Source organism: Equus caballus, chromosome 21 (genome assembly GCF_041296265.1).
Source record: "Equus caballus isolate H_3958 breed thoroughbred chromosome 21, TB-T2T, whole genome shotgun sequence".
Lineage (NCBI taxonomy): Eukaryota > Metazoa > Chordata > Mammalia > Perissodactyla > Equidae > Equus > Equus caballus.
In genome coordinates, this window is record NC_091704.1 from 34,304,371 (window position 1) to 34,376,459 (window position 72,089).

Consider the following 72,089-nt stretch of genomic DNA (forward strand, 5'->3'; position numbering starts at 1 on the left):
CCTGATGTTTACTCAGCTTCCTGGCTCAAAGTGGGAAAAAAAACCTTTCAGTTTTGATTAGTCAACTAGAGGCAGCTTAAAGAGAACATCTACTCAGGGGGCATTTTTTAATGTACCATCTTCAAACGATTTAATGTGTTTTCCATGATTATCTTTGACACTTTGAATAATTAACAAAGACATTTATAATTTTTGAAATGGCTAGGATACTCTCCTTCCTAGATGGTAAGAAAATTCAAAAGATTTAAAATCATGACCATCTGACTGGCTAGTGAACATGAAGTCATCTACTTGGGTATCATTTGATAAGAAGAAAAAAATCCACCAAAATATTTCTTCAGATATTTGATGAAGTAGGATTATGTAAAATCTTATTTTTACTTATAAATTGTACATATTGGAATGTTTATTAGCCCCTTCAAATAATCAAGATATGGCTTATTAACTAGGTATAATTATAATATTATGTATAGGTATATACACACATGCAAGCAAATATATATGTATGTATATAATTTATCTAAAACAAGATTTTGGTATTGATAGTAATGGTTAGCTTAATCAACATAATGATAATCATCTTGCTCTTCTGTGCAAATGACACTAAAGATGTTCATGTAACTGTTATGTGCTCATTCTCGTGTCTACAATCCCATCTTCCTTCACAGAGTCAAGAAACTTATCTGTTTCATTCTCCACCCTATTTTTTGCACGTCTTTTGCATGTAGTAAGAATTCAATAAATTACTGATTAAATATTGTAGTTCCACAACCAGAGGTTTGTGAGAAGTACATTTATGCCCATTCCATATTTGTAGAATTTTGCATTGATTGCTTTTGGAAAAATAATATTTTCCTATGGTTCAAAATGTAAAAGAGACTATCATGAAGTGTCTCTCTTTTATCCCAGTCTCCTAGACTTCCAATTTCCCCCCCAGACTCAACCGATGTTATGATCTCTCATGTATCCTCAAGAGATATTTTATGTACATACAAAAAAAATGTCTTTACATATACTTTTAAAAATACTTTTTCATACAAACCTGGTGGCATAGTCTATATGTCAGCACGTCTAGTTGTAGACTCTAAAATCTATCTAGGTAGCCTAAAAAGAAATATAAAGAGCTCACAGAAATAATGGGATGTCTAAAGAAGCAAACTCTAGGCTGAAATTCCAGGGATGCTCCGAAAGCCACACCTCACCTAGAATGAGAACTACACAAGAGAGTTTATTGACCAGTATGAAGCCCCTCCATGGCTGTCGATGCCAGAGCCACAGCGCCTCTGCCTGGCTTCACCCTGCAAAATGAGTGCCTAACATTCTGTCTTTCTCTCTCCTAGGAAAATTCAGGCTATACTTATATTTCACAAGATTGTTTCTTTCTCCATGTAGATTGGTTCTGAACAAAGTCCTAGGTGACTACATGTCATTGGTAGGACCCGGGTAGTATTTGGAACCCCAGCTTTTATGTATAACAAAATACATTTCTATTAGTTTATATAGTCTATTTCTTGTTTTATTTTCCTTTCCACTTAACAATATATATTTTTAAAATTAATTAATTTTTTTCTGGCAGTAACATTGGTTTATAACATTATATAACTTTCAGGTGTATGTCGTAATATATTTCGAATTCTGTGTAGATTACATCATGCTCACCACCCAAAGACTAATTACAATCCATCCCCAAACGCATGTGCCTAACAATATATCTTGAAGCTTTACTTTATGTAGTATATAAAGATAATATCACTTTTTTTGAAGAAGAAGAAGATTAGCCCTGAGCTAACATCTGCTGCCAATCCTCCTCTTTTTGCTTGGGAAGATTGGCCCTGAGCTAACATCTATGCCCATCTTCCTCTACCTTATATGTGGGATGCATGTCATGGCATGGTTTGACAAGTGGTGCATAGGTCTGCGCCTGGAGTCCAAACAGTGAACCCTGAGCTGCCAAAGCAGAGCAAGGGAACTTAACTGCCATGGCACTGGGCCAGCCCCTAGTATCACTCTTTTTAATGAATATACAGTAGTGCATACTATGTCCTTACCGTGACTTATTTAATCTGCTCCAGTTGATGGACACTTGGGTCATTTCTAATGACCAATTAACCTAACCTTTTGCAATTATAAACAGAACTGAAGTCAATAGCTTGGTATTTACACTACTTTCTTTTTTTGCTTGCATTTGAGAATCTCTTTGGATCAAACGCTAAAAGTGCCATTCCTGAGTTCTTATGTGGGTTTATATGTTCCTGTGTATCTTCAACTCAGGAGTGGAAAGAAATCAGTGTTCTGTAGGATGAATCTTTGATCAATGAGAGAAGAAAGCCAGCAGAAAAAGTCTTCCCTCTTCTTTCCCTGTGTGGGCTGATCTGAGAAGCACCTGTCTACATGGTCTTCTGTGAGATGGTCTCAAGAGGCTGAGCAATCGGTTTTGCCTGATCCCAGCTGGTCTCTGGTCTGCTAACTCACCTGGCGTTGGCTCTCCCTCACTTCTCAGTCCTATTTCCCCTTTAACCTCACCCTTATTCTCTGAGATTGCACTCTTTAAGAAGGCATAAAAACCTTTGCCTCACGTTCTTCTTTTTGGGAAACCCAGTATAAGCAAGGAGACATATAATAATCAGAATATACAAATAAACTATTTACCATGTTTGATGATAGTAGTGGAATGGAAATAGAAAACAGGGGAAGGTTAGAGCTGACATTTGGCAGGTACACACTAGTGCAGTGTGACAAATGCCATGGTTTGCTGGCCAAATCCCTCCTTCCGGGCCGAGGACCATCTCCCAGCTGATCGGAGTTTTGGAAGTTGTAGGGTCTCACCTGAATCTCTCTGAGAATTACCCTCAGTTGAAGGGAGCTGCCTTCCACAGTAACAGGCCTTTTCCCAGAACAGCCTGTATCCAATTAATGGTCTGTGGGTTATAAAAGCGTGGCCCCCTTACCTCGGTTGTGGACAATTCTGAAGAGCTGTTTTAGCTGCAAGGTTTATGGGGATCTGCCCACGCCTTTGCACGCATTGTTTTACAGTTAAGCTCATCCCTTTGTTCAATCCTGCTTTATTCACTTTCTCATAGGCATTGCTCCTGTGGCCACTCCCCAGTAAATTTCCTGCATGCTAATCTCTGTCCAAAATTCTGTTTCTGAGGGAACCCTACATAAGATATTATGCCATATGAATTGCTAGAATATTGAAAATAACAGCAAATTTTCAATCTTCACAATTTAGATATAGTCAATATCACTATATAGCAAATATTTCCTGATTTGCATTATTTATATATATTAAGGTATGTAAATCAAGAAACACTAACAGAAGAGTAAGCAGTTGTAGGCTTCAACCCCCTTAAAAAGATATAAAGCTGGTGCCAGCCCAGTGGCATAGTGGTTAAGTTCACACACTGCTTTGGCAGCCAGGGGTTTGCTGGTTCGGCTCCCTGGTGAGGAACTACACAGCACTCATCAAGCCATGCTTTGGAGGCATCCCACATACAAAATTGAAGAAGATTGGCACAGATGTTAGCTCAGCAAATCTTCCTCAAGCAAAAAGAGGAGGATTGGCAACAGATGTTAGCTTAGGGCCAATCTTACCAAAAAAGAAAAAAGATATGAAGACACTTCTAAAATTCACTTCTATTAACATTAATAATTTATTCAATCTAAAAGACTATCCTTTAAGAGCATGGTTGTCCCAATTTTACTGTTAAAATTAAAATTAGAAAATGTTCCTTTATTAAAATGACAGAAGACAGTTTAAATGTATTAATACTTGGCAAAATAAAGAGTTGGCAATGCTATGTCTGGGCTATGTTGTTGATATTTACTCTTTTGAAATCCTAGAAGCCTAGGCATTTGGAGTGGCAAGATTTTGCTTCTTTTTCAGATGCAAATCGAACCTCAAAGCATTTAATAATAATGAGTGGTCACTTTCTGAATGATTCCTCATTTATAGCTACATAACTTAGCTTCAATGTTATTTAAGCTATAAAGGACAAGATGTACAAATTGATGCAAATATGAGCTTTTACAGACTTGAGGTATTCTGTGCAGCATCTCAGGGCTGATTTGAAATTCACTCAGCTTCGAGCGGGTGTTCTTAGCATTGATGTCGCTGATGATTTTCAGTTAAGAGAGAGAGCTCTGGATTCATGGTACAATAAACACAAACGGGAAGAGAAACTTTGACAGACAGTCAGAAATGCAGCAGGGCAGTGTGTGTCCTTGTGATCTTGAGAGGGTCTTCCAGGAGTCTTCCTGGAGTTAAACTCCTCTGGAATCAGATTTCACCTGTGGGGCCCGGCAACAGATTGTGGCAAAATCTGACAAGGCTCCCTGGAGACCGTGGGCCTTTCGGTCACCATATGGCCTGAACAGGCTTTTCACATGTTGCAATATTCTCAAGTAGGGTCTCTTGGCTAATCTTCAGAGTACATTCTTAATCTCATGAACCTAATTATCTGTAAAGGACAGTTTAAGGGGTGCTCCTTAGAATTATTCATACCAGTCCATGCACTTTTATCTGGGGGGCATATATAACTCTCATTATGCAGTGATTACATTTTGGCTTTGAAAATGGATTCTGAGAAGGATTAAAGGGTTTATTGATCTCCATGGTGATCCGTGTGCCCATTGTTGATCAGAAACACGAACGTACCTGACTCGTTCACATTTTCAGAATACCTTAGCTTTCACATACAAGTTAAATGTTCATGTTTCACTTAAGTAAGGAAGCAGCCATAGGGAAATGCTGAATTTCCTGCTCAAGACCAACATAAAACAAGTGCTTTTTGAATTTTATATAGAAAATTTTGCTCTCAAGTTGTATTTCAGAAACATAATCAAGAGGTGTTGTTGATTATATTTTAGTCTCTTCTTCACGATTCTGCCCTGCATACCTTTTTTTTTTTTATAGCAGACAGGAGCTCTGAGGTGACAGTGTCTCTGTGATATCCCTGGCTGCGGCTGTGATTCTAGTTTATCTGTCACAAACGGGGCGATGTGATTGCAGCGGGACTGGGTGGCAGATCGCCGAGTTCCTCTCCTGAGAAGGACTTTTTCCACCTCGTCACGGACAGTCACATTACAAGCAACAACACCATGGCAAATGGCCCTATCCCCTTAACATACAAATGTTCAAACAGTAGAAAAAAAAAAGAAAAATTTCTCCGTCATGAAATGCTTGATTTAAATTTGTGAAAACACGTTAAATACAATTAAAATTGCAAAAATCAATTTTAACAGATATGCACCCAATATACTATTTCGAATAAACTTTCTTCACTGAAAATGGATTCTCATTCTTGTGATAATATATTGGGCTGGGATGATAATGTAAGTCAAAATACATCCCCCAAAATAAAATAAGGTAAAATATTTAAAAATAAGTTTCAAACAGCCAATAGTTTTATTAAGCTAAATGCCTCTAGTAGCCTTAAGATTATTTAATTCAAGTAACCACTATTATTTTTTTGCTAGCAATAACTTATCAGGAAACAGCATCTTCAGCAAATGTTGTATTAAACATTAAATCTTCAATTATTTGGGCTAAGAAATGTGCTTGAAGAAAACACACAATAATGAATTGGTTAGTGGAATAACTAAACTTTCAAAATATCATCTTAATAGCTGGACAGCCACCAGCAGCACAGTTACATCAGCGGTTCCATCGGATGAAATACAGAATTCAGATAGGAGAGCAGTCGGTAACAGTTCTTGAAGTAAATCACTCCAGACGTCGCTTGGATACGTTGTCCCACCTCTACTCCTTTAAATGAACCTTTAATAGGTTCATTTGGTAATGGGCTGAAAGGAGAGAAAAGCCCTGAACCCCAGCGGCACTGCTCATTCACCTGTGCAAACAACTTGAACTTGACTTCTCTCCAGTTTCCTAATAATCTTCCCAATGTACAGCTGCTATATATAAAACATGAATTATAGCAGAGAAGGTCCTGCTGTGTCGTGAATCACAGTGCACTCGACCACACTTTAGCAGGTTGTGGTATGAAAAGAATAAAATGTCTGCAAAGACCTTATTCTTTCCCCTTTTCCAGCTGGTAAAGTCAATGCGCGGCAGCTTCCTGGAATGCTTTATTCTGTATCCAGCTGGACTAGACTTGACCTGTCCCATTCCCCGCCATCCTTTAGTATAAGAATAAATGGTAAGAGCATCCTTCCTTTCTTGAGGCACTGGGGGCCAAATCAATTGCCTAATCAAGTGAAAACAAAACATCTGTGATGTATGAAAGGGAGGGTGGCTTTCTCTGGAGATTTTTATAAACTGATTAAGTCAGGGCACTGCTAATCCTCCAGCCTGCACTTCAGATGTTACATTGACAAGGAAGATTAGAATGAAAAGATAATGGTTATGTCACCAGCGTGCAATAAACAACCTGGGAAGAGCCAGCGGAGGTTCAGCAATGTTCCCATTACAAATGTAAATGTGAACTTTAGCAACTGGGCTGGAGGATGCTGTGAAATCACCTGCCTCTGCGTCAAGAAGATACAAAGGAGAGAAAAACAGAAAAAGGCGTTTATTCTAATACGTAAGACATTAATTCCCATGTGATTATCATATTAAGTTTAGGATATGTGAATTTGGTATGATAACATCTGTGCTACTTAATCATAGAGTTGTTTTCGACACCAAATTAGATGATATTTTTAGAGTGCTTTTTACAGTTCAAAAGAGTCCCAAACAAATAATAGTTGTAAATTGGCCAAATAATGCATGGACGAAACCAAGTTCTAGAGAAAGTAATCTTCGGAGAATAAAGCTCTCATTAGGGCCGCTCATAGGATCCAGGTTATACCTTGCAAGAAATCATGGAGTAAATCAGACACTAGTGTTTTGGTTCACATATATCTGTTTATCTATAGACTCAAGCACATAATTCTCCATACACAAATTCCTCAGGTGACAAAATTTGTTTAAATGTTACTTACAACTTTGAAGTTACTTTTACTTTTAATCCTACACACTAGATACATGTGAAATGTATTCAGTTTTTAGAAAAATTTTAAGCTTGCAGCAAGCAAGAAAAATAAGAATAAAATGGCATCATTATAAAAAAAAAGACCAGTTGAAATGATTGCATGTATTCTAGTAAAGGGATAATTAAAAGTAAAGGAATTTTACGTCTGTCCTGTGTTAATTTGGAATCTTTTCTCATCGTTCAATAATGAAGGAAATAGGAAAACAAGAATTACTAACATGCTAAGAACAAATATTAAAATACATATGATGAAAAATGATAAATGTTGAAAAATACAGATATTTTGCTCAGAAAAAATGATTTATGGAATATTTACTGTGTGGGAACACAAAGATTAGTAAGTTATTTTTCCTGTGTCTGAGAGCTTTACAACCAGGTAAGAAAGAAACACAAGTAAATACATAATAACCTGGCACTGTGAAAAGTGCTCTGAGAGCAAGAAACATTTAGGGTGCTATGGGAGAACACAGAAGATATGAAATAACTGAGATGAGGGGAAGAGGCAGGAAAGGAAGAGATGATGTTTGATGCCAGTTGTTAAATATAAAGCAAAATTATTGAAGCGTAGAAGATGGGGAGGCATTTCAGACAGAGAGAGTAGCATGTGCGAAACCTTGGATGCGTGACATGTCATGACTCCTTTAGTAGTTCAGGATGAGTGGCTCCCAGAGAGTGAAGAGGGACTTAAGAGAAAATAAGGCTGCATACGTAAGCAAGGATCAGATCTGAAGAGCTGTGTTTACTTGATATGGAATTTGGACTTTTGCTTGAGGACTTTAGTGTCATATAATGGCAGGCATACAGTAAGTACTTAAAAATGTTGGTTGAATGAATATGTGAAAGGTTCTTGGTGACCTTTTGTCAGATGAGCATTTTAGACAGATCAATCTGTTAGCAGTGTGGAGATTGGATTAGAGTTGATGCTCTAGGCAAGAGGACCAGTTAGGAGCCAGTTGCATGATTAGGCAAGAAATGATGAGGACTTGAACCAAAGAGGAGGCCATGGGGCTGAAGTGGAGGCCATTGATTTAAGCTGGATAGGAGGTAGAATCAACAGGGTCTGGTGGCAGATTACATCAGGGAGCTCAGGGTTCAGCACCATTTTGCAAATTAAAAGAACAGATGCTTGTGCTAGACAGATGCGTCTCCTCTGCTCTGGCAAACAAGAGAAGACCTGTGAAAAACATAGGGTGTCTTCCCTCTGCCTGACGGAGCACGTGCACCCAGAACACAGGACTTGGGGAGCAGATAGTGGACTAGATTTCAATTCCGACTGGTCTTCTCAGCTGGACGCCTTTGTGTGGTGGGCAAACTGCACAATCTCACATAGCAGTCTGAGTGAGGGAGACTGTTCTCAGATTTCTGACATGAATGACTTCATCACTGGGATGCAATTCACTGAAGGAGGAAAATCATCTGGAAGAGTAGATGTCGGGGGAAGAATAATATTTGTTTTAGACTTACTGAATTTGATGTGTCTGGGGACATGTAAATGAAGGTATCTCAATTTCCCCTCAAAAGATGAACAGGAAGTTGATAGGAAACTACGAATTTATAAGGGGCAGAGCAATACTTGGGTGAGGTGGCTCCAAACTTTCTCTTCAGGACTATCTTTGAGATGAGAGTGTAGTTGCAGGTGGAGGGGATGGGCGCTTAGAGATTCTGCTGATTAGAATGATCAAAAGGAAAAGTAAAGCAGTTAAGTGCCATAACCTGGGGTCAAGGAAGGTCAGGGTCAAAAGACTTTTAGGGGATTTGCCATCTAAAAAGTAACTGTGAACTTTCTAGGCCGAGAAATACTTCGTGTGATGATGGAAGCAGGAGGTATGTTGGAATGGGTTTGTTTTGTTTTTAGATGGGAGAATTCAGATTACTCTGCAAATTGAAAGTCCATTTTTCTTTGCTCGTTTGTATTAGCAACATATATTAAAAAAATCATGTTTACTGTGCTTTATTAATAGAACTTTCTCTTCACTTTTGTCTTTTACATGTTTCCATTCCAGTTAAATGGTAGAAAACAGCCTTCATTTTGGAGAATATAGTAATAAAATCATAAAATAAAATGGAGATATTTTATATTAAACATTTCTTCATAAATTCATACATTCATTTATCTATTCTATTCTACTCATTTACTTATCTATATGACTTAGGGAATAAACAAGTGTCAGCTTCCAAGGTGGCTTTCAGTGAACCCGACTTCCTAATATTCGCATCCTTATGCAGTCCCCTCCCGCATTGTACCAGGGTGGTCTGTATAATCAACAGAATGTGGCAGAAGTGATGGTACATCGCTTTCGAGATCAGGTTATGAAAGGCCATGGCTTCCATCTTGCTGTTCTCTCCTTGTCGGACCACTCCTGCTGGGGGATGCTACCTACCATGTCATGAGCAGCCCTATGATGAGGAAGTGAGGATCGCCAACTACCACCATGAATGGACCTGGCAGTGGATCCTCTACCCCTGGCTGAGCTTTCATATGACTGCAGCCAGGGCTGACAGCTTCTCTACAACATCATGGGAGATCTTGACCCACAATCACCCAGCAGAACTGCTTCTAGATTCTTGAACTTCTAGATTCTTGAACTTCAGACAAATATTTGTCTTGGTTTTCGGTTTTTTCTTTCTTTCTTTTTTTTTGTTGGTGAGGAAGACTGGCCCTGAGCTATCATCTGTTGCCAATCTTCCTCTTTTAGCTTGAGGAAGATTGTCGCTGAGCTAACATCTGTGCCAATCTTCCTCTATTTTGTATGTGGGATGCTGCCTCAGCATGGCTTGATGAATAGTGCGTAGGTCCGCATGGGGGGTCCAAACCTGCAAACCCTGGGCCGCTGAAGCAGAGTGTGCAAACTTAACCACTACACAACTGGGCAGGCCCCCAAATGTTTGTTATGTTAAACTGTGAAGTTTTGGAACAATTTGTTACATAGTATGAGATCTTTAATAAATGTCTGGATGATCTCAATTTGATATGTTTACTAAGTCTTCTTAAAGGAATAAAATCTAGATAATACATATAGTGTAGATATACTGTACATTATTTTTCACTCATTTTATTCTCTAAGGCTGAAGTAAATTCTTTTTTCTTCAGAATTCGAAGGCTTAGATAATCTATGTTAAGGATTCAGGTTAGTCTACCTGCAGCATCTTGATCTCTTTAAAGCGGATTATTGATTTGTGCTTCAACAGTGATCTAGAAGTTAGGATTCTAAACAGTCTCTTTCTCCACATTGGTTGTGCATCATTTTCTCCCTACTGTCCTTCTCTCGGGGCTTGCGAATGGCACTATCCCTTCAAGCGGGCTGTGGGTTAAGAAGGCTGGAGGGACATTTAAGTCAATTGAAGATTCCCTTATCATTCTTTCTCCCTGCTACTCACCCTTCTTTCTAGACTTTCTTTCTTTCCTTTTCCTTCCTTTCCTCCTCCTCCTCCCTGCTGTCCTTCCTGGCCTCTTTTTCTTTTCTCAAATTATATAATATTTTTGATGTGAAGTCAGTTGTCTGCTTTTGGCATTTTTGCACTTTCAGGTCATCGATGAAAAGACCATGAAAAGGCATTCAGCCATTCCCTCCCCTGGCCTGTTTTACTGAAAGCAGCCACTCGTAGAGGGGGAACCAGAGACTTCCTGAGGAGTTTTAAACCCTTGAGGGGTAAAACAAACAAACAAATCTTTATATGGGTGTGTATACACAATATGGCTATAGATATGTACATAGACACATGTACACAGATGCATATATATCTAAATCCATATCTATATGTGTTAGCTTTCAGAATACTTTTTATGAAAATATGCAAAAGATAAATGACTGGATGTCTCAAATAAATGTACCATTTCATTTAATTTGAATGTATAGGACAATATCAGCTACCTAAAGTTAATATCAAGCTAATTGTATTTTCCCAAAAAAAAAGGCTTTCTGCTTGGTGACGTGGGTTAAGTACAGTTTTTAAATGTTAGGTTCAAATCAATGTAAGTGTATCATGTGCAGAGTAATTCTCAATCGTTATAAAAATTATGTCCATTATGCTACTTGCTGGGATTCTAGTAATCATCTAAATTCCATAAAACTTAAATTTTCAAATTATCCTCAGTAATTTAAATGTGTTATTAGGCTTTTCATGAAGCATTTTTCTTCTTTGAAGAAAACAAGCTAAGTTTCTCAAAAGCACCACAGGATAAGTTATAAGTGACTTTCACTTGTAATTTGCAGAGGCTGTAATAGGAATTTTCCTTTTACCACCATCTAAGTCCAACTATTTTGCATTCTAATTTGCAAGTTAAAAGTTGCTTTAAAACTTGGTGTAGAAGTTTGCGAGGACTTTAACAGATCAAAGGTATATTTTTCCGAAGTGTCAGAAATTAGGCATGAAGATGAAGATGTGTCTTCTCAAAAAGAAGCAAAAGATATATAGAAAGGAATAAATGAGGAAGTGTACGTATGTTTCATTTGACATCTTACTTTTTGAAAGCAGAAAATGACATTCTCGGGAGCTTACAAATGTCATAAAACAAGCATGTTTTAGGCTCTAACTTTACTTATTTTTGTAAGAGAAATGATTGAAATGTCAATAGATTTCCTACAGAGGAAAAAAATATCCAGATTTCTACCCCTTGTGATATTGGTGATTCAGATGTGACATCCGAGACAGTGCATGTCCTAGTGTTACCAAAAGGATGCTATAATGCTAGAGACGTTGTCATCTTAATAAGGCATACACCAAGGTCCATGGCATTAGTGCTCAATCCTGGGGAAGACTGATTTTCTTCACAAGGAGTCACAGAGATTCACGTAAGAAAGCTGAATAAAAGAACATTCTTGCTGCTTTCTTTTAAGAGTCTTATTGTCATGTACAAATAGACTATTAATAGATCAAGTTAGTTATGTTTAACATTACCGGCTCTTTAACAAGTATTGGACTAAGAATTAGTTTGATTGATTTGTTAACACCATTCAAGCAATAATTCAAAATATTGTAATGGATTATCTTAAATGCCTGATAATTCAGTGAATGTTGAGAATTTCATAAATATCATACATGCCAGCATTGGAAAGTACCTTGCATGTTTTCAGGTCTAGTCCTGTCAGTCAGGTGTGGAAAATGAATCTGAGAGGTGAAATGAGTACTACAAGAACACACAGCTAAGGAACTATCCAGAAGTGATCCTCCAGATCTGTCTTATGCTACCTGCAGAGAGCCCCAATTTCTTTGAGAGAACCAAAAGCCAAATAAACGTGCATGGAATGGACGTATAAACCATAGACAGATAACGTATCTTCCTCACATCACTCCAATCCTTTTTAAAAGTAGGTAGGATAAAAATCTTATATAAATATATCATCCCTATATACTGCATAGACCAAAAAAAATCTCAAATTAAAAATGCCGTTGCCATATTAAAACTCAGGAGGCTTGAAAAAACTGAAATTTTCTTTGATTAATTGTGCAGCTAGTTTATGGACTTTGACAATATTGAGTGTATTGTGTTGCAACAGAGGCAGTATAATAGTGATTTAGGACTCAGGGTCTAGAACCGGAGCTTCAGAGTTTAAGTCCGGGATGACACAAGACAAGTTTCTGTACCTTAGGAGAAGCTGTGGGACCTCTCCTCTCATTGCATCTTTTCTAAGGTGGGACAAGTGATGGTATTTGCTTCATAGGCTGCTATGGGGAGTAAGAAGCAGATGTATAAGGCTAGTTTCTATTACTATAGATGTATTAGTACATAGTAAGTAATAAGTTGTTAGATTTTATTATTTAGGAGGGTCCTTATAATCACTAATATAAAAGGCCATATTTAAAGGAGAGTAGAGGATTTTTACTTTGCCTTATTGCTGTGCTTAATCAACATAATTAAAATAGTTTTCTGCAGTTTGAAAATATGCCTTATTTTAGGGAGAGAAGTAATTGATCAGTGCTATTTATCAGGAATATACTTTTTGATTGCCATAATAGGTAATTTATAATATAATAAGGAATTAGTATATATAATAAGAAATGAGTATATATATGTGTATATACACACATATATATACAGACACATGCACATTTCTTATATAGTGGAGAAAGACATATTCTTCTGGAATGCTTCACTTTTAAAGATAAACTGTGAATTTTGTTGCACAAAAATTCCTGAAGTATGGGCCATATTATAGTAAAAGGAAAATATATGTGAATGTGGGCTGAAAAACCCCTAAAATAATTGCCATGTTAATAATGACCGTATCTATGGCTATAACATGCAATATTTAGTAGCTGTGATTTGGTAGATTAACAAAAGAAAGCTCTAAATGAATCAATTAGGTTTTTAACAAAGGAAATATATTTCTGCATTTTGCACTGTAGCAATTTCCATAGATGGTAGCAATTTACAACAAGGATTAATAATACAAATTTGAGTTTCCTGGAAGGGGTCCACATGCAGAGTGTTTTTTTGCCACACAGTTCTCACAAACAATAGGCGACTATTCATTACTTCTCCTGTGTATTATTATTACTTCAGCTTAAGATGGGGACAGCAAGATCCTCCAAGTTGGATATGGTCTAAGAGGCTTGAAAGAACAATGCTTCCAAATGATCCTTATTGTATATCAGAAGTCATGGTATGTCCAAAGAGAGTGTGTAGCTGAAGGTGGGCTGGGAAAGAGCCCCAGGAGAATGCTCAGCATCATGTCGCCCACTGACACACAATTACAAGGCTTTGAATCTGATCCATGACACAATCCATGGTGATTACGCTCCTCAGAGAAGCCAAAAGACAGATGAAAATGCTTAATTTGCTTGTACTCAAATGTGGCAATTTGCCTAATGAATGAAATTGACTTCATAGAATGTCAAGATTATCTTTTAGTTTCAAATCTGGAATACAAGCATACCACAGATTCCAGTGCTTGCAGCTATAATGGATTCAAAGTGAGGCCCGCGGAGTGTCACACAGCTCCAGTTCTACAGAAACAGGTCAAAATAAACAGAAGATTTGGTCAGCACAAAGGTTTTGCCAACAGAGGATAATAGAGAATTTCAAATCCTGGTCAACCAAGATTATCTCTAAACATCTGCATATAAGGATATAGAGAGAGAGTTTATCCAACCATTTTCTTTCATTTCAGCGTCTTTCAAGAGCATATTATATTGTTTGAGTGTCACATGAATACTGTGAGGTAAACACAAAAAGGAAGATTAATGTTTCTATTTAACATGATGGAAAGTCCCAGATCGTAGAGGGGGAGATCTGCAGACCTCATGGTGGTGGTGGTGATGGTGGGGGTGGGGGGGTACCTCAAGAAGGCAGGAGTCTTGCAGTCAAGCCCAGGGGATTATTTCTGGAGCACAGAGCTGAACACTTGCTGCCCAAGGTCACATATTTCATCAGTGGCCGAACTGGAGCTTGAATATGGACCTCTAGACGTCTATTCTGATGTTCTCTGTGGTACACTGCTGTCTTGAAGTAGATTCGTGGGCTCTGAACGTGGCTGCTCTTTGCAATGTGTTCTTCAGTGTTAGCTGCCATGGTTGGGTCCAGCTGGAAAACATCTTTTCTATAGAGATTCACCCATAAGGTTGTTAGCATCTTGGAAAGACGTCTGGGAGGTATTTATATCACAAGACTGCATGAAATTAATCTACCATATTATTTTATAACGTATTTTGCAGAGCTCAAAACAGAACAAATGAGACATAGGGCCCTCTTTATAAAATCAATTGTTTTGAACAGAAATGAAAAGTGCTGAAGATATTAGAAAATACAGCTTATATATTTGCTAAACTGAAGGAATAAGTTAAAAATTATAGAAATGTAGAAAATAGGACACATTTAAGTGATTGAGTCATTCATATATCTATCACTTGATTCATTCTTAAAATTCATGAAATTAAAGGGAGGGCACCTGGCATTCATCAACAGAGAGAGCTTTCTTATAAGTCAGAAAAGATGAAGTCCCCAAAACAGCCCAGTGGCTCAGTGCTTAAGTTCGCGTGCTCCTCTCCGGCAGCCCGGGGTTTGGCAGGTTCGGATCCTGGACACGGACAAGGCACCACTCATCAGGCCATGCTGAGGTGGCATCCCACACAGCACAACCAGAAGAACCTACAACTAGAACATACAGCTGTGTACTGGGGGGCTTTGGGGAGAAAAAGAAGAAGAAAAGTAAGAAGATTGGCAACAGATGTTAGCTCAGGTGCCAATCTTTAAAAAAAAAAGAAAAGAAGAAGTCCCCAAATGACCTGAGAAACAATAATGGGAAGAAACTCAAATTATGCAGGTGCTGACTTTTAGTTTTGATCAGCTACGAGGTGTGTTTCACATAGACCATAAGTGAATGGTATTTTTTAGGACACAGAAAAAGGCCAGAAATTTCTGATTATTATCTTTAAACTTAGATCAACAGATAAGTATGTAAATCAAGGATTGGTGATTATATTTTTTTTCTGGAAAGGACCAGATGGTAAATGCTTTCAGCTTTGGGGGCCATGTGGCTTCTGTTGTAACAACTCAAATCTGCCGCTGTAACTCCAAAGCAGCCTTAGACTCTATGTGAATAATGAACGAGGCTGTTTTCAATAAAACTTTATTTACAAAATAGGAAGTGGACCTGATTTCACCTGCCAGCCATAGTCTGCCAACTCCTTGTCTAATTCTTTATTAGTATTGATTCTTATTAATACCGGAAAACCAAAAGTAAAGTCCTGGCAATAACAGCATCTTTTTTTTCCTTGTGCCAATTATTGCCCTTTGAAATGTCCTATAAATGCCAATACTGTCTATCAATAAAGTAATAAGAAAGCCTACTAAGTAGAAAGTAATCAAATATTTAGTGTCCCTTCTCTAAGATTACACTAGAAATACAGTTGAAAAAGTATACACTTAGAAGGCCACCAGCTCAAAACATCACTTCTGTTCTGATATGTAACATGATTGCTGAAACCCTATGTACTACATTTTTACAAATATTTAGCAGGAAATTAGTATGATGTAGTCTTTATAAAAACTGGTAGTTCTACACCATACTTAGAAAATGGAATAAAATGCATAAGCAGTCATAAGACAAAGGTCGGAAAAAGGAGACTAGAATTAGTTTTGCCCTTCCCATTTGCGATCAGACTATGTTTCTCACCAGTCATGCGCAACACACTATGGCTATTTATGACTATGAATGTGTTTATGTATTTAAGTATAATGTATAATTTTATGTATAAATACCCTCCCACTCACGTAATTGTAGTAATAAACTAGTTAGACAAGTGGTAATTCCATAAGAACCTTTTTCCCTACCTAAGTAGACAATGGTGTTACCAAAATTTTATGAAAAAATACTTACATGTGTTTCCTGAGTTTAGAACAGCAAAAAAAAAAAAAAAAAATCCACAATCATCTTAAAACAAAATGTGTCTAAAGACATGATTCTAAAATGACAGTGTAGGGAAAGCAAGAAGTAGGGGCTGAAGGCCTATACTCCAGAGTATGAAAGCTTGTTACTCAAGGTCTGTTTCCTGCCAAATGCTTCCCTACTCATTCTCAACCATTTTTCAATTTGGCATCCCCTTATATTGCCAAAGCAGGTGCCTTGCTCGCAACAGCAGGGGTATGTGTTTCAAAAGGTCCCAGAGGGAATTATTTATCATTCAACATTACCTCATGACTAATGATGATCTCTATAAACAGTCAGGTGCTAGTTGACTGCCTGGTTGGTGGTGGTCCAACCTGGTGACAGTCAGCATGTGTTTTATCTCATCTCGCCTTCCACATTCTTCCACATAGTCTAATATATGTTGGAAAGAAGCTCTGGGATATTATAGGGAATAAATGATGAACAGAACCTATTAAATAAAATTACTACAGATAAAACCTCGAACATAGGACTTTATCATCTCTAGTTTTATCAGTGACATAGGAGGTCTTTTTGAAGCTGTATTCCAAAGCTAAAATATTAGGTGCTGGACATTATATGATAACAAGGATCCAATTCCAGCCAAGCTTATGACTGGGAATGTAGGTGGGGAGGAAGAAATTTTTAAAATGAATATGCTACTCTAGCTAAAGCTTTAAAGCTACAAATGATAATGCAGGTGGAATGCTGTATAAAAACACTATATGAATATGAGGTGTTTTTTATATTACTATAATATTTACACCATATATTTTATTAGATAAACGTTTTAAACTACCTAAGTCTATCTTTTTAAATTTTAATGACTAGCCCTAGTCATTTTGAGCTCATTCAGCAGCATTAACAAAGGAGCAAAGACATACAACAAAGGTGTTTCTGACCTAAAAAACTCAAAATATATTTTGATATTAGCATGTAAAACATAAGAAATTTATAAAAAATCTGTCAACTGATAGTTTTACTTCTAAGCATATTTAAAATAAAAAATAACATTTTAGTAATAAAAATTTGAATTTGACACAATTTCCAGGGAGATATCTAAAGTTGTAATACATTCTAGGTTGCAGACAAATCACTATGGAAATATTTTAATCAAAATGGAAGCATTCCTCACCTCCATCCCCTTATGACACCCAGCATAGTCTGGCAGCCTATGCAAACAGGTGAAACAAAATTTTTCAGTTTTCTACTTTTTCGGTAGATGGATTAGTGTTTTTCTACGTGACTAAAATTTACAAGCTTATTGTTTCTTCCCTCTTTCCATATAAACATTGAAATTACAAAGCTCTTTAAAACTTCATAAGCAATAGAAGAATTGTAGTTAAGAACAGTGATTCAGGCGTTAGACTGGCTGACTGCGGACTCCAGCTCTCCTACAAAGCTATATTATCTTGGGCAAATGACTTGGTGTCTTTGTCCCCCAACTGCTTCAACTGTAAGCTAGGGGTGACAACAGTGCCCACCTTCTTGGATTATTTTGAGTATTAAAAGAAATGCATGTAGAGAATTGGCAATAATTTCTGACACATAGATTGTGTTCAACAATTATTAGATGTTAATACTATCGTTTCTTTTATTTTTTTAAAATACATATTCAAGCATCGCGAGAAATAGCATCCGAACTTGGCAACTGTGATGAGCTGTTGTGTTGCCACAACCTTTAAGTTCCACACAGACTCAATTACTGTCTGTGCGCTCACCACAGTGACTCCAGAACCCAGCACAGTGCCTGGCACACAGGGTGCACTTGATACCTGTCGACAGCATGCAAAATGAATGCATTAATGAACCAGACCTCAAGGCCAAGGGAAAACACTGTGTTGTTTCCTCTTTGGCCAGAAACAGACAAGGAAGCTTCTATAAACTAAAGCCAGCTTTGTCTCAGTTGCCTTCTAGCACGTGTCCCATCTGTTTTGGCCTCAGAGGCTTATTCTAACGTTGACTAAACGTTCTTGTTTGGCATCCTGACACTTCAGAATCTGGTTTATAAGCTTCTGTGTTGATTTTCACAGCAAAGTTTGAGAACCTGGAATAAATAGGACATGGTTTAAGACATAAGATATGAACAGACCTCCAGAATACTAACACCAATTCTAATAGCACCTATGTGTATCTACTACTATATGCTAGATATATAAACACAGTATCTCATTTGACCATCACACAAATTCTGTAAGATTATTATCTCCATTGCACATAGAAGACAAAAGTGAACAGTAAGAAAAGTTAAGTAAATTTGTTGAGATCCCACAGTTCCCTTGAGTATCTATCACCATGAATAGCTAATATCTAAGCCCTTTATATCTGTGTACTCATTTGCAACATTATGAGGTAAGTTCTCTTATTATAGTTGGAGAAACTGAGGGTAAGAAAGATTAAGTAATTAAACACAAGTCACACAATAAATGGCGCAGCCAGAACTCAAATCTAGACAATTTCACTCCAGAATCCACATGGTTAATTACTATGATGCAAGGATTGACACTGCAGGGTCAGTATTAAGACTTATTTCTGTTTTATTTTAAAGCCTAGCCTATTGTTTTCCTTCATGGTGTTCAACGTTGATCTGATTTACAAACATGTTATGGACTTTAAAATATATATTCCCTTATCTATTCTGGGTATAGAATCTTTGCAAAGGCTATTTAGAGATGGGTTGAATACAAAGACAAGGCTATATTGTTCAGTTTTCTTGTACATTGTTACATTTTTATCTTTAAATTTAACCTGAAATTAAATCATAATGGCTAAAAATTTCATGGTAAGCATGATGGTATTTCCATATGGCATTTCCAAAAATACCATATCTAAAGTTAGAAATGGAGGTATTGTTCTTTGATAGACCATTTCAATAAAGAAACTAAATGAGATGAGTATATGATATAAAATTGCCCGTAAATTGCACCTTTTACTTAGCTATGCACCTGGTAGAGATCTGTCTCTGCTCCACCCTATTTACCACCTTGTTTGGCTGGCACACAATAGTGTTTTTTTATTACTATTACTAAAGAATGGCACCTGAGTTAGCAACTGTTGCCAATCTTCTTTTTTCTCTGCTTTTTCTCCCCGAATCCCCCAGTACATAGTTGTTTATTTTAGTTGTGGATCCTTCTAGTTGTGGCATGTGGGACGCAGCCTCAACGTGGCCTGATGAGTGGTACCATGTCCGCGCCCAGGATCCGAACCAGCGAAACCCTGGGCCGCCGGAGCAGAGCATGCGGACTCAACCATTTGGCCACAGGGCCAGCCTCATTAGTCTTTCTATTTACAAATGTGGAGCTCTGTACAATCAAACACTTTTTTTTATGAGAATGCTTAACTTTATTCATATGTCTTAGAATTTAAGTTAAGCAAAATATGGTTTAAAGATTAACATCTTCATGAGAGATCACAAGGAACTAAAGGAAATAGAATAAAGTAAAACTGTGCTTAACCAAAGAATCAAAGTCAAACCAATGATCTAGCAGCCTGGGTTTGGATAAGAAATTTATAAGTTTAGTTAAATTTTTAATTATTTAAAAATTCAATTAATTAAATTAAAATTTATTCATTTTTACACTAAAATTAACTTTTTAGCTGAGTCCAATGCAAGTATTTGAGAGAGGGGGTAACTTTCTTAGTTAAAAAATTAAGGTTAAATGTGTTTTATATTAATATCCAAAAACATCCTTTGGTATGATACGGGATATGATGTAATTTTTCCCCCAAACTGTCACTGTTCATGTTTATGGTTGATGAAAGTGGGTTGGGAAAATTTCAACATAAGAACAATCAATGAGAATTTCCCAAGGCAGGACTGCAAAGCACAAAAGAAGGTAGTTAGAAATTTGATGTAAGTTGGATATTTAAATTAAATTTTGCAACCTGATAGAAAAGGCAGTAGTATTTCCATTGTACGAATGAGGAAACTCAGGCTTTGAGATATTATTTAACTTCCCAATGGGTCCACAACTAGGAAGCTGTGAAGCTGGCATGTAATTCCAGGCTCTCCTTAGTCAACAGCCTGAACTTCTTATGTCACATTATGTTATAATGATCTTATGGAGCGCTTACCATGAGTCAATCATTCTTCTAAGTACTTAAAAGGTACAAACTCATTTCTTTCCTTTTATTTTGAAACAATTTTAAATTTACAGAAAAGTTGCAGAAATAGTACAAAGCAAAACAAAACTCCTGTATACCTTCATCCAGAGGCCTGATGCAAGTTTTTATAATTGTCCCTATATGCCCTTTTTAGCAAAAAATGAAATAAAATAAGATTCAGGGTCAAGCTCCACCTTTTGCCATGTCTTTCTAGTCTTCTTCAATCTAAAATATTTCCTTCGCCATTCCGTGACTTTCATGACCTTTATATGTGTGGATATTAAGGGCACTATTTTGTAGAATCTCCCTTTATTTGAGTTTTTCTGATGTTTCCTCATGATTAGTTGTACATTATTCATTTCTGGCCAGAATATCATAGTGATGCTGTCTTCTTATCATGGCATTCTTTTGTGAAGCAAAAGATGCCAGTTTGTTGCATTACAAGTGGTATTGGTTTTGATTTGCCTATGGTGGTAATTCCAAGTTTCTCCACTATAAAATTACTTTTTCTTTCCTTCCTAGTTAGTAAGTATTTTGTAAGCAGATACTTTGAGACTATGTAAAATCCAGTTCTTCTCACTTTCACTCGATAGTTTTAGTAATTGTTGTTTCTTGCAAGAATTATCACTGTGATAGTTGTTAAAGTGATTTTTCTAGTTCTATCATTCCTTTTATATTTGTTAATTGTCATTCTACTAAAAGGAAAAGCTTTGTCTTCTCTTCAATTATTAATACGTTTATTTATTGATATCAATGTGTACCCATGGTTCACATCTCACCCACAAATTTCTCAGTTGGTTATAATCTATTACTCTCACAATTTATTTTGATGCTCAAATTGTTTCAGATTTGACCTGTCAGAAACTGTTCAAGTCACTTTCTCTGTCTTCTTTGAGCACTTCTTTACTTTGTTGTATGAAATGTTCCAGACTCATCTTGTTCTTTCTCTGCTTCAGTCCTGGAAACAGCTATTTCTCCAAGAGGCCTTTGTCCATCCTGTTGGACAGTGGTAGAGGCCAAGACCTAGGCACTAGGCTGTAACTACTGTGATGCCACTGCTTCCAGGCTCTCTCAAGGGTGGAACTAGAAAATATACATACATATAATGAAATAACTTCTATGTATGAATATACATATATGTGTGTATATGAATTCATGTCATTTATATTATTTCTATATCTATCTATATTAACAACCATCAGTTCACACTGCTTACTCCAATTCACCAAAAAATTCATATTTATACTTCCCTCTCAAACAGTGAAAAATTCTGGCTCTCCTTCTCCTCGATACGTTACCTTTCTCTCAGTTTTTCTGTATGTGGTCAATCCTCTACCCCCACTAAACCTCTACCACACTCAGTTCCTGTTGGGCTACCTTCTTGTCTTGCTCCAGTGCCATCTTTATGCAGGTCCCAGGTGCCACCAGGCTGCTTTCTCAACTCACTGAGTCCTGCTAAAGGCTGTTTTACTGTACTGGAAGGAAGAAATTAAGGAAGGAAGGTAGGCAGATTATTTACTGTTTTATTTTTTTAATCTTCATAATGCTATGATATAGTGCTATTATTATTCCTATTTTATAGCTGGTGAAAATGAAGTACTTAATGACTAGATAACTTGTCTAGGGTCACACATTTAACTGGGGCCAGGATTCAAATCCAGGTGTTGCGACTCCAGATCACACACTCTGAATCATTACATTCTGCTGTCTCTCTTAGGCAAGCACATGGGTGAATGGAAGGGTGTGTGTATGATGTAGAGAAAAAGTCTAAGCTTGAGACATAGATTTGGGGGAGGAGGATATTAACTTTGAACTTCTATGTTGTATTCATGGCATTGGAATTGAATACCATGAAGTGGTATAAAGAGGGAAGAGAAAAGATCCAACTATGCATAAAAGAATATACCAGAAATGAAGAGACCAGTAGAGAGAGACCATAGGTTGATAAAGACCAAAATAAATGGCTGGCCAGAAAGGTAGGGAAGAAAATCAAACATGATAGAGCGATGTTTAAGAAGCAAGAAGCTAGCATAAAAAATTTCCACGAGGGGCTGGCCCCATGGCCGAGTGGTTAAGTTCATGCACTCTGCTACAGTGGCCCAGGGTTTCTCTGGTTCGGATCCTGGGCGCGGACTTGGCACCACTCATCAGGCCACATTGAGGTGGCGTCCCATGTACTACAACTAGAAGGACCCACAACTAAAACATACAACTATCTACTGGGGGGGTTTGGGGAGGAAAAGCAGAAAGGAAAAAACGAAGAAGATTGGCAACAGTTGTTAGCTCAGGTGCCAATCTTTAAAAAAAAAAGGAAAAAATTTCCACCAGATTTCATGATTCAGTCACTACTGGCGATTTGATTCTGTACTTCACATGACTTACTAGCAGTCTGTCTCTGTAACTGGAAAATGGTGAAAACACTTCAAGACTAACGGCTTATAATTTACCTGTTTGGAAACGTCATACAATTCTCTGTATAGAGCAAGTACTCAATATGAAGTTATCAAATTTATCAAAAAAAAAAAGAGATGAACTTAAATCATTAGGTAACTTTACAAGAGCAATTCTAGAAGAGGACAGAAAAGGATAGAAATTAAGGTGAGAAATGTTTTAGGAGCTTGAACTCAAAAGAGAAAAGTGAGAGGAGACAGGAAGGGTTTTTAGGTCTTCTGAGAATGTCTTGGAGAAGGGTCAAGAAAGAATTACCTTAAGGCCGCCTAATTTGCTTCTAGAGAGAAAACAAATTGTTAAGTGTTGTCTAGCAATCTGAAAAACTTGGGTTTTTTTTTTAGTGAGGAAGATTGGCCCTGAGTGAACGTCTGTTGCCAATCTTCCTCTTTTTGCTTGAGGAAGACTGTCCCTGAGCTAACATCTGTGTCAGTCTTCCTCTATTTTGTATGTAGGACACTGCCTCAGCATGGCTTGATGAGTGGTGTGTAGGTCCACGCCTGGGATCTGAGCCCATGAACCCTGGGCTACGGACGTGGAGCCTGCGAACTTAACCACTATGCCATTGGACAGTCCCTGAAAAATGCTGATTTTTAATCTTAAAAAACTATCTCAGGATATAAATAGTGCTATTTTTCCTGTTTTATAGGCAAAGAAGAAGGAATGACCAATTAAATATCTTACCTAAAGTCATACAGCCAGAGTGGCAGACACAAGCTCCAAATCTATGAACCTTTTTTTCTAGTCCCCTCATTCTTTGCAAGGGGACTTTAAGCTATGTGATATTTCAGAGCGCTGTAGTTCAAAATTATATTATTAATGAGTCTGAATGAATTTTATCCATGAGAACAGAGAAGAGAGATGGGAACCGCTGGAGAAGATCATATCTCACAGAGATGGGGCAGTTTTTTATTCAGGCGGTCCTTTAAATTAAGATGAAAGCCTTTCAGCAAAAATTGTAGCAAAGAGGAAGGAGAGGGAAGGAGAGTAAAGCCAACAATCTTAGTTGTAATAGCTGTGGCTATTGAGAGGCGCCCACTATGCACTATGCCTTACTTTACGCTGTGTATAATATCTGTTTACAAATTTTCTTTTCTGGAAGGAATTCTATCTTTTTAGATCTAGGACTGCTTTTAAATACTAATGATTTTTATGCAGGCCTCTGGCATTTGAGATGAGATGGATAAGAAAGTTTTTCCTCTTTCTTTTCCAATTCTCCCCACAAAATGACCTCTAAGGCTCTGGTTCAGTTTTAATGGCAGGCAGGATATAGCTGCTCTCAGCTGTATCAAACATCCATGAATTGTTATTGTTTTCTCTCTCCATTATCATTTAGACAATCAATACGTATTTAGCTCCTTTAGTAAATAAGTCAATGATTCCAAAGTTTTCACCATTATTTGAACTCCCTCTAGTTTGTGTCTTTCTGGTAATGAGGGGAGGGAAGAACAATCATATGGTTTTCCATAAACAGCATCATTAGCTGTGGAAGAGAAGGTTTATCACTTTCTTTTTCTTGGTGCAATAACTTTTTGAACCACACTCAAAATAGGTTTTTTGTGTGTGTGTGGATACTACAACAAAATTGTGTCTAGTCGCACCATACTGATGCATATTACAACTGTATCTCTTGGTAGTCATTTCTTTATTTTTCCCCTCGTGTACCTCTGTTTATTTCCCCCACATCAGAGCTGGGGAGAAAGATAAGTATTAGCATAAGCTAAATATAACAGAATTTCCAAAGTATGCTTAGGACAAAAATAAAGTAGACATTTAACCGCAAAGTTGGTTTAAAGAAAAGTTTAAACAATAGTATAGGTCATACGTGGGATATAATTAGTCCTTGCTATTTTCCTTGCTTTCCCAGTTTTGTAGAATGGTGATTTGGGCTGGCCTCCACTGGGCAGTTCTTTAGGTCTAGGATTGTCTTCGCTAAGCTCAGCCGGACTCATTAGTGAATCTCTCGGCAGCTGGCTGTTTGGCTGTGTGCTGGCTGGTTTATAGTGTCCTTGCCTGTGACTGGGATCTCTGCTCATAATGGTCTCTCAACTTTCAGTAGCTAGGCAGGTGTTCCTATGATGGCAGACTTCCAGAGCGTCTGAAGGCATACCCCAATGGGCAAGTGCTTTTCACTTTCGTTGTCTCATATCACATTTGTCACACTGTGTCAGGTTTGTGACTACCCGTTGCCTCAAACAAGTCTCATGGCCAGGCCCAGAGCCAGTGTGACAAGAACAATCACTAAAGGATGAGGATGAAAAAGAGATGTGAACTAAGTCACCACATTACATATGGGAAATTTGTGAAAAGTTGCATTCAACTGACCTGTGTGGACAGCATATTATATATAATTGTAGGTAGCAATATTTCAGAAATTATGATCAAAGCACATTTACCAAAATCTATAAAGTGAGAAGTAATTTTTCAAAAAAATATTACTTTTGTTATCTTTCAGGGAATCTCTATTAGAGATTAAAATGTTCTAAGAACTGTAAAGAATCTAAGTGAATTATAAGATATGACCTTAGCCTGAAGAACTGTATAATCTTTTGGGACCAATAAGAACTATACACCTAAGCAAATGGGAAAATTTATAAGAAAAATTAATAATAAAACCTTTTGTTAATTTATTGAGAATAGATTGCAATGTGGATATTTTGAGGAAAATAATATACTTTCCTCTGGTGCCTTTCCAAATATATGACATTGCTTCTATTTGACCCCAGATTTCCATATCAATCATGGTCCAGTCAAGACAACAGGTAATTTTAGGAAATTTAATACATATAAGAGACATTATTTTATTTATTTATTTATTTAATTTATTATTGAGAGAAAATTCATTGATGACATTATGTAAATTTAAGGTATACATCATTATATTTCAACTTCTGTGTAAACTACATTGTGTTCACCACAAGTCTAGTTGCCATCCGCCACCGTGTAAGATGAGAGGTTAAACAAAATGATTGAGTTACTATAGATTATCAAAAATCTACCATCCAGGGCTAAAGGTACAAAATCTGGAGATGGTACTATCTTTTTCTTTTAATCAATTTTCATTTTTTTCTTGAAGTATAGTTGACGTACAATATTATATTAATTTCAGGCATGCAACATAGTGATTTGACTTTTACATACATTACAAAATGGTCACCATGACAAGTCTGGTTAGAGATGGTATTGTCTTAATCTAGAAGCCTGGACTGTCTGGTAAGAGCTAGAACCATAGCAAGAACTATTAATGGAAGGAGGAGAAGGAGATGCCAAAGAAAATGTCCCCCAAAAGTGGGAAAGAGAGGGAGAAATACCTTGGCTTTTCCCACCTTTCTGCTCTCCAGTCTCCTACCAATGCTTCCATTTAACTGAATTTAGGCAAATTTGGCAAGGGAGCTTGGGAAAGTGTTTGCAGAAAAAGAGGAAGGAATGGATGTGAGAACAAATAGGCCATGAGGTACATATTCTTCTTCTTGGACTGCGGCAGGGGTAAGGGAATGAGAAGAGAATTTTATTACAGGAGAAATACAAGGAGTAATAAGATATAGATTGTCAACCTCTGACATACAAAATAGACTTATGAAGCAAGACAGAACTCTTCTAAGCTGGCTCAATGTAGTAAGAGATTTCAAGTCTCCATTATCCTTTCCTTTAGCTTATTGACGGTGAAGCCTTGAGGATGAAGCCTTAGAATTCTCCAGCAGTGCAGAGAAAATTATCCCTGTAGTCTGTTAAGATTGAACTATGATGTTGAAGTTGGAAATAAGGAGGATAAGTCAGAACGGAAGTTTCACTGAAACAAAACCCCATCTCATTCCTGCCCTGCTTCCTAAGGCGACTCTGGGAGGAAGCCCAGAAAACTGGGATCAGAACATATACAGACAATGAAGTGCCTTGATTTATCAATATTGAGCTGCTCTGGATTCTGCTTCCCCCTCGAGCCCCAGGGATTGTTGAGACAGAGCCCTGAAGTGGCTGAGAGTCTGTGTTTGAAACCTGCCAGAGGGAGCACTGAAGAGGAGGTAAAGTTTGCAGAGTACATCCTATGTGCCAGGGCCAGAGTGAGTCAAAGGAGACGCAAGAACTCTCTTGAGCACAATGAAGGCAGAAGTGAAGAAGCTTCCCTATGGGCATGCCATTGTACCCAACCCAAGACGAGAGAGACACAGCCTTGATATATACCAAGAACAGACTAGCAGGAAACCAGCAGGCAGGCAACACTCAGATAAAAAATAGATATTGTCCATCCACTCTAGGAGCCAGGAGACTGTGAATCTTTCTTTGTATTATGAGATGTAGTAATCTATATCCATCCAACCTACATCCAGATGCCATCTTGTAAAGGAAAAGAGGAAAAGGTAGAAGATTTAGAAATCTATGACTATTACAGATTTTCTTCTAGAGAGAATGAGCTAAAATGAAAGGCAGGATTTAATTTTTTAGATGAGACTAAATTTCAGTCAGAATAAAATATGTCATTCCCATACCCTCTTAACTGTGACCTCCTGAAGAAAATGATGGTACGTATGAAAAATAAATCATCTATTTCTATATATTAGAATTTTGATATGAGTAAGATTGAGGCTGAGATACGTCACTGTTTTATATTTTTAATCAATATATATTATATTAACTTATTCCTCTAGCTATCGTTTGCCACCACTTTATTTTTGTCCACAATTGAGGTACCTATAGTACAAGAAAAGTAAAATATCTTTACAGAGTAATTTCACTCAACTTCAGAGACTATACATAAACAGTAATAGGTAGGTTTCTGGCTTGAGTAAACTGGATAAACAATAGTACCATCTACTGAGAAGGAAAAACAACAGAGTATGATATTTGGATGGCATATAGTCACAAGTCCAATTTTAGATATATTGAGTTTGAGGGGCTTGAGTCATCCAGTAGGAAACATCATGTAGGCTATTGGATTTATAGTTCTAAAAATGTTAGGACGGTGTCCTAATTCATAGGATTAAAAACTGATCTTTGTTCAAGACTTGCATACATTTCGATTTAAAGTGGTTTCATCAAAAAAGGTGAAATAATCAAGGCTATTCAGTTCCCAGGGGTATTATTAGTACTGAGTTTGTTCTTTGATATTTTTGTTAGACAATTTAATTATATAGGTTTTTAAGTTATATATCCTATTGATTTTTCTTTTAACGCAATTCAACTCTTGCTGATGTCTCTTTCCTGTATTCCTGTGCCTTCTAACCATAGGCCCTTGGATTGGCACAAATGCTCTTCTCTGTATCAGTCGCCACCCAACCCCTCCACTCCCTATTACCATACATAGTTAGTTTCTAGGTTTCCCACAGAATTTTTTTTTTTTTTTGAGGAAGATTAGCTCTGCACTAACATCTACCACAATCCTCCTCTTTTTTGCTGAGGAAGATTGGCCCTGAGCTAACATCTATACCCATCGTCCTCTACTTTATATGTGGGACACCTGCCACAGCATGGCTTGATAAGCTGTGTGTAGGTCTGTGCCCAGGATCCGAATCGGTGAACTCCAGGCCACCAAAGAGGAGTGCGTGAACTTCACCACTACGCCACTGGGCCAGCCCCCATTTCCTACTTTTCTAATGGAGCTGATGCTCTTTATCAAATAGTCTTAGAGCACAAAATACCTTTTTTTGGATGCATTTACCAAACTTGCAGTGTTACTCTCTTTGTGTTATTTGGTTAATATCTTATTCCCATTTAGGACATTGTGTTCACCTTGGCCACTTCAATACCTAATCCAAAGTCTGACATATAATAGGACTCAACACATATTTGTGAAAGAAAAACTAAATGAATCAGTTAGAACATGGCTGTTAAGGTGTAAAGTTTTTAAGTAAAATACTTCATAAGTTCACTTCATTAGCACGTAACTTTTCCTATACATGAGAACTAGTTATACCACTAAATTTCTCCTTTAAGAATGACAGCTTTCAAATATCACTTTTCAAGGGTTCTCTCTCAAATTTGCTTATGTCTCTGTCTTCTTTTGTGGAAAATCTTAGTTAAGTTAATCTTGTTGCCTTGGAGTCACTATGAGCATACTTAATTTTACTGTATATTATTAGAATTGGCGTTTACTTTTAGGTTTTTCATCTACATCCTTTAAATCCAAGGTATCAGTCTTCTATGTGCCGAATTGCATCTATTCTCATAGTCTCTTTGACACTAACCAACGCTTTTTCCTGTCCCTTAAATTGCTCCTCTCATCTGCTGTTGTCAAGGAAACAAGATAACCAAGGTTTTAAAAAGATAGTTAAAACATGAATCAACAAGGAACTGAGTAAAAGTTTTAGGACTGAAGTAGAAAACCTTAAAGCCGAGACTTATTAAAGGTTATTCAATCCACAATGAAATTTTTCACCTATAGATTTATTAAGAGCATTGTTTTTTCTCAAAGTCCAAACCCTGGCGAAGTAAGGTATTCTCAAAAGGGAAATGATGCAGAGGTGCTTCTGTGGACTTTGCCTGTAAAAAAGTCCAGCTGATTGGAACATGAGGATATAACCAAGAAATCACTTCACATATAGCATCCAAACTGAAGGTAGTAGATCTATGATGAAATAACCAACTTCATGAGTATAAGCTGGTGGAACCCAAATCTATAAAGATACACCAAATTTGATATACTCAGGCTTTTGTCTAGAGTGTGTGTTCTAGAACCAAGAGTATGAGATCTTGATTTAGGACACACATTCTAATCTCTTATAGAGCATTTAATAATTTTTCCAGTCTTATTTTCAGAGAGTACAACAAACAAAAGTTAGTAGAACTGGGATGGAATTTCATATGTCTTTGTGTATATGAAGCCCCACAAGTAATCCTATTGCATGGCTGGATCAATAAAGAGCATTATTAACCAGGTAGCTGGTTGAACTTCTAAATGTTTGCAGTGTAATTTCACTCTGAATTTTTATTCTTGGCTCTGAAATAAGTAGCACTACTGTAGTGTTGTGAAATTCTCTCTGGTACTCATGTTATGGAGGTTGGGCTGACTATTTCCCAAGGGTAAATGCAGAGGACTTTATTCCACACATTCATGATATTGAACTCAGTGCATCAGAGTCACACTTATATTCTTATCATTTTTCATTATTGTCAGTTTTAGAACTTCAGTCAATTATAGAGCTACAGTGTAATTTGTCACTTATATCAACATCTTTAATTGGGTAAACCAACAGTTTAAACCTCTTAATTCCAACTCTAGAAAGTAAATAGATGAATGTACAACAAGAATGTTGAGAATATAGAAGAATAGACTAACTCAGCTAAGGTGTTCTCTACTAATTAATAAGTGCTTATAGACTGGAGGAAACTTTTAAAATACCGTGGAAATGGGTGTCTATGATTGACATACTCAATATCGACCCACATCTGCATTTTTATCTGGAAAACATCAGCTCAATCTGTGCTCTTGATTAATTTAGGCACAATGATATATGACTTGCCACATATATCCGTGATAATATGAGTCAATTTAGCAGGGAGGAGAATATTTTGAATCTTTATAGTTTCCTAATTATTTTATATTTTAATGTAATAAAATTATTATTTTTCTTATTTTTATTTTCTAGTTGAATTTTACATAATACAATAAGTGCAGACATCAAAATGATACTAGTAAATATACAAGGAGAGTGTCCTTCAGGAAGGGTAACCCTGACTTTGACGTCATAATTCTATCTTAGTTTTCACTGCTGAGAAACTGGTAACCCAGTGATCACTGAGTTCAGTGAATAGTCACATTTCTTCTAAAATTATTATAATACTGTGCATTATTATAATATTCTCTCAGTAAAGTGAATCATAGTTTGGACTCTGGATGCAAACTTCCTGGATTCAAATTCTGGCTCTCTATGTATTTGCTCTGTGCTCACGAATAAGTTACTTTATTGTTCTGTGCCTTGGGTTCTCGTGTGTAACAGATACACAAAAATAATAATATCTTCCAGGGCTGTAATGAGGATTCAGTAAGTTTCTACATATAAAATGCTTATCACATAATAAATAACTAATAAATGTTAGTTCATATAAGGAGTTGCAGTAGTAGCATGAGTACTAATACCAGCATTTTACCTGGAATGGAGAGGAATTCACTGCCCTAACTCTGTGATAGACATCACAAAATACTGAATTTAATTTAGTTTCTTCATCCTAAAATCAAAGGAAGACACTTTTCAGGAAAGTGAGTATCAATGTGCAGAGATACTGTGGGAAAATGTACTATTTGGATCTTTCTTATCTCTGATTTCGGGAGATTTCTTGAGAGTGGATCTAAATAGCAGTGTATGTAGCCTACCAGAGGAGCAATAATTTTTGGAGGTTTCAGAAAGCAAAGTACAATGTGGAAAATACAAGGTAACTTAGATGAAAAGAACAGTAAGAACACAAAGTTATTTTGTATGTAATGTAAGAAGGCCTTTGGAAAGTTCCTTTAGTTTCCCATTTAGAGGCATCATGAGTACTCAGAGAGTTATTGAGAAACTCTTCCCCTGAATCAAATGGAGGAAAAGAATTATCAATATAAGTGCACTGCTGTGTAGCCTCTGTCAGTTAGCAGGCTGAAGAAAGCTACAGTGGATGGCTTTAGGAAAAGTCCTTCATAAAGTTGAAGATTTTCAGGATACACACTAGGTCAAAAACAAATCTGTTTGCTGCTCAGCAGTGTGCTAAAGGACAAAGAAAAACTTTGATCACATTGAGAGAGAACTGAGAACTGGAAGACACAGTCTAGGGCCAGTTTAGAATCTAACTATACAACTCGAATCACTGATTGTTGACCTGAGCGAGTTTCTGTGGGTCTTACTTGATTTCCACCCAATGCCGAAGAAAACTGACATTTCAGAAATTGTGTAAAAAAGAGTCAAATTAGTTTTTAACCTTCTTTAAAGTTTGTCTTCATAAATATGTAGTACTTAATTTTTACAGAGTGCTTGCTATGTGGCAGGCACTATTCTAAACGTTTGACGAAGATTATGTCATTTAATCCTCACAACAACTCCATGAAGTAGATATTATTATTCCCCTTATTCTAAAGATGAGGAAAGTGAGGCACAGAGAGGTTAAGGTCAGAATCTAATGCCTCTGTTCCTAACTAGAACTTAAATAAAGAAATTTGTGTTTTGTCTACTTGTTTTGATGACATACAGATATGAAAAGAACAAGATAATAGTAATTATAACAAAACATTTTTCCGATTAATTAAAAAGTATTACTTATTACTATTTAATTATCCTCTGAGAAGCTAGAAGGAATTACCAGTAGGATTTTAAATGTGATTAAAAAAGGTTACAGCAGATGAATTTCCATATGTGGAATTTTACTGGAGTCAAGAGCGAATAAGGAAATAAACACAAGAAAGATAACATTTCACATATCAAAAGGACAATTTACACCCAACACGCATTTATGTGTTCCAGATTAGGCGCAACTCTGAATATTTATTTTCAAAGTAGAAGGTATCAAAAGGAAGAGTCTATGTTTTCATCTCAGGGTACAGCCATTTTACAAAGTGAAGAAAATTATATTTTGAAATTTTGAATCTGTTTACATCTATTGCTCTGGTACTTTCATAGAAGAAAACAAATTTCTTCCCCTCCCTCAGTTGTGGGTTGAAAGCCCCCATCTTAAAGAAAAGCAGTGCAAAATTGTGAGCTCTGAATTGTCACTGTTGTTCTCCATTGTGGGGATTGAACTGAGACATGGAAACCTGTTAAACTACCCAGGTGAGTTATGTCTCTGCAATTGTGTAATTTACTTAGGGGGCTGCTGCCGAAAGCATCTGAATTGCGTGGTTTGTCTTTGGCCTTATCTCATCACCTTTTCTCTTACCTTCTTTGTGTGGTCATATCTAGTTTTACCTAGCATGCTCTTCCCATGAATTCGTGTTCCTCTTTTAGGGTTCTGGGGAAACAGCATACACACTTATAAAGTTAGGGCTTTGTGATTTCCCAGTGCCTAATATTGCCATCTATGACACTAAGACTTACTGCCTGCTTTGAAAGCCATGGCCTACCATTTCTGAAGACTAATCCTGAGGACCTCTTTCAGGTAGTAGCCTAATCTAGAGATTAATTAAATTGAGACTTTATCATATCTTTTTATTTTGAAATGTTACTTTTCACTTTAAGACCTCAGCCTCATTATGTGCCTCTGCAGAGTTTTTAGAATCCTTTACAGACCAATTCAAATATGGGATTCGAACAGGCTTGCTCAAAATGTCTGACCTTATTATTAATGCCAAGTCACTCTAGCTCTTTTTAGTGATATTTTATTAACATTTCTGACCAACTGAGTCTCTATCACTTTAGGCTGGCTGGCATAGTTACAGCAATAGTACAAATGTCCATTCACTTGGATGAAAATATTCTCTTTTTTCCCCACAGTTACCTTCTAGAATGCCTGCTTATGAATAGTACTCAATAAAATTATTCAATGCAGTTCTTCTGTATTAAATATATTGAGCAATTTGCTTCTTCCATTTATTGAGTAGCTACTATTTGCCAGACATTGTGACAGAACCCAGAGATACAGTGAGAGTTTATGTTCAAGTGGAGGAGACAGTTAATAAATAAGTAAAGACATGATAAACAGATAAATTATAGATTTTGGAGAGCAATACAAAGCAAACAGTATGTTATGATATAGAGTATCGCAGGGTCGGGGGTATTGACAGATGGAAGGAATTTGCTTGGCATGGCACCAGAGAGGTCATGTCCTTTATCTGAAAGAAGAGAAGAGCTTGGAGACAACACGGTGGGAAGAGAGAACAGCAGGTGCAAAGGAAAGGCTCAAGAGATTCTTCAGTGACGTGTTGAAGGAATTGAAACACAAGATGATGTTGAAGAAGTTGGAAGGCTCCTTATTAACAAGGGCTATGCAGCGAATGATGCAGCAGGATTTCTGTTGTTTTTAATAGTGATGATAAGCCATGATAAATTATCAACACTCTCTCCTGGATTCCCACATAATAAAAGGCCTACAGAGGTCACATGCTTTACCTGAGTCCGAATCTGTGGCTGAAGAATAGTGTCTATTTGTGAAAAAACAGGCTATTAAGATGATCAATTTATAACTGATTATTTATATCCTATTCTTCCCAACTAAATCACGTAGACCAGGTTACCTAAGATATTATGATGTACGTAAAAAACATGGTCCTTGCAAATATAACAAATCTATTTATGGGGGACTTTGCAGTACATTTGATAATAATAATTGAGTTAGTGTTCCAATATCTGTTTTCTATCCTTTACTTTTATGAGAAAGATAATTTTTCATTGTTGCTGGTGCCATGGAATCGATTGGGACTCCTAGTGACCCTGTTTACAGCAGAGTGGAACCCTGTTGAGTCTTTTTGCGCCATCCTCTCACCTTCCAGAGCTTTATCAGAAAATGCTCCACGGTATTCACAGTCTTCATGGCCAATTTTTTTCAGAAATGAGTGGCCAGGTCCTTCTTCCTAGTCTGGCTAGTCTGGAAGCTCCACTGAAACCTGTTAATCATGGGTGACCCTGCTGATCTTTGAAATACGGATGGCATAGCTTTCAGCATCACAGTAACACGCAGCCACCACAGTATGACAACCGACAGTCAGGTAGCATGGTTCCCTGACCAGGAAATGAAGCAGTGGCAGTGAGAGCTCTGAATCTTAACCACTAGACCACCAGAAAGATAACTACATTTGTTAAAACATATGTAATATGCTCGATTTGATGTACCTTTTACAAAGAGAGACTATGCCTCTTGTTAGGATCTTGTTTAGAACTTTATTTTAACCAGTATCACAAACAAAGTCCCTATCTTTAAGATGAGGAAAACGCAACAGGGCTTGGAAAATCAAGTTGAATAATATTTTGCTAAATGATCATGAACATATATCAAGGCTTATCTGTGCAGGTGGCTCTTGTACAGGAAACAGCATTATGCACAGTTTGACTAAAGGTCACAAAGGAATAAATACAGTTCTTTTTGAACTTGACAATAATTTATTGGAACACAGCTTACTTTAAGCAACAAAGTGGCAGCTTAAGCCTCAAAATTCTCCATTGTATACACTCATTTCACTGACTTGACTCATTCTGGAGATAAACTGGTCCTGAGTAGAAGAGAAGGAAGTTTGTGTTGAAAGATGTATTGTTAACCCTTTAGTTAATATTAGAGTAAGAATCTTCCAAGAACTCTGGTCTGAATTTTTCTTATCTTAAGGGGATTGACTGAAATCCAACAGTCAGTGATTCAAGAGTCTATCTATCTATCTATCTATCTATCTATCTATCTATCTATCTATCATCTATCTTTCTATGTGTCTATGTATCTATCTATCATCTATCCGTCAACCTATCTAATCTCTCTCAATATATTTTGAAATCAAGTTTGATGTAGCATTTAGGCAAAACTTCAATATATCTCTATAAGATACATGAACACATAAACTTAAAATTATACCTTGAAATTAATATGCCAGCTTTCTAGGTTTGCTTAAATTCTAAAGGAGTCCTTGGTGCAATTTTGGTTTGTTATCAGATTTTTCTCTGCCTCTTGAGCTAATGTGTTTTTTCCCCTTTATCCTTTCTCTTGATAGGATAAGCAGGGTAGCAAAGATGTCAGGAAAAAAGGAAGACTTTCTATAGAATTTTATTTTATGTGTGGATAGAAAATATAATGGACTTAATATTATTCTACCTATATTCTTTTTGTGTGTGTGAGGAAGATTGTCGCTGAGCTAACATCTGTGCCAAGCTTCCCCTGTTTTATGTGGGATGCTTCCACAGCATGGCTTGATGAGTGGTGCTAGGTCTGTACCAGGATCCAACCCCACAAACCCTGGGCCACCCAAGCAGAGTATGAAAACTTAACCACTACCCCACTGGGCTGGCCCCACTACCTATATTCTTAAAAATTGATTTTCTAATTTCACAAATACGTATTGAGCAAACAATTCAGCGGCACCTTGCACTAGGAATTGCCCATGTATTTCATTTCATGTGTGTTCCAGGATTTATCTAATCATTTCTTTCTGGGTAAACCACAGTCTATTTCCAGTTTCTTCATTAATCGAAATGCTCCAGTGGATATCCTTGTACACACGTCTTTGTAAAACCCCCTGCTCTGAGACTGGGAGGAAATATCTTTTCAATGTAGATACGTTGTGTTTCGTGGAAAGTAAACAATGACTTAGCCTCAAACAGAGAGGTGATGTGGGGAGCAGAGCTCACGTTTGGAAGATTATTTTTAAGGAGATAAGCCTATCATTCAACACTGCAGAAGGTTCTGGTCCTGCATCGGGGATGACAGTTTCCCCAGGCCACATTGATCTTTGTGGAATTTGTAACAACAAAAGGGAAATGAGATATGTAACTAGTCTGGGAGGTTTGAGTTGGTGTATCTATCAATTTTTCTACCTATTGAACGACTATTTATCTTCCTACAAGATTGCTTTCTATTTATTCCTTTTTTCATACAACAACACCGTTAGTCCAGATGTTAAAAATGCTCTCCATCGAACTCTTAATATTTTTCCTCCTTTGAGCAAAAGACTATAAACCAACACCCATGGCTTTGGATTTTGGATTTCTGAGTCTGCTACTTATGGCCATAGTCCCTCATAGTTTCAATAAGGACTGAAACATCAGTTTTTAGATAAGATATAAGGGCTTTATTGCCCTTTGGTTGGTCAGAGCAGAGATGGAAAGAGAATTATCTTTGATTTTAAATGCGCTTTGCTTAACAATAAATCAGTTCGAAGTGTGTTCTCTTTTCTTACAGCTAAGTGTTTAAAAGACTGGTGAAAGAGAAGTGTGGTAATTTAGTAACTTCAAGAGGACAACCCCTTTAACCCTCTGTAGGTGTCACTTCAAAGTGGTTTCTTTTGTTAATTTTTACAATTTGGTATTAATTTAAAAAGATACAATTGCTTTAGATATTTGTCTTCAGGCTACAAGTATAAAAGCTGCATGGATAACTAAAAGTCCAACCTCCCAAAACGTGTAACAATAATATTCAAATAAAAGTGAAAATGAGGATAAATGGCTTTTAAATATATTTTAATAAAAAAAAATTCTCTCTTTTTACAAAAATGCATCAGATTGAAGGCAGCTAGAATGGAGGAGGTGCTTAAATTATAAATAAGTGATTCCTTCTGAATTTTAAATTAAAAAAATCATTTTTGTTCTCTAGTGCATGACAAAATAAACAATAAGTGACAAGCTTTGTTGAGAGAAAATCCAGTTTTATAAATACGCAATTTAATAAAGTAATCATTAATGGGAATATAATACTTAAAATGGAATAATGCACTTATTTACTAAATAAATATAGTACTGTATTCCTTCACACTAAGAAGGATGGGTAAAATAACATATTCTTACTTAGTTTTATAGTTAAAATTATCTAAAATGTCAGCAATTAACTCAATTAGAATATCCCTCTACTGAATTAATTGAAAATAGATAGTTGAATGGCTATGTGGTTAAAACTACAAGCAGAAATTGTATTCTTCACAATCTAGCACCCACACAGAGGTCTCAGGATAGCCACAGTTTGATAAGCTGAAAGTAAGTTTCTTATAACCAATTTATCAGAAGTGAACAGTAGGGGACGATATTTCACTAGTTTGCAGAAAATCCATCAGCATTAAAGCAGAAAAAAGCCTTTAATGGGGTGACATAGCTAATCAAAGGTAAAGACGAATCCGATAAAAATGATTACATTAAACTCACTTTTGTTTAAAGATGTTTCTTTTTACTTGTTTATCAAAATTAACTTTTGTTACTTGTGGAATATTTGGCTGCACTCTCATCAGTATTTTTTATATTTAGATTTTATTGGAAAGAAACACTTATCATTAATGCTATTTCCACCATATTTTCCGATTAGAATTCTCTATAGGGACAGAATTTACATTAAAAGAGATTGATTTAAATTAGAAATGTTTTATCCTCTAGCTTTGCCAAGAAATAAAACGTCTAGAGTTAAAAACATACTAGGAAGGACAATATCACTGGCGATGCTTCTATAGAGTTTATATTAGTGCTTTCAATTCTATTCTCTGTAATGATCTGGGGAAAAAAGACCCTTATCAAAATTATATTTCTTTAATTGAGTTCCTAATAAGAGAGAGTTCTGGCAAAGAATGGTTCTAGAGTTTTCATTGGCTAGGTTGAATCCCACAAAAATTAATGACAGGATGTAAGTCCATATTTACGTATAGATAAAAAGATAGTAAAATATTCCAAAGTAGTTTTTTATATGCTTTTGAGGTTTGAAACATATTTCTACCCAACATTATTATGAAAACCAGCAGCAGAAAATTTATATGTGATTTTAAGTAGAGAGTATTTATTGGTAAAAATTATGTGGTTCTGGTATCAAGCATTTTAACTATATATATTAAAGAACTATTAGAAATTAATGAATAAAAGGTTTTAGCTAGAAATTTCATAATTCATATTTCTGTATTTTTTCTAAAAATTGAATTTCTATTTACTGTTCTAACAAATGATGTTGAAGTACTCGGAGTAGAAGGGCTAATATATATCTCAATTTTTCATAAATTTACTTGTGAATTCAAATCTTGCTTTTAAAAATTATAAAATGTAATGCATTGAGTTCCTTTATGAAGTCAAGGTCTGTAAACAATTGTTAAAACAATGTTTCTGATAGCTTAAATAATCATGGAATGATGAATAAATCATATAATCTCCATAAATCTTTATTTCTGTGATCGTCAGAGGCCCAGAAAATCAAATACAAATTTTGCCCACTTTATAAGTTTGCCAGTAATTGGATTGTTTTAGTGGAGAGTGTTTTCTTAAAAAGTATGATTTGGCTAAAAGAGAATTGTGCTGAAACAAATTATATTATAATGCAAAGACAACTGACTATACAACAGTAGGACATGCTTTGAGAGGAATTTCTTATACCGATCAGAGCTTAATTGGAAAATACACAAGATTGTAGAATTGGTTCTAAGCTTCACAATTAATGACACTTACATATGACTTGGATAAAGAGAGGAATACAAATAACAGATCAACAAGGGTCAAAGATGATTAAACAAGGAAGTAAGTAAGCAGATGGACCAAGAACAGCCCTTACATGGCAAGCTAACCCTAACTTCTCTCACTCCTGAGGATTTTGCAAACCGCGAAGAAAGATTCTAGACTATAGTATTACATGTAAGATTGATTTTAATTTAGACCTTGTTAGGACAAAGATTTTAGGTACAACACAATAATAGATTGTGTTTTGTCTTTGAAGGTCTTTTCAACATAACAAATACGCAAAACATAAGCTACCTGGAATCATGAAGTCTGTGGTCTTGGTGAACACCCTTTGTAGTCCAGGTGTCTATCTGGTTCTAAGGAAATCCTCTGGCCAACAATAACAACAGAATAGAATTCCCTTCACTTCCCTCTTAGAAACACATGTCCCTGGTTTTCTGAGCTACTTATGGATGTATTGTGGAATATTAAAGACGCTAGAATAGAGCTTTTAAACTGCTCTAGGTAAGAAATAAGTAATAGATTTAGAGCAGCTTTTCTCCATGGGAGCAATTGTGCCCCTAGGGGATATTTAGCATGTCTGGAGACATTTTGGGTTGTCATTACTTGGGAAGGGGGATGAGACTGAAAACTGGGGGGCAGAGGCCAGGGAGGCTGTTGAGTATTCTACAATGGGCAAGAGACACCCCCACCTCGCACCACCACTTTCCCCCTAAGAAAGTATTATGTATTCCAACATGTCAATAGTGCCAAAGCTGAGAAACCCTGATTTACGGGGAAGAAGAGAATCAGGAAAAAGATAATCCTCTCTGTTATCTTTGAAGTCAAATGGAACAAGGGAGGAGGGAAATAAGGAGGATTCTTTGGCTAGAGGTTGGTCAAGAGCCCTGAGAAGAGCCCTATGGAGATATTTTTCAAATAAAGGTTATGTGCTAAGAAATGTGATCCCTTCTTGTGACTTACAAATCTTCAATGAAAGTACAATGTGCTTCTGCTTGATTTTCCTCTGTAATCCTGTGAAAGGACTGAGTTTTGTAATTAAGGCTAGTCAGTTCATGAAGATGCAAGAGAGCAAAGGCTATTTTAGTTGCTAGTTAGTTGGTGCATAATGGCCCACTGATAGATCAAGTATTGCAATATTTCCTTCCATACCAGTTGATAAATAATTGCTGTCTTGAACTCCCTGAGTGATCCTGATGCCCTGACTACCCTCCTCCCATACCTCTCACAATCCAGCATATAAAGGGTTGATATTTGACACAACTGGAGGTCAGAACTGTGCTCCAACTCTATGGCCAATGTCATTTCAGACAGTTTTGTGCCCCTCCTATACTGTAGCTAAATATTTTGAACATGACTTCTTGTTATAATCTTAATCAAATCAAATCTCTGTCTTTAAAGTCAGCACCTAAAAGACAATCTATGTAGGTGGTCATGTGGAGGGCAGTAAAAACCAGTCACTCCTTCATAAATTGAGATTTGTCTTTCTATTGACAAGCTTGGAAGTATAACTTTAAATTTGTGAATGAAGGTGGCAGGTTTCTGATAAAAGATTCAGTGTGTGAACAATCACTTACTTGTCAGTATGCTAGTTTTCTAAGTAAAGCTAAGACTATTTTAAATAACATAATATTTATTTGCTTGGTTTAGGATCCTTGGAGTGAAAATGCTTTGAGAAAACTGGCTCAGTGTCAAAATAATAAACATGTCAAGGAATGGAAATCTCCTTAAAAGCAAAATGAAGATGGGAATGGAAATGTCAGGTTTGGCCTGTACAAGTTCTCAAATCAATTATCTCAAATGCATTTTCATTATCTGAATTTACTTGCTATATTTATTTTTAAGAAATTTTTATGGTTGCTATAAAACTCATGGCACAGCATCTTGGATTGGTTTGCTTTTTGTTTTCTATAAATGGAAATTTCTGAAATTGTTGTGGTGGATAGCCAAAGTCAGGCAGAGGTCCTGGATACTGAAAGGCTATGGGACTCTACAACTGTGTTTAGGAAGACAAGATCACAATGTACCCTAGGCCAGAAAGTTGTATGGTGGTATATACCTTATGGTGGCATTGAATAGTTATTTTTCTTAAATGAGTAGAAAGTATTAATTATTATAATCACCTCCAAGAGATGTTCTTCCAGATGTATTATATTGTAGAGCTAAACAGCATTTCAGTGGAATACCAACCTACACAGAATATGGTTTTTAAGAGTGTCACATTATGTTACAAAGGTTGGGTAAAAAAATCATTGTCTGATTTAGAGAAATGCATATTTAGATGATGAGCTTGATAGCATAGAAAATGGCATTATACCAAAACCACAGGAGAGATTGAATGGTTTTGATGAATGTTTGAATTAAAATAATTTTCTATTATGTTACACTGATAAAAACTAAATAAACTTTGTCTTCAGTCCACCTTTACTCAGCTCTACACTCACACCTATCCGAACATGTTCTCACAAAAACATTCACATATACACACACATACATGTCACCGTGCTTGTTTTTAGAGTGTCACAAAACTCCAATGCCCATCCACTCCAACACACTATAATCAAATTGTCAAAAATCAAAGACTAAGAGAATTTTATTAGCAGCATGAGAAAAGTGACTCACCACATACAAGGAACAACCATAAGACTATTAGTGGATTTCTCAGCAGAAACTTTGCAGGCCAAAAGAGAGTGGGATGATATATTCAAAGTGCTGAAAGAAAAAAACTTCCAACCAAGAATACTGTATTCAGCAAAATTATTCTTCAAAAATGAAAGAGAAATAAAGACTTTCTCAGGTAAACAAAAGCTGAGGGAGTTTATTACCAGTAGACCTGCCTTACAAGAAATGTTGAAGGGAATCTTTCAAGCTGAAATGAATAGATGCTAAACAGCGCACAAAATCATGCGAAAGTATAAAGCTGGCTGGTAAAGATAAATGTATAGACAAATACAGAAGACTGTAGTGGTGGTGCATAAATCACTTTTAATTCTCATATAGAAGTTAAAAGACAAAAGTATAAAAAAAACTATAACTAAAACATGTTCATAGATACACAATATAAAAAGATATAATTTGTGACTTCAATGACCTAATATTTCAGGAGGGATGAAAGAGTGTAGAGTATTTGTATGGGATTAAAGTTAAGTTGTTGTCAGTTCAAAAGAGATTAACATGGTAACTACAAAGAAAATATCTATAGAAGATATACAAAGAAAGTGAGAAATGAATCCAAGCATGTCACTACAAAAAGTGAAAATGTCACAAAGGAAGACAGCAAGAAAGGAAAAGAGGGACGAAAAAGCTGGAAGACAGACTGATAACAATTAACGAAATAGTGATAGTAAGTTCTTCCTTATCAATAGTTACTGTAAATGGAAATGGATTAAACTCCCCAATCAAAAGACATAGAGTAGCTGAACAGATTTTTTTTAAAAAAAGATTCAAACATATGTTGTCTACAAGAGACTCACTTTAGATTTAATGACATGCGTAGGCTGAAAACGAAAGGATGGGCAAAGATATTCCTTGCAAATGGTAGCCAAAAGAGAGCAAGAGTGGCCAGACTTATATCAGAAAAAATAGACTGTAAGTCAAAACTGTCAAAAGAGACAAAGAAGGACATTATAGAATGATAAAAGGATTAATTCACCAGGAAGATATAACAATTATATATGCACATCAGATCACCCAAATACATGAAGCAAATATTGACAGAACTGAAGGGAGAAATAGACAGAATCACAGTAATAGTAGGAGATTTCAGTACCCTTCTTTCAACAATGGATGAACATCCAGGCAAAAGATCAATAAGGAAACACAGGACTTGAACAACATTATAGACGAAATGGACCTAACAGATATATTCAGAATATTTCACCCCAAAACAGCAGAATATTCATTCTTCTCAAATACACATGGAATATTCGCCAGTATAGATTGCATGTTGGGTTACAAAACAAGTCTCAACAAATTTAAGAAGGTTAAAATCATAGCAAGTATATTTTCTGACCATAATGGAATGAAAGTAGAAATAAACAACTGAAGGAAAATTGGAAAATTCACAAACATGTGGAAATTAAACAAAACAGTCTTGAACAACCAATGGGTCTATCAAGAAGTCAAAAGGGAGGGGCCAACCTCATGGCAGAGTGGCTAAAGTTCTGTGCACTCTGCTTCAGAACCCAGTCGCCCTGGATTCTAGGGTTTGGACCCTGGGTGCACAGCCATGCTGTGGAGGCATCCCACCTACAAAGCAAAGGAAGTTTGGCACAGATGTTAGCTCAGGGCTAATCATCCTCAAGCAAAAAAATAAAAAAGAAGTGAAAATGGAAATTAGAAAATATCTTGAGACAAATGGAAATGAACACACAACATACTGAAATTTATGGGATGCAGCAAAAGTAGTACTAACAGTCACTTTTATAATGATACACATCTACATTAAAGAAAAAGAAAGATCTCAAATAAACAAGCTAACTTTACACCCCAAGAAACTAGAAAAAGTACAGAAGGAAGGAAATATGTATGATTAGAGCAGAAAAAAATGAAATAGAGAATAGAAAAAGAATACAAAAAAGTTTAAGAGTTTCTTTCTTTGAAAAGATCAACAAAATTGACAAACTTTTAGCTAGATTAGCTAAGAAAAAAGAGAAGACTCAAATAAATAAAATTAGAAATAAAAGAGGAGCTCTTACAACTGATGCTACAAAATTAAAAGGAGTATATGAGACTACTATTAATAATTACATGCCAACAAACTGGATAATCTAGAAGAAGCGAATAAATTACTAGAAACATACAATCTACCAAGACTCAATCATGAAGAATTTGAAAATCTTAACAGACCTATAACTAGTAAGGAGACTGAATTAGTAATCAAAAACATGACAACAAAGAAAAGCCCAGGACCAGAACACTTCACTGGTCAATTCTATCAAATGTTTAAACGTAAATTAACATCAGTTCTTCCAAAATTCTTCCAAAAAATTGAAGATAAGGGAACACTTCCAAACTCATTTTATGAGCCAGCAAAACCATGGTATCAAAGCCAGAAAAAGGTACTACAAAAAAGGAAAGCAACAGGCCAATATCCTTGATGGATGTAGATGAAAAAATTCTCAATATAATACTAGCAAACCAAATCCAATAGCACTTTAAAAGGATCATACACTATTACCAATGGGATATAGTCTTGGGATGGAAGGATTATCCAATATATGAAATCAACGTGGTGCACAACACTGACAGAGTAAAGGATAAAAATCACAGGGCATTCTCAATAGAGGCTGATAAAGCATTTGACAAAATTCAACAGCCTTTCATGATAAAAGAAACACTCAACAAACCAGGAATAGAAAGAAATTATCTCAACATAATAAAAGCCGTATGTTAAAAAGCCACAGCTAATATATAATGGTGGACAGATTGAAAGCTTTTCCTCTGAGATGAAGAATAAAGCAAGGATGTCTACTCTAGCCACTTCTATTTAACATAGTATTAGAGGGACTAGCTAGAACAATTAGATAAGAAAAAGAAATTAAAGTCATCCAAATTGGAAAAAAAAAGGAGAAAAATATCTCTGTTCATACGTCACATGATTTTATATGTAGAAAACCCTAAAGATTCCACAAAATCAAATGAACTAGAACTAATAAGTGAATTCAGCAACATTTCAGGATATAAAATCAGCGTACAGAAATCAATTGCATTTGTATACACTAACAATGAACAACTTAAAAGAAAATTAAGAAAATAACTCTATTCACACTAGCATCAAAAAGAATAAAATACTCAGTAATAACCTTAACCAAGGAGGTGAAAGTCTCATACATTGGAATCTATAGATGACTGATGAAAGAAATTTAAAAAGTCACAAATAAATGGAAAGGTATCCTGCGTTCATGGATTGAAAGACTTAATACTGTTAAAATGTCCATACTACCCAAAATAGTGTACACATGCAATGCAATTCCTATCAAAATTCCAACGGCATTCTTTATAGAAATAAAAAAATCAATCCTAAAATTCACTTGGAACCATAGAGGACACCTAGTAGCCAAACCAATCTTGAGAAAGAAGAGCAAAGCTGGAAGCCTCACTCTTCCTGATTTTAAAACATATTATGAAGCTACAGTAATCAAAACAGTATGCTGCTGGTATAAAACAGCCATGCAGACCAATAGAATAGAGACCCCAGAAATAAAACCACAAATGTATGGTGAGACTTGATCTTTGACAAGTGTTCATAGACTATACAATGGGGAAAGAAAGGATAGTCTTTTCAACAAACGGTGGTGGGAAACTGGAGATCCACGTGTAAAAGAAGGACATTGGATCCTTATCTTACTCCATACACAAAAATCAACCTGAACAGATTAAAGACACAAACGTAAGACCTGAAACTATCGAATTTCTGGAATAAATCATAGGAGAACCCTTCATGACATTGGTTTTGGCAGCGAATTCTTGGATATGACACCAAAAGCGCAGGCAACAAAGCAAAAATAGACAAATGGGACTACATCAAGTTAAAGCTTTTTCCCAGCAAAGGAAACAAATCAATACAGTGAAAAGGCAACCTACAGAATGGGAGATGATATTTGTGAACCATATATCTGATGAGGGGTTAATATAAAAAATATGTTTGGAACTCCTACACCTCAATTGTAAAAAACAAAACAATTAAAAAATGGGCAAAGAGTTTGAATAGACATTCCTCCAAGGGAGGCATACAAATGGCTATGAGGCATATGAAAAGATGCTCACCATCATTAATCATCAAGGAATTGCAAATCAAAATCACAATGAGGCATCACACCTGTTAAGATGGTTATCATCAAAAAATGAGAAAATAACAAGTGTTGGCTGGAAACCTTGTGTACTGTTGATGGGAATGTAAAATGGTGAAACTCCTAGGGAAAACAGCATGAAGCTTTCTCAAAAAATAAAATAAGAATAAAAATACAACTATATGATCTGGAAATCTCGCTTCTGATTATTTGTCTAAAAGAGTTAAAATCAGGATCTCAAAGAGATATTTGCATTCTCTTTCAAATAATGCTCAAATTCACTGCAGCATTATTAACGATAGCCAAGTGGTAGAAACAATGTAAACGTCCATGGATGAATGAACGGATAAAGCAAATGTCACACACACACACTCACATACACACACACGCACACACACACACACACACAGGCATATTACTTAGCCTTAAAAAAGAAGGAAATCCTGCCATTTGCAACAATACAGATGAACCTTGAGCATATTATTCTAAGTAGAATAAGCTAATCACCAGAAGAGAAATACTGCATGATTCCATTTCTCTGAGGTATCTAAAGTAGTCAAACCCCCAGAAAAAGAAAGAAATGGTAGTTGCCAGGGGCTAGAGGGAGGGAGAAACAGGGAGTTGCAGTTCAATGGGTCTAGGGATTCATCATGCAAGATGAAAAAGTTCTAGAAACCTATGGCACAACATTGTGCTTATAGTTAACAATTCTGTACAGTACACAAAAATTAAGACAGTAGATCTCACGTGTTTTTTACCACAATAAAAATTGTTTAAAAATTAGGAGGAAAGATAGTAGGTATGGAAGACAAAAAACAGAGAACCGGTAGACTATTAGGTCCATGTGGGCAGGAGTTCTGTCATCCTGTTCACTGGTGTACTCCCAGGGCGTGGTATAGAAGTTTCACAGTGTTTTGGTTCAACAAATATATTGACTAAAAGAGAATTAAGATCCGTGCTGTACTTAGGGAAAAAAAAGGAAGAAGGAGGAACCAGAACTCAGAACATTAGCAAAAAATTATCCAGAACTGAAAAAAATAACACGCTCAAAATATTCTTGAGAAAAAGAATAAAAACATGAATACTAAATATATCTTGACAAAGGTTTGAATTAACATGATAAGAGTGTGAAAATGAAGAAACCCTCCCAGCACTAGTAAGATAACACACTAACACGTGTTGAACTATATTCCCTTACAGTGTTAGAATGTTGATGTTGACTAAGATATATTGAAACTATGATAAATGAAACTATGAAACTATGATAAAAATATAAATCATAAAATATAACAAATATTAATGCAAACCTATGTTGACATGGGGAAAAAAGTGAGAAAACTCATGGGAAGTGACTGAACTAACACTGTGATTGCTCTTAGTTTGCACAAGGTTGTTATCCCCCATTAATCTATAGGTTCAGTTTTAAAGACAGAATGAGAAAGGAACACGCTCTTACCATAGGGTAGATGAGGAGTTTAAATTGAAACCCTGCTTAAACTTGGGGCCTGAGGACTGTGCTTCCAAGAGAGCTGCTAAAAGCTCTAGTTCTCTGGCATGATGGGTTTGAGAAACCAAAACTCTAGGCCTGTACTTGTCATCAGTTTAGGATTCAAATTTATACTCCTCAATTGGTCTAATACCCCAAGTGAAAAGTTAGCAACAAGAAAAAATTTATCTTTTGCTAAAGATGCCTCTCAGGTGCTGGGCAGAAACAAATGCAAAACTATGCTGGAAGGCACTCATACATATTTCTTAAAAATATATGCGTCTTTTTAAAAGCTCCCTTAAAGGCGAGCTCACAAACATACATAAATATACACATGAATAAGTACACACACGAAAGTATATAAACAATAAGCTAGCAACTGAGAATTTGAGGTTCTATGACAATAATATTCCATGACTTGATATATCATCTACATAATGACAAATTATAGATGTATATCTCCAGCCTGCCCTCTACTCTGAACATTTTCATATATATATGAGAATAATCATATATGAATAGTCATAATGTGACTACATTTATACATACATGAATATGTTAACTCAACATCTGCAATTGGATATCTAATGATCATCTCAAATTTAGTACATCCAAAATTAAATTCTTGATTTCTCATCTAAACTGCTCATCACCCTCCTTTACCATCCTTGATTTCTATTTTTTTTTTCACATTTTTTGTCCAATCCATTAGTAAATCTTGTAAGTCAACCTTTAAAATGCATCCAAAATTTGGTAACTTGTTACCACTTTCTCCAAGTCTACCTTCCACCAAGCCATTGTTAACTCCTTGTACTCCTGCAGTAACCTCCTAACTGGTTTCCCTTCTTCTACTCTTGTCTCCCTTTCAATTTGTTCTTCACACATAAACCATTCAATCATTCATTCATTCATTCAACGAGTACTTAGTGACTATGGCCCAATACTCTTCTAGGTTCTTGATATACATCAGTGAATGAAACAGACGTATTTTCTGCACTTGTCTGTATGTTTGGCCAAAATGATTTGTTGTTGTTGTCAGATTATGTCATTTTTCTCCTTAAAATAATGTGATAGTTCTTATCTCACTCAGGACAAAATCTAGATTCCCTGTAGTAATGAGGCCTTATACAATCTAACCTCCTTAGAAAATTTCTCACCTCATCTCCTACTGTTTCCCCCTTACTCATTTGACTTCAACTATACTTGTTTCTCCGATGTTCTTGAAGTATGGGAATCGTGCTCCTCCCTCATTTCCTCATGACCTTCATCTTCCTGTTCTGTCTGTGTGGAGTGCTTCAGTTCACTCTGATCCAGTTTCACTACTTTCAAGGCTCTCATGAAAACTCTGTTTTAAATTGCACTTCCTTCTACCTCTTTATCCTCATTTATTTTTCTTTAGATCGTTTATAATGTCCTAAAATTTTATACATTTATTTGTCATATCTCCTCAGGCCTGCAGTTCTTAAACTACTCACCCAGGTGCTCTGGAGCACTACAGTGAACTCACAGGGGCACTGTGGGATACAGTAAATATTTGAGGGAACTGTCATGATACTTGATATATTTCAGACGCCACCTAAACTGCTAATTTGAGGAAGATTAGTTTTAATGCTAGATCACATTACATTCTTTTAGGTGGTGTCATAGCTTTACAAAGCTGGGTTTTCGGAGGTAGTGACAGTGATAAAAAACCAAGTACCACAAAAAAATCAATATGGAATAATAAATGAGAGTAGTGGTTCCAATGGAATTCCAATGGTTGAGCAGTGCTGAACAGCTGCTCACTTCCCATTAGTAATTAATTGTGATCATTAAAGAATGGAGTAAAATACTATTTTTTTCAATGTATGTGTGTTATTGTTTTAAATAATGTGTTAGGACATAAATAAGTTGTTTAGACCTAAATACTTAATACGATGGAAACTTTAGGTATTTCTTTTGGCCTAAGGGTGCTACATAAAATTATCGAGAAACTAAGGGTGCTGTGAACCAAGATAGTTTGGGAACCTGTGCCCTAAACTATTAGGTCCATGCAGACAGGGCTTTGTCTCTTTTCCTGGTACCTAAAAGAGAATTGACATAATAGCACTATCGCATTACTCAGAGATAGCCTTGAAAGATAGTGAAGGGAAATCTTCACAGTGGGAAGAACTTTAGCTATCTCTGGCGGTCACCTTATTTGAAAGAGATGGCCTGAGGCTCAGATTGATATGGGTTTATGGTGGCTAAAAGATTGGATGGCTGATAAAATAAGATTAGAAGAGTGATAACTAAGAAATCCAGGTGGGAAGTATGTGGTTGGACATCTCAGAGATGGCACAGGGTGTGAAGATTATCAATTTCTTGCTAAATGCCCACCAGAGGCCATTCATTCACTGAAAGGAGGCTTTCATAAACAGCTAGACAAGATTATCCACCCTGGGAATGTCAGTCAGCCTCTTTTCCTAGCCACTCTTGATCAAAAGGCTTATGTGCAAAATGCCTGTGGAGACAGAGAGTGAAGCTACATGTTGGCTCATCAACAAGGTCTTCCTCTCACCAGGATTGTTCTGGCTTCTTTGCCCAGTTGAATTTTCAACCTGCCAATCTCAGAGGGCAATCCTCAGCTCCCAACAGGGCACCATCCACTGGTGGCAGGTACATTACATTAGACTCTTTCCCCATGGAGAAGAGCAGTGAATGACACATTTTATGGGAATTGGTTTTCTTCTCTTTGGGCAGTGCTTCTGCCAGAGAAACCATCCAAGGACATTCAGAATGCTTTACCTATCACCATGATATTCCATACAACATTGCTTCTGATAAGATGATTCATTTTATGCAAAGGAAATGCAATAATGGGCTCCCTCAGAGAATTACCTGAAATTTTCATGAGGCTCAGTAGAAGCTGGCTTTTATCAGCCAGCAGCAGCAGCTTTGATAGAATGATAAATAGTCTGCTGAAAAGTTAGTTGTAGTGCCAGCTGGGAGAACATTTTCCTACTGGATATACTATAGGTCATACACTTGTGGTTGATATTTGATGGTACCAACTCGTATCTAGAGTCTATTTTTCTGGGGAGAAAGGAATAGAGATGGAAGTGGCTGCCTCATTATTTCACTAAATTACCCACTGTGAAATATTTTGTTTATCTTCTCTGCCACCTTGAACTTCGTGTGTTTGGAGGTCCTGCTGCTGAAGATAGGAATCATGCTATCACAGAACACCATCATGGGGCAGATGAATTGGAAGCTGGATCTTTCCCCTGGCCATTTTGAGTATGTTGCTTAACCAAAAGGCTAAGAAAGAGGGTCACTATATCAGGGAGAGTGATCCTAATTATCAATGGAGATATTGAGTTTCAGTTATACAACTGAGGCAACAGAACGCAGAGGATTTACTAAGGCACCCCTTAGTGATCTCTTTCTCAATATTCCTGATGGACGGAAAGCTACAGCAGATCCTGGAAAAATGGAGGTCTGGTTTACTTCAGCAGAGAAAGGACACCATCCAGTCAAGATGATGGCTAAAGCTAAGGGGAGCATGGGATATATGGTAGAAGACAAAGACTGTAATTATCGGCTTGGGCCTCGTGACCAAGTAAAGAAGCAGGGACTCTAGCAGTAATGTTTTATACTCTATCTGTCTATCTGTCTGTCTTTGTTTCTTCCCATTATTTTGCTGTTTATTTTTCCCTTTTTCCCCTCATCCTCTCATGATCTTATGAGAAGAATACAATAAATTGTGAATTGACATTACAATGTCATGATCTGGAACAAAGAAAAAGAATAGATTTTGCAGGGCAAAAGGTATAGATTGTACTGGATATTTTCAATTTTACCCTCCAGATCTCCACCCTTTAACCCCTTGCTTGTTTCTTTGAGAGGCCAAGCTATGTGGACTACATTATAGGACTCCCTTGCCTCTAGCTTCTGGTTGGGTTAGGCCAGTGGGAGTCACTGGAAGGAGACCGGGAGGTATGTGATAAGGGTGATTCTGTCTCTTTCCCAGTCTGAGTTAGCAGTAGTTCCATCTCTTGATTTAAGGCCACATCAGCTACTAGCTGGCCCTCCATGTTTTGCAACTGCTGTGAGTTCCAGTAATCACTGCCTCTCCTCGTCTGTTCAGATCTTGTGCTAGGGACTGCATTACTCCGTGTTCGTTTCCTTATGCCCTCCCACACATTGATAAATGGTTCTTTTATTAAATTCATGATTGTACTGTTTAAATGTGCTATATCTTTCATGCCAGGACCATGACTGGTAAAAACAAGCAAACAAATTTCACAAACAGACTCAAGCAATAGTTTTTGTGGCCATATGTTAAGATCCATGTAGAAAACTTTGGCTGGTGTGGATGGGCAGTCTTACTCTACAGCCTCTCTTAACCACTTCACACGATCTTCAGGAAGTTTGAAAACACTTTTTTGAAGTCATTACCCTGATGCTTTTAACTCAGAGTAAAGTTTGGATAAACTGTCTCATCCTGTGCTTCTAGTTTGCAAACAAGGTCTGTCGTCTGCTGGCTCATTCAAGATGGCATAGTGAAACTGTGCCCCATTTCCCAAGCCCAGCAAATGCCAGTCTATTTATCTGTTTAAAGCTTAGCTGAAACATAAAATAAGGTGATGAACATCACCAAAAGAAATAGTATATTGTATAAGGCACTAATCAAAATAAAATACGGATGAGTGAGGAATTAATCCTTATTAATTTATAGATGTTTACATTTGAAGTTTGTATCCATAAATATTATTTAGGAACACCCAGTTTACTGATTATTGTATTTCAGCTAAACCAGCAACCAAAAATAATTAGTTCCTGGAGAATCATCAATAATATTAGTTCTCATCTATCTGCTAATGAACCTGTACACTTTCTAATTAGATTACCTGAATTCCATTCTACACAACAAAATAATTACTTTTTCTCTGACTTATTCCTTATTCTCAATGAAAAAAAATTCCTTTCATGTTCTTTTTATCCAAAATCTGAGTTTGGAACAAACTTTAAGCTCAAACAAATGGCACCATGGTTATTGGCAAGAAAAGAAAGAATGATGCAATGGCGTTCAGCAATAATGAAACATAAAATATTCAAAAGCATTTCAAGCAGGTGGTGCCACCTGCACCCATCTAATTCCTATCCTGACAGTCTGCCACCCACTTGTTAAAAGGATGGAGAACTTGATACTTGTTCAGGCTTGGTGGGGAAAGGGGCCTGTGGCTCCAGCTCAAGTACTAAGTCAGATATGGAGGGAGGGATTATTACTATTAGTGCCAGCGGATAATTTTCTTTCTGTGAAACAACTGTGGGGATCCCCTCAACAAATCTAGCTTTGATATTGGCAAGCTATCAAATACGAGAATGGACACCTGTGGGCCAGGAATTCCCAGCTGTACTTGTGGCCCTGCTGTTCCAGCTGGCTGGCATTTCCTTACAAAGACTAGAGAAGAAGGTCTGGAGGAGGGGGTGGTAATCCATTAGAGAAGTTCAGCCTGCACTGAAATCGAGAAATATATTAGGAGACCATTTTAAGGGATGTCATCTTTGGGGAACCAATAGAAGACGAATGAAACCAAATAAAGCCAGCATCTTTTTAAGGCCCTTAGGGTGTTCTTTCTTTTAACGCCATTGTGATACGGAGGCTATGTGATCAGCTCTGGAAGAAAACACTGTGAAGCATGTTGAATGAATAAGCAAATGACTAAATGAATTAATCAGTGATTGCTGTAGTTATTTCTTTTCCAAATCCAAATGCCACACTCAGGCTATACACATGTAGTTTACATTTGCATCTTGTTATTGGAGATGCTGTTGTTAAAGATGCTCTTCTGCCTGCCTTGTGCTGGGAAATAAAATTTATCACAACTATTTCTGGCTCTGTTTGTGTTTGATCATATGTAAATCACTTTACAATGAGTCTTAGATTCTCTATCATCTAATACTTCTGTATATCATTAGAGACAAAATGGAGTAATATTATTAGAAATCATAGTGGTAACTTTCACAGTCATGGAAAAACTTAAGCTTGTCTGGTAGATAATCCTCACCTGAGGGTTTCCTTTCTAAAAAAGTAAAACCATGTCCATTTGAGTAGATCTGGCTGTAGATATTATTCCTCAGCAGATGCTAATTTGCTTCAAGTTAATTTACATTGATTTTCTTCAAGTTGTACTTCTTGAGTAAAATCACCAAGATAGGCCAGGTTTAGCATAACCCTATTACCTCTGGTCATTGTTTTCTATCTGGCCAGTGACAGCAGAGGAAGAGAATCATAATGGTGGTGATATCTTCAGGTACTAACATAGCCCTTAATTTATCCATTTCCCAAACATGAGGTCATTTATGGACAAGAGTATTTACCTCATATCCTCCGGCTACCTAGGTGTTGCATCTGATATCCATTATGGTTTGTGTGCTATAATTGTCTGACAACAGTAGCTGATCCATGGAATTACCTCATCTCCTGTACTAGGGAGAACGAACAGGCAAAAGACATCTCTTAGAGAAACTAAAGTAGCCAGCATTACAACTGCAATTATTGAGAGCGAACATTGCTTATCCAGGTTTGAAATAGTTAAAATTGTCTATTAGAAGGTAGTGTGTTCATCTGCTGTTAAGTCATTTTGTTATTACATGTATTCCAATCTTAGAGAAGGTAGGGCCTGACAGCCCTGGTGGTGTGAGGTCCGAAGTAGGATCCTGTTACTAAAATCCTTTTAGCAGCCTAGAATTTCTTCAAGAAAATGAATGTTTTATACTGCTGATCTTAATGGATCAAGGGCCTGTAATTTGTGTAAAACATCTATGTATATGGCAGTGTATCAGAGTTCCATGTAAAAAAATGTTTCTAGTGGGGATATACAGGGACCAAAATCCTAAGAAAAATAACAGTGAAAACTTCATATTTATTTTCTAGGTGACATTTTCAGGTCGTCTGGTGTGAAACAGCATTCAGCACCAGACTTAAATCTCATGCCAAACAGAGTAACTAATCTCAGCGTGGTGGTGACAGGTGCAAGCCTTATGGCTTTTTACTGTAGGTTCACTGGGAAGTGGCCCCTAATAATGCTGCCCAGGGTCATGCTGATTCAGAGAATCTGTTTCCTCATATCTTCAAAACACTGACTTTCTAATTTTTTTTGAATAATGTTCATTTCTATTAGTAAACATTCAACTTGACGCAAATATTTCTACTTTTCTTTTTTTCTGCTCCAACTGTTGTAAAAGAGTTTTTTTGGGTTTTTATCTTTTACTGTTAAGGAAGTAAGACTGGTTTAGATGAATGTTTGAAAATGATTATATGCAAACCACTCTGAATTAGAATTTACTTAACATTTTCCCAAAAGAGTAATGGCACCGAAAGCAAATGTTTATTTAACATTACGCAGAGAAAAGATCAGGTGTGCATTATGATGTATGTGGACAGATCCAAGGGCGTTCTTTATTTTAGTGGTTATTTGTGTTATGTTTGCAAATAGCAAGCATGCCATCATTTATTTCTCATATCATCCCTGCTATAGTAATGATTTATTTGTATCTTTAAAGACATTAAAGGTGTAGGATGATCTTATTTGTTTGGCCAGGTACAGACTTAGAATCTCATTTGCTGGCTGTCTTAAATCACAAAATATCTTTGTAATTTGAAGAAGAGGAAACAGCATTTAAAAATTCCTTTTGCTTCGCAATCCAAACAAGTGGACAGTGAGCCCTCTCCTAAACGCATGGAACTACACTATAATGTAACAGGAACATTCATATTATTTCATAGTTAGTGCATATATATATATTTTTTTTTGAGGAAGATTAGTCCTAAGCTAACATCTGCTGCCAATCCTCCTCTTTTTGCTAAGGATGATTGGCCCTGAGCTAACATCTGTGCCCATCTTCCTCTATTTTATGTGAGAAGCCCTCCATAGCATGGCTTGAGAGTGGTACTAGGTCTGGCCCCGGGATCCGAACCGGCGAACCCCCGGCAGACGAAGCAGAGTGTGCGAACTTAACCACTATGCCACTCGGCCAGCCCCTGTTAATGCATATTTTAACATTTGCTTATCTTTGGGGTTGTAGGGGTTGGCTGGAGGGGTTTAGGGAGGAAGAAGTTGTGCTGGACTTGTGACTGCTGTCCCCTCGTCTGGCCTAAATTTTTCTCCTACTGGAATCTCACCCTTAATTTCACCTCTCAAGAAAGAGTCTTCCTGATTTACTCCTCTTCAATCCTTTACTTAAACAACTTTACTTATTTACCTGCTTGTCGGTGACCATAGTCCCCATACCGACCTGTGATACACAGCATTTAAAGTGAGCATTTTTATGAAAACCAGTTTACTTGACAACACACACATTTCTCAACCCAGAGGGCTCATTAGAATTATCTGGGGAAATTTCAAACAATACTAATGTTTGGTCCCTATGCCAGGCCAGTAAAATCAGAATCTCTGGGGCTGCTGCCCAGAGTTTGGTATTTTTATAAATTATTCTAAATCAAAGAGGGTTGAGAACCACTGCTGTAGTGGGAGGACACACCATGGCACAGTGAAGAAGGGTCAGAGCTCAATATTGCTGACTTGTTAAGAGAGTGGAGTGAACGGGGATGGAGTGGTTTTGCTTGAATATGATGCAAAAGAACTTGGAATTTATCCTGTATGGCAATTGCAAACCACTGAAAGATTTTTAAGCCAGAAATTGATATCAAATTTCTGTTTGAGAAGGGCAATTTTCAGCCATGCAAGGACTCTCAGCCTGCAGTCTACAGACCATTCTGTAAATGGGCTTCAAATTGAAAGTAAAATTTCAGAAAATTTTGCACAGGTAGGCATACACACAGTTTTCTTGGGAAATTATTTAGCTTTCACCTTCTCAAAGGAATATAGACCTTAAAATTGTTTAAAAATCATTAATTTTAATGAATGGATGCTAGGGGACTTGGATGTAGAAAAACAAATTAGAACTATTGTAATTCCATATACATGTCATTTATCTATTTCTGTAGATAATTTAACCAGGGAAAATTGCATTCCTGTAGCTGTTACATTTAGCAGTTAGATAGCCATTTCAACAAGAAACTTTTCTGTCCAAGTAGATGAAAATATGCTAAAGTATATCTCAAAAACACATTAGATTTACAAATGCATCCCTAATAAAAGAACAATATCAACTTATAAAGATAATTTCATGTAAATATACAAATTTAAATATGATTGACCTTAAATAACATAGATCTGACATTATTGATAGTTTAAACAAAACTCACCAAATCAGTAATTTAGATACTACTATAATGCTGCCAATTAACAAGTGAAGAAACTGAGGCATAAAGACGTTAGGGGACTTTCTTTAGCACCAAGTTTAGCTTCCTGGGCATGAGACCTGCTATTGAATAGTGCTCCATGCTCAGAAGGGCCCTGTGCTTGAATTAGCACTTAGTTATTGCTGAATTAATAATTTTTGAAAAAGAGACTGCTTTTTCATTTTGCACTGGGCCCCACATATAATATAGTTGGTGCTATCTAGAATATATGGCCAGTCAGTGTTAATTGGATTCCCTACCCATACAACAATACAATTGGAATTCAGACTCTTAACATTGAATACCTATTGTTTGTTATTATTATTGCATCAGTTAATATAGGCTGCATGGGAAAGAAAACACAATAGGGACGTTTACTTGATCGAGTAACAGGAAGTCCAAATGTAGAACAGGTTCCAGGACTGGTTTGTCCAATAACTCAATGACTTCATCAGCACCCAGATAGTTTCTGTCTGTCTGTCCCATCATCTACTGGGTCAATCTACCCAGCTACTGGTTCCACTGAATGACTGCTAGTAACAATTCTGGACTTCAGGCTTCCTTGTTCATTTCCTGAGAAAGGGAGAGAGTCGACTTTCTAGATTCTCTCCAAGAACGGAGGGATGTCCTTTCCCAGAAGCTCCCAGTCTTATTGACCAGTATCAGGCCAAATGCCCACTTCTTAAGCATTTGAAACTCTGTACCAAGGCATAGAAGACCACAGAATGGTTTGATCTAATCAGGACTTACTTTTTGTAATTGCTAATGGACAAGCTTCTGCCAAGGCATGTGGACCAGTAGGAATAAATTAAATTCTGGAGAAAAATTGGATTTTGTGAAGAAGGGGGGGAAGCGATTCTGGATTGACAAACAATATTTACCTCAACTCTAAATTCTTCATGTAGTAGGTTATTAGGGCTTGTAATTGCTATAATTATTTCAATATACTATTTAGAGGAATGCTTTTCCAAGAGTAGAGTCTGTGGATTAATTTCACAAGTCTGCTATGGAATGAAATAATAAGAATAATTTGGTAAATTTTTCATAATACAACCCTAGCAGAGAGGTAGTCAGTACGTGGTTAAAAAAGCAAAATATCTGGATTCAAATCTTGCCACCACCACTTACTAGCCATGTGAACATTGGCAATCATAAAAAATTCTCTCTGCTTTAGTTTCTTCATATATAAATTAAGACAATACTAGTAACTTCTGTAATACAGTTATTGTGAAGATTAGCTGATTTAGTAAATATAGAGCACTTTGAACGGAGTCTGGCAGGTCATATTGTAAACATTATAAATATGTAACTACTGTATAAGTCAGAGTTCAACCAAGGAAGCAGACACCACTCTGCATGTTCCAAACAGAGAATTTAATAGAGAAATTGATTACACTGGTGATGACAGAGCCAAGATGCTACCCATAGTACAGTGAGGCAACACAGAGATTAGGAACAGCAGGAAGCTGTTGTCATGTCAAGGCTGAAGGGATACGGATAGCAGGTGAGGTTAAGGGATGTCAAAGATAAGTCTCCCAGGAGAAGTTGTAACTAGACAGCAAACTCTGGTGGAAGCTGAAGTCATGGAAGGGATGTGGTTGCAGCTGGAGTTGCTGTCCCAAGGAGGAGGTGAATTATCCTAGCCTCTCCCTTTCCCCTAACCTCTGGTTTTCCATCCGTGTCTCTCCTGAGCCACACCTACCTAGAAGTCAGCTATGCAGGGGCCTGGGGAGCCTACAGAGGTTAGCCCTCCCACCACACAGAGCAGAGCAGCAAAGGGTACATAACAGATCTGTGAGCAAACAGGATGGTGCTGGTGATGCTGGCATAGATACAGACATCATCACCTCATGAGGTGCTGAGTGCCCTGGGAAAATTATAACCCTACTTGTGGTCTATTTTTGTGTGATAAAAAGATAATTTATTCATGTTTATCAGTTTAGGCAATTTCATATGTAAATTTATTTTTCCTTTATCTTGCCTTAAAGGTTTTTTTTCCCAAAATGCATTTTTGTTTACTGTCTTTGATTAGAACGTGAGGTAAAATGAAAGGCCACTATTATACTCACTTTGCAATTGAAGAAGTTGAATGTTAAAGTTTATCCAGTTATTTAAGGATCACTAGAGGGAAACTGAATGGATTCCTTTCATTTCTGTAAACGGAAGTCCATTTGTCCTAATAAAAGTACAACAGTAGTTTGTTATTTATTTAGAGTTATGTATTAAAGTATTGTTTCTACTAAGTAACCTCTACTCCTACAGATTTCAGCATTCTGAAAAGCTGTAGCCTGTGTGTGTGTGTGTGTGTGTGTGTGTGTGTATGTACACATTGTCTATGCAGCTGTTATTTTTTTCCTAAGAATTCTGGTAGTATTGCAAAATAGCATTTTTTGCTTTGTTTTTACCTTTACATTTCTATAAGAATACATAATGGGCTCCCTATATATTGGGTTCTGATTTTTGAATTTTTGTTTTTCAAATTCAATGTCTTATCTTCAAATAGCCAAACTTCTGACCTCTCAAATTCTACTGAAGTCTTTTACTTGATTTCTTAGCATAATGGCCTTTTATGTTGGGAAGACTTTCATAGAGTGGAAGATCTGGGAAATCATTTTTAAGATATAGTGAAGTATTTTAATGATATACAAATAACAGGCTAGGAAGTGTAACTTTTGCTGATGTGACACCAGTTTATCTACCTTCAATTTTTTCCATTGACATTTCAGTCATAGGAGTTGAGTAGTAAGGCCCCAAGGCCATGACATCATCTTTAGGTACATCAGAAGGTTAGGATTTAACCTTTCATGGTCTCTTGGTCTTATTTGAAAGTAGATAATGACCTCTACAAATTTGAAGGCTTTAGCTTTTAGAATATGAATTTTTCTACCTAATCAACCTTCACCCGTAAGACTGCAAGACTTCCAGCATCCATTTCAAGTTTCCCTTCTGGGTATAAATCAGTTCAGTGTATTTAAGACACTCTTTAGGTTTCAGATTTTTAAAACATCCTCCTAACAAATTTTTCTCTCAATTATCACAGAGCTGTGCCCACTCTAAGTTTGTTTCAAAGCAGGAAGAGGAAAGGGTCCTGGCACTCAGTGTGGCATGCTTATGGCTGTCCCATAGCAGCATTGCTCAGACACAATGTATGAGCGTTTGATGAGATGGTTTATACACAATATGTCACGCAATGTCACACAGTAACTCTATATAACGTGTCCAGAGTGCCTGAGTCAAGGAGGCTTTAAGTAACAGCCACCAAACTCTACCCTGCTGACTTTCATGCTTTCTTACTGAATCCCCCTTATGAGCTCTACTTTGGTCTTATTTTAACAATAATTTTTATCCCAGAGGCACAGACTCCCTCCTGCTAGATTCTATCATTACTTTTCTTACATCCTTTTTCCAATTAACTTTTGGCCAGTGACACAATCATGAACAGAGTTAGCTTACTTTTTCTGGGGAAATCCATACACTACATATACAAGGAGATTCAAAACCTTAAGAGAAGGAGCAAATAGTTTTTGTAAAGTGGATAATTGCCACTTTAGCCGCAATGCCAAGCACATTCTATACACTATGTAAGTGCTTGTTATTAAATGATTGCATGTGTATATGAATGAACAAATTCAAGAGTAAATGAATTAAACTCCATCTTGATTAACTTGGGTCTCTGGACCACTCATGAGCCAGCAAATAACCAGAACAAAGCAAAATAACGATTTATATATTTTCTTTTAGAATAAAAATTATTTTCCTTCGAAAACTGACCTAGTTTACATATGGTAAATAATTAAAAGCCTAGGCTTTCTCCCACCCATAGACCCAGACTTGGTTTTTAACATCTGCAACTCTCCTGGGATGGAATTTAATGCTCGTTCACATGGTTACACCAGTGTTGCAGTTTCAACCTAAAAGCTGGTCATTTCCAGACGTAGCCCACTGTCCATAGTTAATAGGTCCTATTATTCATGGATATGTTTGATCAGCTATAAGTGCTTTAGGGTTTAGAAACTGAGTGTTATTTGTCTCTTCACTAAAAACATACATCATAATGATACATCGTTAATAGTAAAATGCTTTTCTAATTATACAGATCAAACAAGGAATGATAGCTCTTTATATTTCAAATGTTTATCTTCTATGGAAAACCTAACATTAATAGAATATTTGGGCTTAACCTAGTGATGATGAAATAATAATTTTATAAATAATGAAATCATCTTCTGAAGTTCTATTTTCTACTTATATATTTGAATCCTCAATTATGAGACTTGATAATGAGCGAATATTCAAATCCTTAAAGAAATTTACATAAAGTTCCACAAAATATAAATTACTTTCAAGAATCTTTATTTATAAATTAAAACTTTTATATATGGTTAAAACTTTTAAAAGATACATGATAAGAATTGCAAGTTAAATAAAAGAAAAACCTGAACACAGTTTAAAATTTAGTGGTAAAACTGCTTCTATTTAAAGGTGCTAATCTTCTTGCCTGCATGTCTAAATAAACAGAAGGTGTTTTCCAAGTTTTTATGATGGATTTTACTTCAGGTTCTGTTTGAAAAAAATGGAAATATCCTAAGCTTTCAGGAAGTAAAAAAAGAATTTAAGCTCATAAAAAAAGTCTTTGTGGCTCTGCTTAATGTTCATGTCATCAGTTAAATTAGATGTGACAGGACCAGTAAGTCTGGAGATTTTCACCACTAGTGTGATTGCCTTGAAGTATTTTGTCTCCTTAGAATCTCTTTGGCTCCATTTCCCAAGGAAGTTGACTCCATGTTAATCCTGTTGACTCTTTCACAGTGGTTTTAAATAGTCTGTGTCCAGCCCTAGGGAAGAGAATGCTTCCCTGAAGACGGCTAGCCCTTTTAGCCACCCGGCTTAGCCACCCGGTCATCATCCTTCTCCTAGGAAAGAATGCTAATTACAAGAAGAGATTGCTTATATCTTAACACAGCAGCAAGAGTTGAAAGAGTCAATTACTTATTTAGGGATTGTATATGAGGTTAAAGAGTGTGCCCTCTCAAAGGTCTTTAAACTGAGAACTGCCACATTCAAAGAAGAAATGGCTCAAAACGGTGATGAAGCCAGGCAACGTATTTTCATCACCCAAAACACAGTCATACTTTGTAAGCAAGCTGGTGTTTGGTTGACTTAGAGGGATCTGGACTCTTTATCATAATACATAAGGCACTCAGAATTTCATAGGTTGACCTTGAAAACAATTCTTTATTTAATTATTTTATCACTTGATAAGTACCATTTAAATAACCTGCTATTGAATTACATAGAGGTCACGATTTTAAACTTTACCCTGCTTTTGCTTTAATGATGAAAATATTGGTATTTGCTTTTATGCATTCTTCACCACTTATATGACTTTTAAGGTAGATGTTTTATTTAAATAATAAATATATTGGAATCCTCCAATGCAAGAGTCTTAGAGAAATAAACATTTTAAATGAATAATTTTAAAATAAATTACTGTTAAGAAAACATGCTTTATTAATAACCTAGACCTGAACTTTAGATGATGAGTGACAATAGATTACAATGTGGTAGGAAAGAATTGCTTTTGAAGGGTAGAAAATGTTCTACCCTTCAAAATTTAGCTGGCAGATTTAGCTAACAGAAAAAAATCTACACTTTAAAGCAATACTATTATGTAGGATTTAAATAAATTTAATTTTTATATTATCACCATGATCATGATTCAATTATCTGATTTCTCTAATTTTACCTCTAGTATGAATGTGCAATAATAATTAGGATAAAATTATTCCTATGTAAAGCACTAACCTATATTTATAGAGCTTTCATCACTTTTACAGATCATTGATAGAGATTCTGGTTTCTAACAAATTTCTACTCAAGATGATTATGTTTCTCATGTTTAATTGTTATCCTTTCTAATCTAATAAAATAAAACTGAAAAACTTCTCACGAGATATATTCATAGAAAGCCTTTGAGAAAATAGTAATAACAGCACCTTAGACTAAACTATTTGGAGGGAAAGGTAAAAGCTGATATTCCTTCCCAGGAGCTGGTTTTAAGCCAGGGAGCAATTTGAGATACTGTTGGTACATTCCAGAACTCCCTTTGGTCTTAATTAGAACAATTGAAAGAAACTGTTAATTTTGATCAGCTGGTGAGAAGCCTGCTGTTACAGTCAGTCATTTCTATGGAGTTCAACTTTCAAGTTCATAAGCAAAAGAGTTAGATTAAAGGATTTTTCCTCCCGGTAAATCATTAGCACAAATGCATCATTTCAAAATTAATACTTTAAGATTGAGCTGTATTTTAAGGTTATAGAGTTGCTAGTTTAAAATGTGACACATAATGTACGAGTAATTCATTTCACAGTGGGTTGTATATTTTTAGTTTCCATATTTAGAGCTAAATAGAATATTTTAATTTGTGGAAAATCCATCTTTTGGGAACCTATGCTGATATTCATGCTATGTATCTACACGGTAATCAAAAATAGTTTTGGGGAAAAAAGTAATGTAGGGAGGCCATGCAATAGGTTAGAAGGGGCGACAGTGACGAAGAAAAATAAAGTAGGAATGTGGCGGGTGAGGTGCCTTCAATAACTTTTGTGTTTAAAACACAAGACCAAACCATGGGACAGTGAAAAGAGAAAGCAAGAGAAGACACCACACAGAGTTACCCACAGCAAAAAATGGTAACGCAAGATTTCTCATTGACTGTCACAGCCAGCAGAGAGGGTGCGATCACCGGAGAGATCTGACATTGACAATGGATAGATTCAGTTGCTGGTGCTGTGGATTCGCAATTCCTTTCCAGAGGGATGTTGATTACTTTTGCGTCCCTGGTGATCTCCAGATGTGTGCGCCTGATGGTCCATGCCCGGTGCTCTGTTGGGATTCAGGAGGACAACACTGGAGCTTCCAGTTTTATTTGTTTTTCTTTCTCTCATATCTTTTCTGTCTGATTTATAATGTGCATATTGTATTAATACAGTAGCCCACGTACATCTACACACATTAAATAGATAAATATAATGGTGCACAATTAAAATGACTGCTTTGGTCTATATAATGACCAAGGTCCCTTCAAGCCTAACTTTGTCTGAGTCTACATATATGGTTGTATGACTGTATTTATGTGTATTCAGATTATATATTCAAATAATTTTACATTTGCATCCCATGGAGGGAAGGTTTTCTATTATCTACTTTGTAACCTTAATTAAATACAAGTGTCTACTCACCCACCTCCACTATCTTGCTGGCAGTTTGGGTGTGTGTCTCATCTCCCTTTGAACACCATGATTCTTGTATAACTTCTACTGAGAAGGAATGTTTCCTAAGGGGTTACAGGCATAGCTTCATTTGCATACATAGTTCAGAAACTGTAGGTTATTATAATAGTTGTTAAATACTCATTTGTATCTCCATAAGTATCCATAAATGGTAGTAAGTAAGGAAGAGCCAACATCAGAAGCAGCAACAGCTGAATGAGTCTACCAAGAATAGAGGCTGAGAGGAACCAGAGGCTAGATACCAGAAGAAAGAGTATAAAATTATTCAGCCCTAATTGGCAGAGAGCTCACCAATGGGTGGTCTCAAGGACAATATTGGTGGAAGCCAGCCTTAAACGTTATCTCAATCATTATACATACTCTAGTTTTTCATACCCTTTCCCCCAGATGGAGACTTATGAGAACATAGGCCTTTGTGTAATGAGTTAATGAGAACTTTCTGGAATGGTCAGTTCACAGCTTCTGTATGTGTACTTAGAAGAGTAGCCACTGAGGTATATTTGGCCCTTTTTGCTTTCTACTGGATAGAAGACGGGAAGATCGTATAATAATGTCGGAACCTAGGCCAGATCCCCAGACTCTGAGATCTCTGCAGTAGCCCAAGAGTCTTCCCTTTGAAAAAGCCACCCAGGGCATTCTGATGCACTTATTCAAAAAGCACTGCAAAAATACTTTTCTCTAATCCCTTATTAAAAACTGTAAGCATGAGTAGTATTTTGAAATTCTGAAGTTTCTGGATTTTGGAAAGGTAATATGGTACATAGACCATATGTTACATAATATCCCCAGCAGGCCTTGAGGTAGCATACCAGTATCAGTCAGGGTCCAGTTGAGAAAAGAGAAATCTCATTAGATATTTCAATAGAGGAAGTTTAATGTAAGAGATTGGTTACCCAGGTGTTGCAGAGATGAAAGGACAAAAAAGAAAACACTGAGGGATCCAGAGAAAATAATAGCAAGAAGAGTTTATGGGAATTTAGAAGGTTAGAAAAGGGCATTGTCCAACTGGAGACATGAGGCTGATTCTGGAGGTGCCAAAAGAAACTGGAACCCACTGTGAAAGTGGAACCCACTGTGAAAGTGATTCTGTTAGCAAACAGACAGAAGGGAGCAAGTCTCCTCTCCCTCATTCCTGCCTCCCTTTGGTAGAATGGGAAGCCAGTTGGCAAAAGAGAAATGTAGGTTGAAGGGTTTCAGCCCCAGCATTTCAGAGTCAACTATGGAAGGGGGGATTAGAGTATGAGACAATAGCTTAGTAACAGGTCACTATGTCTATAACAAAAATAGTATTCATCCCAAGTAGGAACAATAAGTAAATGGCATAACAGCTGCTCAGTTGAAGTTTTGCAGCCAAATGAGTTGGCTGAAAATTAAAAAAAAATTAAATCCAAAAATTAGTTATGGATAAGGCAGTGTGGACTTGTACTACTGTTAAAGGGAAGCACCTTCTCTGCTTTCTCAATCTTCTTAGGCTTTCCCTAAGCACACGTTTTGCTTGTTTACTGGCTCTGAACTTAAAGAGGTAGAGTGACTTCTTTGAGAATAACTAGGCACACTCAAATCATATCTGTCTTTTTCTTCCTCTTGAGTACAATCTTGATTATAGAAAGACTGAGTTCCCTTCTGCTGCTTCATGTCATAAATCAGGTGTGTGCAGGTCCCTTCTATGTGGAAAGGTTTGTCCTAGTTCAGCTTTGCCTATGATGGGAATTTAGTAGTGCAAGCCCACATGGGAAAGAGATCTAAAGCCACATCCACAAATTTGGCCCTTAACAGTAATAAAAGTGATATTTTTTGTTAGTGCCAAGTCGATCACGACTCCTAGTCACCATGTGTACAGCAGAGTGGAAGCCTACCCAGTCTTTTTGCGCCATCCTCTCACCTTCCTGAGCTGTATCAGACAATGCTCCACTGCTTATTCATAGGGTTTTCACTGCCAAATTTTTCAGAAGCGAGTGGCCAGATCCTTCTTCCTGGTCTGTCTAGTCTGGAATCTGCACTGAAACCTGACCACCATGGGTGACCCTGCTGGTATTGGAAATACTGATGGCATAGCTTTCAGCCTCACAGCAACACACAGCAGCCATAGTGTGACAACCGACAGAGGGATGGTGTGATTCTCTAATGGGGAAATGAATTTGGGTCACCACCGAATCTTAACCACTAGACCAACAGGGCTGGTTGATATTTTTGCCTCCTTCTTTACTCAGTAGGGAAGGTAGAAAAGAGTAGTACAAATATTTGGGGGGGGTCTCTAAGAGAACTTATTGTTCAACATAGTAATGCTAATTACAAAGTTCATTGGTAGAGAAGGCATTTTGCAAATATTTTCTACCTTTTAATGGCATTAGCCTATGCTGTCTTTGAAAATTGTTGGTCCTTGGGAGATGTATGCAATGATGCTCTGACAAGTAAAATAGTTATAGCATCAGCTGTGTTGGAATCCACACCTGTGAGGAAATCTAATCTGATTGGCCTTTACTCGCTTTGGATTTGCTTTAAAAACTTGGAACCTCAAAGCCTCTTCCCATCCTTTCTTATATTCAGCTTGTGCTGTTGTGACCAGCACTTATTGTGTTGCTGAAATTCTGAGATAATTTCTAGAATCAATGATTGACAGTCAGAAAATGGACAAATGGGATAAGAGAGAGGGATCCAGGATGAGGTCTTAACCTGTGAGTAGAGTGAAGTTTTATGCAATAAAAAGAAAACCTTGAAGAAGAAGTTGGGTGGCAGTGCCAAGTCTGAATGCAAGGAAAGGTCACTGGGAACTGGAGGCCAATGAGGAAAATAGCACTTTTGTGAAGAGAAGCTTAACTTCTCAGCTGGTGGTCCCTTGGGCTCTGAAGGAAAATCTATTTATGTTAGCCTTAACCCTTTGGCCAACTTTAACCATTTACCACCTTTGCTAAAATTCCACTCATAAATAGCCCTAATCCCTGAGATTAAAAATTTTATACTATATTTATTTGTCTAGGCAAGATAGTCATCTTGGATTAGAAGTGTGACTTTTCTTGTTTATATTCCTTTGCTGATGCCTGTGGAGAAGAAGTGGCATCCTTTTGGAGTTTTGATCTTGGGCTTTTAGGTGATGACCAGCAGTACAACAAATATTAATATATAATGGCACTGAGAGCAATGAGTGGCATGAAAGCAAAGACCAGTGAGGGAATGGAGGTGGCAAATTCAATTTTCCTATCCTAGAAGATGCTGCCATAAGAACCAGGTGGGGTGGATGCTCAGGTTACCCAATTAGTGCAATAAAATTGTAACCTCAAACCATGTCTCCTAAATATAGACACACATTCTGGGGCACCCAAAAGTTCCGCATCTGCACAAGTACTTTTTTCAAGCTCTTTTATTTTGTGAGGTAATATTGGCTTTTAACATTGTCTGTACAGATTGCATTGTGTTCACCACCAATAGTCTAGTTTTCATCTTTCACCATACCCGTTTGCCCCTTTACCCCTTTTGCCTTCTCCCCACCCCCTTTTCCTCTGGTAACCACTAATCTGTTCTCTTTATCTGTGTGTTTGTTTGTTTATCTTCCACATATGAGTGAAATCATACAGTATTTGCCTTTCTCTATCTAACTCATTTTGCTTAGCATAAGACCCTCAAGGTCTACCTGTGTTGTCGCAAGTGGCATGATTTTGCCTTTTTATGGCCGAGTAGTATTCCATTGTGTATATATATATATATATATATATATATATATATATATATACTACATCTTGTTTATCCATTCACCCATTAATGGACACTTGAGTTGCTTCCACATCTTGACTATTGTAAATAATGCAATGAACATAGAGGTACATAAATCTTTTTGAATTGTTGATTTCATATTGTTTGGATAAATACCCAGTAGTGGGACAGCTGGATCACATGGTAGTTCTATTTTGAGTTTTTTGAGAAATCTCCATACTGTTTTCCATAGTGGCTGCACCAGTTTGCATTCCCACCAGCAGTCTGCACAAGTACTTTTAAGGAAAACAGATATTGGGCTTAGAGAGGATTTGGCCCAGGCTGAAGATTTAAAGAACCTGAGCTATTGTTTACTTGCTAGAAAGACATTCTCCAATTCTAATCGATCTAACTAAGCCATACACATTGAGACAAAATGCAATGAAAGAGGTGTGCAAAGAGACCAGGGGCTCAGAGTGTGGAAGAAAGGATAGGTTTCTGTAGAAGCCATATCCAAGGTGAGTTAGATTTTTTGAGCATATCTCTGCTCTTCTAGAGTTGATCGCCTTCAAGTTTGCTATGAAATAATTGCTTTATTACATCTCTGCTCTATCATTTTGTTACAACCTACAACAGGAAATTCAGCCTCAGCACCACAGCTGGAGGGAGGCAGAAATATACTTACTACTCATAATTAAAGAGAATCAAGGACAGTGTTTATTTTCATGTTTGAAATAAGAGTCATCAGAGATACATATTTTTAAATTTAATGCAATCTTTCAGTTTCCTTAAAAGTTCCTTAAGCCACTTAGAAGTCAAAACATTTATTTTATTGAAACCAATAAGAATTTCTCACTTGATTATAAGCTTACAAGTGCTCTTATTTTTTATGTAAGTAGCAATGTCAGTGTCCTTGGTTCTTCAGAAAGAAAGAAGGAAGGATAATGAATAGAAACCTTGACTCGAGAGGGTTGAAACATAAACTACAGACTGAAGATAAAAGTAGCAGTGTTGTCAGTTACTTGATTTTAGTTTCTTGGGACAACCTTCTTCTTCTGTTAGTGTATAAATCCAGCAGTCACATTTGAGTTATAAAGATGAAAATAATATCACACAAATCAAAATCCTTTGTCTCTGTACATGACATCATTGCCTGCTATGGCTCCCAATGCCTGAGTTGGGGTGGTTGCTCACCTGTAAGTGGAGGGGACATTCAATAGCTCTCCTTTCTCAGTGCTTATGAAAGTCTTCACTTTTTTTTTTTGTGAGGAAGATTGGCCCTTAGGTAACATCTGTTGCCAATCTTCTTCTTTTTGCTTGAGGAAGATTGTCACTGAGCTAACATCTGTGCCAATCTTCCTCCATTTTGATGTGGGATGCCACCACAGTGTGGCTTGACAAGCAATGCTAGGTTCGCACCCAGCACTTTGAACCCTGGGCTGCTGAAGCAGAGTGTGAAGACTTAACCACTACGCCACGAGGCCAGGCCTGAAAGTCTTCACTTTTGAGCAGTGGTGGCTACAATAATAAGAGGAACTGTGCTCTTGTTAGCCTCTCTGCCTCCGGGTCTTTTTATACACCTTCCCTGTTGTTTTCCCTCACTCCTGCCAAACAAAACAATCCAGTTGTTTTACTTTTTGTCATAATTCCCTGCTAAAGTTAAATATATATTTGTTTTATTTTAAATATTCAAGAAAAGAGGAGAAGGACACACTTTCATCACAGGAAAGGTTTTTTCTTTGATAGTTTAGACTATTTAGCACCTCTCTAAACTGTGAGCGGATTCTATATAGTGAAATCATTCTTTTAATTCATACTTTGATTTTAGGTAATTGTATATTAGGAAAGAATGGAACAGAAAATATTAGAAAATTTTGCAAGTCCTTGCATATTTCTCTTGGTTGACTTATTTCATAATACTGCCTTCTTGCAATCTACACATCACCAGATTGTACCAGGTGATGTTCTTCTACTGCTTTCTTGTGCCAACATGGCTTTCTTTATGAGATTCTCTGTCTAGAAAGTCCTTTCTTTGACTCTCCTCATAGCTAATAGTTCTATTGTGATTTAGCTCCAAAAGTTTTTCTGTCTTTCACACTTGAGTTTTACTATCCTTATGTTTTTTTGTAATAGCCTGTGCTTCCTTATGTTATAGCACTGATGTCTGGTTTCTGCCTTAACATGCAAAGAGATTGGAATTCATCACTCCTGTCCTTAAAACAAGAAAAAATTGACAAAGTGAAAATCAATGATTTTTCTTTTATCCTTCAAAGAACTGAGGTTGGAAGGCAAACTGCTACTCCAAAGTCTGGAGAGACAGACTCATGCCAAGAGACAGAGTTGACATTTGCATATCTGTAGCATAAGCCGCTGGAGCCATACACTGGCAGGAACACATAAATGGTCAAGTTGAAGGAAGGGCATTCCTCCTTCCATTAGAGCCACTTGTAGCCTCATTGTCTCACCTAAGAGGGGGGGAAACAAACAAACAATAATAAAAAAAATACTCAAAATGGATCAAAGATTCAAGGAAATAGATTGGGGGCATCGCAGTCAGGAAAGGGAGTAGGTGGCAGGGAAAAAGAAGTTATACCACTACAGAAACATTTGTGAATGTCACAGACCCAAGACACAGGCTCACTAACAGTGGTGAGATTCAACTGGAAGAGTATAGAACTCTCTCTCTCCTCCACAAATTATTACAACACCAACCATCCTCAATGATCACAGTGGATTACAATTGACAGATGCTTTCAGAGGAAGAATATAGAGGGAAACCCAAAGTCAAGAGAGGAGACAAAAATAAGAGGAGACAAAAATAAGAATGCTAAAGGACTTTGAAGCCTCTGGCATCTATACCTATAGCAAACATTAAACACGGCCTGACTCCTAGCCAGATTACTATACATGCTCACACTACGCACCTCCTTACCTCAGTTCTTACTATACAATACACATGTCCAACTTTCAACCAAAAATTACAAAACATGCCAAGGGCAAGTAAAAACAATTTGAAGAGGTAAAGCAATAATCAGAAACAGATCCAGACATAAATCTTGGAATTATGAGACAGGGAATTTAAACTATGACTAACATGTTAAGGGTGTTAATGAAAAAAATTAGAAAACAAGCAAGTGGGATGGTTCATGTAAGCAGAGACATAGGGCCTTTAATAAAGAACCAAAATGAAATGCCAGAAATCAAAACACTGTAACAGAAAGGACGAATGCCTTTGATGGACTCAACAGTGTGCTTAACATTGCTGAGGAAAGAATTTGTAAGCTCGAACACAGGTCAATAGAAACTTCCCCAAATTAAAGAAAAAGAAAAAAGAATTAAAAAGAAAACAAAACAGTAGGGCAATTTCAAAAGGTGTAACATGCACATTGCCAGCATACCTGCTCTGGAAAAAATGTTGTTTCTCAGGCAGAAGAAAAACGATATAGGTCAGAAGCTTGGATCTACATAAAGAAAAGAAGAGCACTAAATAAGTAAATGAAAGCAAAATAACACCTTGCAATTTTTTATATTATTAAGTGATCTAAAAAGTAACTGTTTAAGGTAATAATCACATGTTTGGAGTAATTATAATATGTGGATAACTGAAATGAATGAGCAACATCACAAGGAATGGGAGAAAGGGATTGGAAATACTCTGTTATAAGGTATCTGCATGAAGTATAGTGCTATTTGAACATAGACTGAGATGCATGAAGTATAGTGTTATTTGAACATAGACTTAGATTAGTTTAAAATGTATACTGTAAACTCTAGGGTAACTTCTAAATTTTTTTAAAAAGAGGTGTAATTCAGGGGCTGGCCCCATGGCCGAGTGGTTAAGCTTGCGCTGTCCACTTCGGCAGCCCAGGGTGTCACCAGTTCGGATCCAGGCATGGACATGGCACTGCTCATCAAGCCACGCTGAGGCGGCGTCCCACATGCCACAACTAGAAGGACCCAAAACTAAGAATATACAACTATGTACCCAGGGGCTTTGGAGAGAAAAAAGAAAAGAAAAGAAAATCTTAAAAAAAAAAAAAAGAGGTATAATTGACATGTTAATAGAACTGATAAAATTGAATGATGTAAAATTCTCAATTAAAACTAGAGAATGAAGAGAAGGTGGCAGGAGGGGAGAGACAAAGAAGAAATGCAATGAATAGAAAATGTTTACAAACATGGTGGATACTAGTCCAACTATATCACTTTAAAGGTAAACAGTCTAAGTACGCCAATTAGAAGACAGAGATTGTCAGAGTGGATACAAAAACTCAGTACTCAACTATATGTTGTCTGCTGCCAAACTTGAATTGGGTTCTGACAAAAGAAAATTTCTATGCAAATGTGACCACTGATTCCTTTTGTAACCTAGTAGAAATGTGAGGACATCGATTGCTAGAGAACTGAATGGGTACCTCGTATTTCTTCTATTACCTTTCTTAGGAATCTGTTTTGATTGTTATCTATTCCAACATCAGCAGAGAGTCATGATTTCCCAAATTTGTGTTTTGGTAAAAACAAAGCAAATCTCCAGTTGTTTTCCATTTGTGAGGATTTGCTCAGTAAATTTCATAATGTTTATCAAGGGTAGTGGTGACAGGACATGAGTTTTCTGAGAAAAATTCAAATAAAGCATC